Raw genomic sequence first — 72,089 nt, 5'->3', positions numbered from 1 at the left:
ACCCGGAGACATTGTCAACTACAATTGCCGCTGGCTCGAGATCATCGATACTGGACCATGAGTCAGTAAAAATGTGTCCCGTGGCCGCATAAGTCACGTTTAGTCCTGCAACACGTCGATGGTAAAGACCCAATACTCCATCATTCAAGTAAACAGCTGCTCGAAATATGCACTACCCCTAGGATACAGGCTGGCAGGGGCACTATTATGTTATGAGGGACGGTCACCTGGACTTCCATGCGGCCTTTCGTAGCAATCGAAGGCTCCACGGCAGCTGTGAACTACGTGAACATTATTGCGGACCACCTGCATCCTCTGAAGCTACATGTCTTCCCTGGAAACGAGGTCACCTTCCGGCAAGATAATTGTAGCTTGGCCATATTCAGTAGTTTGAAGAGCATGATGCTGAACTCACGTGATAACAGCGATAGGGAAGTCATCTGGGGCGTCGTAATGTGCCATCTCCACTCTCACAGTGAAACGGACCATAATTAACGGGAATTGCTTAAAGTGTGCCTAGACATCCGCTGCCACATACCTAACAAGCAAATTGCGGAGCCAAGTCACGCACAATTGCCGCTGTATTCCATTTTAAATGTGGACCAACTAGCTAGTAAGCAGGTGATCACAATGATTCGGCTCGTCAAGGTCCAGGACATATTTATTGAAATTATTGTTAACTTTACTGGACCTGTCCCCTCATTTTATTGAAATTCGGCTTCTGCGACTTACTGGGCTACAGAATCAGTAAATTCGAGAAAAAGGTAAAGCTTCAACTTCGAAAAAAACTACATCTCCATTTCCTAATCTACGCAGGTTGCTGAATTAAGCCTCCTTAACTGAGGGCAGGAGTGAAATTAAAATTCAAGGTGAAAGTATATGAGTGGCCAAATTCGCTGATGACATTGCTATTCTCAGTGAAAGTCAAGAAGCATCACATCATCTCTTGAATGGAATGAACAGTGTAATGAGAACAGAATATGGACTGAGAGTAGATCAAAGAAAAGAAAAGTAATGAGAAGTATCAGAAATGAGAACAGCGAGGAACTTAACATCAGGATTGATGGCTACGAAGTAGATGGAGTTACGGAACTCCACTAGCCACGCAGTAAAATAGTCAATGACGAGCGGAGAGAGGAGAACATTAAAAGCAGCCTAGCACTAGTAAAGTGTGCATTCCTGGCCAAGACAAGTCAACAAGTATCAAACATAGGCGTTAATTCGAGGAAGAGAATGCGCGTTTGGAGCATAGAATTTTAATGGTAGTGAAACATGGACTGTGGGAAAAATGGAACAGAAGAGAATCGAAACGTTTGAGATGTGGTTTTTCAGACGAATGTTGAAAGTTAGACGAACTAACAAGGTAAGAAATGAGGATCTTCAGAGCAGAATCGTAGAGGAAAGAAATGTGGAAAACATCGACAAGAAGTAGGGAGAGGCTGATAGGACATCTGTTCACTCAACAAGTAATAACTTCCATTGTACTAGAGAGGGGTGTAGAGGGTAAAAACTGAAGAGGTAGACAGAGAGTGGAATACATCCAGCAAATATTTGATGACGTGGGCTGCAAGTGATACTCTGAGATGAAGAATTTCGCTCAGGAGAGGAATTAGTGGCTGTCGAATCAAACCTGTCAGAGGACTGTTGACTCAAAAAAGAAAAAAAAGCTGAAGGCATTGTCGCGTCACAGTTTGCATCGCTTGCGTGACGTGATGGATCAGTGGCCACAAGTCGGGTAGACAAAGGACAGAACGTCTGAGGCGTTCTTCTCTTCTACGCAAACTAGACCATCACAGTTGGCTTCCGCTTGATAAGTAAGTAGTTTTAATACGAAGTATGATGTCTTTGGCATCAGTTTAGGGAGGTAAATTTACTTGCGACGTATTACTGGTTGCATACTGAGACTGTGTTACGAAGTTTCATTCACAATTTGTAAGAGTGTGAATGAACTGTTGGTCAAAGAGTCACACTAAATTGCAGCTTATATTTTCGACGTCCATATCCATCCTGCTTTATTGAATGAACTTGCCCATCGATATGTTCCATGACGAATATGGAATACCATACCTATCAGATTTTTTAACTATAAGATTTTTAATATTCATATCTTCGTTCTTTTCTAGTCTGTAGAAGTATGGTTCTGTGCGTACTCTGGAACCAAACTCCCGTATTTAGAATGCAGGAATATCGTGGCGAAACAGAAAGTTTTTGCAACAATTTTCGTCAGTCAAACTTTGGCTCTAAATTTAGCGTCGTCACCTTACATTGACGGAAAAAAATCATACATTTTACGGCGTAAGGTATGCTCGCAAGTGCTCTGAAAATTTTTATTTTCATTACACCACTACCACCGACAGCTCCCTTTCAAAAGGACACAGGGTTCTGTCCATTCATTTCGTATGCACCTTACCCATTAGTATTCGATGTCTGGAATGAACATTCCCTTTTCTGCTATAGGAAAAGAAGGGACCACCACCGTAGTAATTTTTTTTTTTTTTACATTTTGTACTGCACCTTATCATGTTTCCGAGTCTGTTTTAATAAAGTGTTCCTCTATGGAATGTAAAGTGGGTCCCCAGTACGCGAAAGTTAAAGTGCCCCCAAAAACTTGGATTTTCGATTTATGACATGCAACAAGCCAGCGATTGCGCTCTCTGGAATATTCTTATGAACGAAACTTTTATTTTGCAGTGCCAAATTCTAAATCTTTATTCTTCCTTAGGGAAAATGAAATATTTATAGGAAATAAGCATTCACCATTTCGTGCCCACCGTAAGATACGCAGAATAGTGTACTAAACTGAGTGATATGAAGGCAATGTCTCAACTGTATAAAAATAATACCAGCAGGTTAACATATCTCACAAGAATATCTAAATTAAGTACCAGTTATCTCTACATTAATCAGTATCTATACTACGCCCTTACTGGTATGATGGACCATTTGATACTTGCTTTTGAAAAGGAATTGCAGCAAGGACAGCGTTGCAGTGGGTTTGTGCGGTGCTGGGTTGAGTGGATAAAACATGCTCACACAATTTTTTTTTTCTTTTGACAACGTTGGCTTCCAGGAAGGCACGAGAGACAGATAGAATACGCTCCTTACTTTACTTTTACTTTACACGTGGCTAAGGGCTTATCGACCATACACCTGCTCTACGAGCCTCTTCCAATTATTTCCATCCAGGGAAATTGTAGTCCAATCAGAGTTGATGCCCATCCTAGCTGCATCTTCCCGGATATTCTCCATCCACCTAATTCGAGGTCTTCCTCTTCTTCTCTTTCCTTCTAATTTCTTAGTGGATGCTATTTTGGGTAGTCTGTTCTCCGGCATCCTTGCTACATGACCAGCCCAGTTCAGTCTTCTCTTCTTTAACATTTCCACAATGGTACTATGTTTGTACAGCTCCCGTAGTTCTTCATTTTTCCTTATCCTCCACTCCATGACATTTTCATCGAAGATTGGTCCAAATATTTTTCTTACTATTTTTCTTTCAAATATCAACAGTTTTTCTTCATCTTTTTTCCTGAATGTAATAGCTTCACATCCATATAATGCTACTGGTACAATAGTTGACTGATAAAAACGGATTTTGAATTCAGTACTAAGTGATCTCATCCTTAAAATTTTGATACAGCTGTAAAAAGTTCTATTAGCTGCTGCTAGACGGGCGTCTATTTCTATTTCTGCTCTATTGTCTCTGCTAAAAAGACTCCCTAAGTACTTGAAGTGGTCAACTGCCATGAAAGTGAGGCCATTTACTGTCAGTGGTGTATTCTTTTGGAGTTTTTTACTTATGACTAGATATTCTGTCTTTTCTTCATTCACATGAAGTCCAGCTTTCTCAGCTATTTTGTAATAATTTTGCATCATCCTGATTAATTCAGCTTTTGAAGTGCTTATTAAGGCTACACCATCTGCATAAGCAAGTCTAGTAATGTTCTGTCCCTGCAGTTGGATCCCTTGTGGATTAGTTTTGGTGAATTCTCTATCAATCTTCTCTAAGATAATATTAAATAGAATAGGTGAGATGGCATCCCCTTGTCTCAGTCCAGTGTACACCTTAAAATTTTCAGTCTCTCCTGCAGGTGTCTTAACTTTGCATATGGTTTCTTCCAAACACATTTTAACTAATTTGATTAATTTTAATGGTATTTCAAATTATTTCATGGTGTTTAAGAGTGTCTGTCGGCGTATGCTATCACAGGCCTTCTTGAAGTCTATAAATAGAATATGGATATCTACATTAAATTCCCATGCCTTCTCAGTTATTTGTCTCAATGTGAATAAGTGATCCAAAGTGAATCTGTTAGTGCGGGAACCACATTGGTAGTCCCCAATCAGTTCTTCCGTTATGGGAATCAGTCTGTGTAGAATACACATCGACAAAATTTTATACGTGACATCGAGTAGGGCAATTCCTCTGTAGTTATCACAGACAAGGGGATCATTCTTCTTAAAGATGGGGCATATAATTGCAGTTTTCCAATCGGCCGGTATGTTTTCTGTCTCCCAAATTGTTTCAATTAAGGAATGTAGTTCTATTTCCAATTGTGGTCCTCCATTTTTTAAAAGCTCAGCATATACCTGGTCTTCCCCACAGGCCTTGTTGTTCTTTAATTTCTTTATTGTTTGTCTTATTTCATTTACTGATGGTGTGGTGACTTGTATATCAACTGTATCTGTTTCTTCAAATGTAAAGTAATATTGTGGATCATTGCAGTTGAGCAGCTGTGTAAAGTATGTCTTCCATGTTTCTTGTATGTCATTCTTGTTTGTAAGTATTTTCCCATTATGGTCCTTTATAAACTGTTCCATTTTAGTGAATTTTCCCAAGGACTTTTTTATATTCTGGTACATCTGCCTTGCTCTGTGATGCTTGAAATCATCCTCCGCTTCTCTTACCATGATGTTGTAGTGTTTTCTCTTCTCTTGTCTTAGAGTTCGTTGTGTTTCCTTGCGGATTTTATAGTATCTCTCCTTTAGTGTAATATTGTCCATGTCTTGTAACCATGCCTTCCTCGCATTTTGCCTCTCCAGTACTCTTTCTTGGCACTTTATATTAAACCAGATTTTGTTAGTTCGTTTTCTTTTACCTATAGTTTTGGAAGCTACATCTTGAATACTGTTTCTGAGGTGTCTCCATCTACTTTCCACGTCTTGCTGGTCACTATGTGTCAGTCTAGATTCCGATAGGTTAATTTCCATTTCTATCCTAAAGTTTTCTTTTATTTTTTCTTCTGCCAGATTTTCTACATCGTACCTTTTAATTTCAACCCTATTTGTACTTTGTTTCTTTTTTAGCTTTATTTTCATTTGAGCTATGATTAACATATGATCTGTCTCACAATCTGCTCCCCTAAAACTTCTAACGTCTTTAATACTGTTTTGAAATCGTCTTTGGATGGCGACATGGTCAATCTGGTTCACTACTTTTCCATCTGGTGATATCCATGTCCCTAAATGAATGCGTTTGTGTTGGAATTTTGTGCTGCTTAATGTGAGACCATTTGCCATTGCAAAGTTTATGAGTCGCACACCATTCTCTGAACTTTCATCATGTAAGCTGTAATTCCCAATGGTTGGTTTGTATATTTCTTCTTTTCCTACTTTGGCATTAAAGTCTCCTAACACTATTGTTACATTATGTCTACTTATTGAATTATATGTCTTTTCCAGTTGACTATAAAATTCTTCTTTCACGTCATCTTCCTTATCTTCTGTGGGTGCATGAACATTTATAAATGTAATATCAAACCACTGAGCCTGAATTGCAATGTGTGATATTCGGTTATTAATTGATTTGAATTCCTTTATTGTGTCAATTGCTGTTTTATGAATGTAAAAGCCCGTTCCAAATTCATGGCGCTGACCGCAGTCTCCATACATTATTGTCCCATCTCCTATTTTCATTGATCCCGTTCCCTGCCATCTTATTTCTTGGAGCGCTACCAGTTGTACCTTGTATTTTCCTAGTTCGTTTATTAGTATTTGTGCGCTTCCTGGGCGGTATAGACTTCTGACATTCCACGAACCAAAAGAGAAATCCTTGTAACTTTGCCAATTTCTGTTCCAGTAAATTCTGTCCTGTTTCCGAAGCATACCTTGAGTGTCCTGACCGGCCATTGTTTTACATGAGTGGGTTGGTAGCCCTCTACACAACCCCCAACCTGGAGGACCAGGAGTCTTGATTTTGGGGTACTCTACCCCTAGGGATTTGCCTTCACCATGGCTTAACGAGTCTTCCCTACCCGTGCTAGTTTTAGTCCACCCCGGGTATTTTATTTCCCCGGTACCCCCCATATCTGGAGAGCATTCCCCAATCCGCCACCCGGGGAGGCGCCCGATGGGGGACTAGCAACCCCACACGGGTAGAATACGCTCCTACCAACATCAAATTTGAAACAGCTGGAATAATTTAAGAAAAACTAAACTCCTCCCGAACAGGCCATGAAGGCCTAACGGTACCGACCTGCCGCCGTGTTATCCTCGGACCATAGTAGTCACTGGATGCGGATACGGAGGGGCATGGGGTCAACACACAGCTCTCCCTGCCGTATGCTACTTCTACATCTACATCTACATCTACATTCATACTCCGCAAGCCACCTGACGGTGTGTGGCGGAGGGTACTTTGAGTACCTCTATCGGTTCTCCCTTCTATTCCAGTCTCGTATTGTTCGTGGAAAGAAGGATTGTCGGTATGCCTCTGTGTGGGCTCTAATCTCTCTGATTTTATCCTCATGGTCTTTACGCGAGATATACGAAGGATGGAGCAATATACTGCTTGACTCTTCGGTGAAGGTATGTTCTCGAAACTTCAACAAAAGCCCGTACCGAGCTACTGAGCGTCTCTCCTGCAGAGTCTTCCACTGGAGTTTATCTATCAACTCTGTAACGCTTTCGCGATTACTAAATGATCCTGTAACGAAGCGCACTTCTCTCCGTTGGATCTTCTCTATCTCTTCTATCAACCCTATCTGGTACGGATCCCACACTGCTGAGCAGTATTCAAGCAGCGGGCGAACAAGCGTATTGTAACCTACTTCCTTTGTTTCGGATTGCATTTCCTTAGGATTCTTCCAATGTATCTCAGTCTGTCATCTGCTTTACCGACGATCAACTTTATACGATCATTCAATTTTAAATCACTCCTAATGCGTACTCCCAGATAATTTATGGCATAAACTGCTTTGAGTTTCTGACCTGCTATATTGTAGCTAAATGACAAGGGATCTTTCTTTCTATGTATTCGTAGCACATTACACTTGTCTACATTGAGATTCAATCGCCATTCCCTGCACCATGCGTCAATTCGCTGCAGATTCTCCTGCATGTCTGTACAATTTTCCATTGTTACAACCTCTCGATATACCACAGCATCATCCGTAAAAAGCCTCAGTGAACTTCCGATGTCATCCATAAGGTCATTTATGTATATCGTGAATAGCAACTGTCCTACGACACTCCCCTGCGGCACACCTGAAATCACTCTTACTTCGGAAGACCTCTCTCCTTTGAGAATGACATGCTGCGTTCTGTTACCTAGGAACTCTTAAATCCAATCACACAGTTGGTTTGGTAGTCCATATGCTCTTACTTTGTTCATTAAACGACTGTGGGGAACTGTATCGAACGCCTTGCGGAAGTCAAGAAACACGGCATCTACTTGTGAACCCGTGTCTATGGCCCTCTGAGTCTCGTGGACGAATAGCGCGAGCTGGGTTTCACACGACCGTCTTTTTCGAAACCCATGCTGATTCCTACAGAGTAGATTTCTAGTCTCCAGGGAAGTCATTACACTCGAACATAATACGTGTTCCAAAATTCTACAACTGATCAACGTTAGAGATATAGGTCTATAGTTCTGCACATCTGTTCGACGTCCATTCTTGAAAACGGGGATGACCTGTGCCCCTTTCCAATCCTTTGGAACGCTACGCTCTTCTAGAGACTTTCGGTACACCGCTGCAAGAAGGGGGGCAAGTTCCTTCGCGTACTCTGCGTAAAATCGAACTGGTATCCCATCAAGTCCAGCGGCGTTTCCTAAGCTTATACGAATTTGAAATGATAGTTAAATGGAGACCCTAGCTGTTAACAGGCGTTGATATACTTCATTGGGGACATGATGAAAATGTGTGCCCCGACTTAGACTCGAACCTGGGATCTCTTGCTTAAATGGCAGACGCTCTATCCATCTGAGCCACCGAGGGCACAGGAACGGAGCCGCTACTTCTCAGTTAAGTAGCTCCTCAGTTTGCCTCAGAAGGGCTGAGTGCAGTCCACTTGCCAACAGCACTCGGCAGACAGGATGGTAATCCATCCAAATGCTAGCCCTGCCAGACAGCGCTTAACTTCGGTGATCTGACCTGAACCGGTGTTACCACGGCAAGGCCTTGGCCAGAAGTTAAAAAATAAGAAATAAAATACATAACGTTAGTGAATATCCAGAACGCCAATGATATATCAGTCAGTTGTTTTCATTCTTAGAATTTAACATCAGTAGTAAATTCCAAAAATATCACAATGCATGTCACAATATCATAGTTCAACGCCTGTGCCAAGCTATTTGGTATCCATCAGCTCTCCTTAAAAAATTGTCAGCGTATCGTGATAACTCAACTTTAGACATTTTTATGAAGCCTGTTACAAATGGCTACTAATGCCAAAAAAACTGGTCATTGCAAATAAACATTCGATTGTTCAGATTTTCAGTTCTTGCACAATTACCAAGACTAGCTGGAAAAAAGGTTACAAATGACATGTCGACAAGTGATTTGCTTTGAATTTCATTAGTCGCCAACTCAGCTACCTGAGCCAATGTTTCTAATCACACACTAACCGCTGATCGCACGAGCAACATACATAATAAATAGTAAGTCCTAACAGCACAAGTCAAACCATATGCAAGGAGCACGCAAAATCATAATTTCTCTCCCCACTGGGGAGTTCTACAATAGTAGTGGTCCGATCAAAGTATTTGACTTCAGCCAACCATCAAGAGCACAAAGGTATGTACAAGCATAACTTCTTATGAACCATACGTCAAGGGATAATAAACAAGTATAAGCAGTCAGTAACTGACACATGAAAAGAACACAACAGCTCGATAACTTATCTAGAAAGCTCAATTAGAATAACAGCCTAACCTGTAAACACATTTTTTGGACGATTTCCGTCCATCAACATACTGCTTCGGCACAAGTGACAAGTATCGCAAAGGCTTCACTTTTATTTTCAGTGCAATGGAAGGTTTCTTTTTCCATGCATGTTGAAACAGATGTACCGTGCAACATCTGCGGCAAGAAAGTCCTACAAGTTCAGAACACTTGAACTACCGCAACAGACAAGTTCGGCAACATACACATACTTGGGAAAGGCCTCAGCATCTAGTACCAAATATTCAGACACAGTTAGAAACTTACTACCCAAGGCGCAGTGCTAACAGCAGACATAACATTTCATTCCAAATGGGCAGAACACTGTCTGCAGCATGTGATACTTTTCGCTCCAACTAACTCCAACGTCATTTTGCCCTATCCTCTTTGCTATCACATGTCCTCAACCCGGACCCCCAAAGCCAATGTTCGCACATGTATTCCATTCACTTCACATAAGACTGCAGGGTCCATTATTTCCTTCCTCCTTGCCGAGCGCTGAATTCCCTAGCTCTTCTCAGCTGCCATCCGTGCCAGGAAGTTCAAACACCGGCGTTCGGAATGACTGCGTAACGTCACAGTAACTTTTTCTTCAATGATGCATTTGGAGTTGCATTCCTGACAGAAATAGTGCAGCACAACGGCTGTAGCTGATGAATTCGTGAGTGAAAGAAGGTTAAATTAAAATTATTAAAGTTTTGGTCTTTGCACAAAATTTAAACACTAACTGTATATCAACGTCACGAAAGTATACGGGTTTTATGGCGACAGTACGCACGCTACGCCACGCTTGCTCCATAGATGTTCATGTTCTATGAGTCTCACCACAATGATTTTGTACCACTGTTTATAACACCTGTGTTACAACATGTAGGGTGTGGCCGAATTTGTTGCATATATTGACTGAAGCCATCTTTAACAAGATCTTCCTACTCCATCCTCAAGAAGTCACACCTAGTGTTTACGTGGCTGGCGACCACGGGGCACCAAGCTGAGTCCTGGAATTGCTTCCACTTACTTATGCCAGGCTCCTCACTTTCATCTTTCCTATCTGGCCATCCTCGGCCAACTCCTGTTCTTTTCCGAGCCTGACGCTATTAGGTTTCGAGGGCTAGGGGTCTTTCATTTTCCAACCTGTACTTCCCATACAGCGTCTGGCCCGCGAAAGGCGGCTGTATCCCATGTTAGGGACGGCCTCCAGAACTGCGGAAGCCAACGGAATACCATTGCAGACTATCTTCCCTGCATAATGCAGTCTCCATTTTATGCACAAAAATGGCATCCTCTCATGTTAAATCATACCTGGAATGTTAGAACTCTGCTACAAGCAGGGAAACGAGAAAACCTTAAAAGAGAGATGGAAAAGAATCACGTGGGCCTCGTAAGAGTTGCTGAGGTAAGATGGAATGGACGTGGAGAGTTGCAATCATCAGATGAATATGTATTGTACTACTCAGGAGGAGAAGTAAAAGGAATGAATGGGGTAGGAATGATTATGAAAAAGAAACTGGCTAAATGTGTCGGATATGTAGACTATGCAAATGAACGGGTTATTGGTGTAAGGCTGAAAGGAGCACAAAAAGATTTACAGATTGTCCAGGTGTATATGCTAACTTCAGAAAATGATAACTTAATTGAAGAGGAAACGAACAATGTAATAGAGAAAATAACGGACGAAAATTAAAAATGCTACAAAATAGTAAAGGAAGACTGGAACGCCATTGTGGGAAAAGGGAAAAAGGGAAACATAGTAGGCAGTCATGGTCTTGGAAAGAGAAATGATAGAGGTGAATGGCTAATTGACTTCTGCAGGTAAAGGCAGCTGATAGCGGCAAACACATGGTTCAAGAACGACCAGACGAGGCTCCACGCTTGGAAATCACCAGGGGATAAATACAGAAACCAAATCGATTTTATACTGGTAGAAGAAAGATACATGAATGGAATCAAGAAGGTGCACACATTACCAGGTGCAGATATTAATAGCGACCAGAACTTACTTATGGCAGAAATAAAAATAAAAATGAAAAAACTGAAAAAGGCGACCATGGTGAAGAAGTGGGATCTAGAGAAGATGAGATCCAACAAAGAACAAATTACAGAAATGCTGTCTCGGGAGTTTCTAAACACATTACGAGACAAAGAACCACCTGATAACGCCAACGAGTACTGGAATATGCTGAAAGAAGTAATCATTAAAGAAGGACAGCAAAATATAGGATATGTGAAAGGGTAAGGTGAAAAAAACCATGCATCATACAAAAAATGATTTCCAAGATAGAGGAGAGAAAAAAGTTGAAAAACAAAAATACTGAAAGTGCAAGAAAGGTATATCGAAGGTTAAACAATGAGCTGTGAAGAGAAACAGAGCAGGCTAGGAAAATATGGCTAAAAGAGGAATGTGATGTAACTGAAGAACTGGACAGGAAGGGAAGATACGACTTACTATACAACAGAGTAAAGGCTATGACATGGGAACAAAACAGAGCAGAAAGTGCTACTGTGGAAATTTTGAGTAAAGACGATGATATAGTGTACAAAGATCGTGACGATGTCCCCCAGAGATGGGAAGAATATCTAAAAGAGCTATATGACACAAATACCAAACCAGAAACTCTGGAACTTGAATCACACAACAGTGTGATGACGAGAAAGCATCAACCATCATAATGGAAGAAGTAAAATCTGCCATAGCTGCAATGAAATATGGCAAAGCGGTAGGTACACATACGATAGCGGGAGAAATATTAAAATGCTTGAACCAAAGTGGAATAACAGAAATATTGAGGTTATGTAATAAAATATATGACAGTGGTGAATGGCCTGAGGACTTTCTGACAACAGTAATGACTCCATTACCGAAAAAACAAGGAACCAAGAAATGCAGCGAGCACAGGACCATCAGCCTCATTTCAGATGCAGCCTAAGTGATGTTAAGAATAATTAATGAAATACTTGAAAAAGTAATGGAGGAGAATCTTGGCGAGGAGTAGTTTGGCTTTAGACGGAATACGGGCACCAGAGATGCAATTGGGCTCCTACGAATCTTGGGAGAAAGGTTTATTGAAAAATGAAGAGACCTATATATGTGCTTCATCGATCTGCAAAAGGCATTTGTCAGTGTGGTCTGGAACAAGCTGGCGACTATAATGAGGGAAAAGAGAGTGGACTGGAAAAGAAAAAGACTTGTAAACTCATTATATCTTAATCAAAAAGTCTCAATTAAAATGAAAGGAGGAAGTACAAACTGGATCGGACTAGGAAAAGGAGTAAGACACCTACTCTTTTCAACCTCTACTTGGAAAATATGATTTACCAATGCTCATTAGATGACAAAGGAGTAGAAATTGGAGGATGAAGGGTACGGTGTTTGAGGTTCGCGAATGACATGGTCCTTCTAGCCACGGGGGAAAACGAATTACAGGATTTAGTGGACACCATTGAAACTAACGGAAAAAAATATGGAATAAAAATTAACACAAATAAAACAAAAGTATTAGCACTAGGAGCCAAAAGGAAATAAAAATTATTCTACATGGAGAAATACTAGAACAGGTGCAAAATTTTAAGTATCTTGGAAGCAGGGTAGGCACCGACTGGAAGTGCACCACAGAAATTAAAACAAGGACAGCAATGGCAAAAGAGGCGTTTTATAAGAAAAGGAGAACTTTCTGCAACGGTCTGGTCAGAGAACTTAGGAAGAGATTCATAAAATGTCTTGCTCGGAGTATTCTTCTATATGGTCTATGAGGAACAAAGACGAAGAAAGGCTGGAGGCTTTTGAGATCTGGACATGGCGGAGGATGGAAATAGTATGTGGGATGGACAGAGTAAAAAATGAAGAGGTACGGAGAATAGTGGGAGAGAAAAGGCAGTTACTAGATGTAATAAAGAGAAGAAAAAGAAATTGGATTGGGCATATATTAAGAAAGAATGACGGACGGATAAAAGTTTTAGAAGGTTATGTAGAAGGGAAAACGAAGCGAAGGAAGAGATTCCAGATACTGGATGACATAATGGACGGTACAAAATACAATGGCCTTAAGAGGAAAGCAACGGATCGCAGAAAATGGAGAGGCAAAGGACCTGCTAATATAGCGGAAAACTGATGATGATGACTCCATTAAATTTCGGGTGTGTAGCCGCATAAATTAAGCTCCATTTTCTAATATTTTGGTTTCAGTGTCAATCGAGAGACTGACGCTCCAGCGCTTGTTCCATCCTATTAAATTAGTGGACTGCGCCACTGATACAAAGGCGCTAGACACCATTTAAATATTTCCGAATAACATTCTTCAGTACGACTTGAAACAAGCTGTCCAGCGATGCGTTAAAATGACGGGTCGCAACAGATTGGCATCGCCTCAACGGCAGATTCTATTTTGCCTCGCACTCTCTGCATATATCGTAGTCCTCACTGTGTGAGTTACGCTCGTTCGATCTATGAAGGAGATCACTGGGCATAAAGATAAGACTAGCACTGGTTGGTATATTTCTATATATCCTTTTGTGTGCCGTACACGCAATTTTTATGGCAAGGCGTCTGCTATCGGTCGATCTAGTGCCGTTTCCTGATTTTACCTGGGTATTTGACTAGTTGAACAGGCCGTGAGCTGCCGCAAAAGTGGTAGCGTGAGCAGAAGGGAGTTTTGTTTACGTCTGGCGGCAGCGTGGAGGTCCATTGTCGTGTGTTGGACAGGCCTTGGCGTTGCTGAATTCGGACGAGCAAAGTTGTAAGGAGGCGGCAGATGTTGGAATATGGCGTTGTCGTGCCGTAGCAATCACGTTGGACAGCCGTTTGAAATTGCACAGACAACAAATGAGAGTTAATTTGCCGATCATGTTACAGACGGGACCTCATGGTGAGTATCCCAGCGTCTGTTCATTTAGCAGATTTTGATATTTCTGTCGCCGAGGTACTTGTGAGATGTGCTCGTTTGGCTGTGAGTAAGGCTGAGTGCTTTAGGCTGTTGGCCGTACCTCTTAAATTACCACAAGCCTACTGAACACAGTGGGAGCCGATTTAATATGTGAAACGTCCCCTTAGAACAATATTTTTAGCGCAACGCAATCTGACTATCAAAGATCCCAGCAAAATAATGGCTCTGAGTAACATTAAACTACACCTTTCGCAAATCACTTACCTCACAAAAATCTTCGTTACTGGAACTACTGCAGTACAGCGAGCGCCACTACTGCCAGCTAAATAAAAGATTCAAACTACGGAAGGCACTAACTACTGATAGGGATAGTTAGCAAATGAAAGATATTAACAGAGAACAAACAATGTATTTACCTTAACATTCATAATATATATAGCAGTTCATGACAAATTACAAAACTCCGCCATCTCTCTCCCCTCATACACCACTGCTGGCGGCTCACCTCCAACTGCCGCTGCCCAACACTACAATGGCAGACAACAATGCAAACTAGCCACAGACTGCACACAGCACAGCCAGTGATTTTCATATAGAGCGCTACGTAACGTTGCCAATAAGAAAACATAAACAGCCTACTTACATATGTTGGCAGGTCGCCCTTCTTATAATCCGACCGACATGAGATTTCAGATTTGTATTTTGTAATAATTGTGATTTGTAAATTTCCTTTTGGTAGGAGAGAGTAGTTAACATTTAAATTGTCTTGTTGTCTTGTGACGACGTTACTTCGAAAACGAATGGGCTGATACATGTCAGTGGCAGTTCACACATAACTGTTTTCAACTTGTGCTTTCGGATGTGTATACTGTAGTACTGAAATGTAGTATTCTGTCTATTTCTGTTGTAGGCAGAAAGTGCCAGTTATGGTTTCTATACTATACTGTGTGCTATCTGTATTACGTCAGTGAGTCAAAGGTATTGATGTGCATCATTATTAAAGGAGGTAGCATGTTAAAGAGTTGTTAAGTTTGTGTATTAGAGACAAAGCCTCAGGTGATAGACACTTTTGTGTTAAATTGTTCCTTTTGATTTTACAAATGTGTATTGTTTAATTTTGGATAGTTCGGTATCTTTTGTGGTGTGTGGCCGGATAGTTTTAAATTCAATTAGGTGAACGGCTGCCTAGGGGTTGATGATCCATTGCCTGAGGAGTTAATACGAGAGAGGGTAAAAATTAGATTCCAGAGTGTGCTAGCCTGTGTGACAAAAGTAAAATATGTTGGACCACAATTTTAATTTTTGTGTAGTATACTGTTTTATTGTATACTGAACACAAGATTAATTACTATTGAGGCTATCGTTTGGTGTGCCCATTTGATATGTTTCCGTGGAGACTTCCACGCGCTTAGCGCGTGTCAGTGTTAACTAAAAAATTGAGCCCATTAATTCACTAGTTAGAACTGAGTGGCTTGTCATGATTTGAGTACTGATCTGTAACTTGATAGTGCCTGTTTGAACGAGCACTGTAAAGTTCAAGTGATTTCAGATTCTTCGAATAATTGTCTTGGCTAACTTACCTGAAAAACGTAATGAACGTAAGCTTTTATTGTAAGCTCCCAAGGCCTGCAGTAGTTGGTGCTGCCAAAACATACTTGTAGAGAGTATCTCCATATTGTTCATTAAGCCTTTTTGATATTGTTGTTTATTTACTATTGGTTACTATGTTATCAGTTTCTTTGACTGCAAGCCAGATGTAAATTTCGAGCAGCCGTCAAGTGTGTATCTCTGAATACCTTTAAATTTTCTAAGCTTGGCTTTATTTCACTTAATAATTCTTTCATTTATTTGACAAATTATTTCATCATATTTGAATTTAATAGAATGTTTGTCTTGGTGTAACGTTAAAAGCAGCCGTGGCTGTTGATCTCTGAGGTTTGAGTGCTTGATGACCTTGGAATAGTAAGTGCAGTTAAATTTTGTTAACCTTTGACTGGTTGCTAGTCGTGTGCCATGCAAAATTGCTAAACTTCAGAATTCTGTAATTTTCGAAGATTTCGAGTTTCATTACTAAATTCGTATTTTGTAGTAGAATGTTTCATTTGAGTAGCAGCACCTTACCGCTCCAACCCAGCTCCCTACCGACTGATTTTCATATACCTCCTTATTCATCCTTATACTCGTTGTTCGCGCTTAGGTCATGAGCTTGGAAAGGGCCTTACTCGTGCGTCCTCTGATTCATAAGTGAAGAGCCTGACAATAGTCGGACAAGCCGGGATTGTACATTTTTGACCGGACACGACTGTAAAAAGACGAACATGTCCGGTTACAGCCAGACATCTTTCACCCCTATTCGTCTCTACTTGTATGCGACGAGGTGGCGATGAGCTTACCGACGAGTCAGCTGGCTGCCTTCATCCTTATTTGTAGACAGTAATGTTGGATATTTAAAATAGTAGACATTAATAACGAATCATGTTGTTCCATCCGATGCACTGCATTCGCTGGCATTGCCGTCATGTGCGAGGTACAGCATCTGAGGCTACAAGCACAGTTCGCACAGTTACTTTTCGTTTTCCTCCGGCCAAAATCCGCGCACCTGTAATACGGTTTACGGGAATCTCCCATCCTCGGTTGTAGACAATGTTTTCTGAACGTTTCCATTGCTGTAATGCAAATGCCAGAACTGAAACTCCTCTCCCAAATGTTCCCAATCACGGTTTCCTCAGCACTACTAACCCATCCGGTATTTGGCTGAAGATTCCCCTCCAAACTGACAGCTTGGTGCCTCAGGATCTGTCTTAGCAACAGATCCCTCCTTTTACTCAAGTTGTTTCTTAATTTTTATGCGATTTAAAACTACCTCCTGCATTATTCGATCTATACAACTAAACTTCGACATTCTTCAACAGCTTCACATTTCGGAAGCTTTTATCTTCTTTATATCTGACTTTCTAATCGTCCACGTTTCACTTCCACATAGGACTACACTAGAGTGACACAACTCCAGAAAGTAGTACCTGACGCTTACATTTATATTAGATATTAAAAATTTCGCCTTTTGCAGAAATACTTTCTTGCTATGGCTACTCTGCACTTTTATCTTTCTTGCTTCGACCAGCATCAGTTATTTTGTTGCTGAAACATTTTTAGTGTTTCATTTCCTAACGCAAGATGTTTATTTCTTCTATCTGAAATTTAATTTCTTGTATAAATTTCTCCTTGGCGTCCTTCACAGATGGCTCATTGTACGTATTGGATAACATGGAGAATAGTCTACTTTCTTGTCTCACTCCTTTCTCAAGTATGAGTTCCCTTTCATGTCTTTAGACTCTTATAACTACAGAAGGTTTCTACATAACTCAGAGTGTAGTCCAGTCACATGGTCAAAAGCTGTCTCTAAACCTACAGATGCTATAAGAGTAGATTCGTCTTTCTTCAACCTAAGATAAGTGGTAGGGTCAGTAGTGTCTAGAGTATTCCTTCATTCCTCCAGAACCAAAACTGATCTTTCCCAAGGTCGGCCACAGCGAATATTTGTATTCTTCTCCACTACTGTCTAAAAATACATACTATCTTGAGAGGTTCCATGCCATCTTTTGCATGTCTCCTCTCACTTACATCAATTTTATTAATGTTCTTTGTCATTGCATGGTAGTAACAGACCGATTAAGATTATTGTAATGAGAGCATTCGTACTGAGAACTCAAAAAAAAAACTTTTCACTTGATTCCTATACATGTTGGGTTACTTAAATGGGTGGCCTGTGTGAGGCAAGCATCGGAGGACGCGGCACATGACATTTCCGGTTGGGGGCTGCACTTCCGTGAATTCTGAGGGGTTAGTACAATAGGCTTAAGTCGTTCCGCCAGACGTCGGTCGAGTTTCGCCTATTGTATGCAGGGCGAAATGACCTGCGAGACGTCTAGGTGTCGCCGCACTTTATGTGCTTACCGTTCCGGCGCGTCCGGAACGCAGATTCCAGGAACCGACTGACTGAATTGTCTTCTTGATTCCGAAGAATACTTGTGGAGCACGCCCTGCTGGGTGCGACCGTCTGGCGCCCTCAGCTGAATAGCAGAGACATGATTGGTCAACATAAACTGAGGCTAGTTGACGTCATAAAGCCCTGCTCGAAATTGAAGGGGACGGTAACTATTGGCGTGAATGATGTTCTGAGATAGTGTAGCGGAATATTGGAATCAGAGGTGAATGCTGATTCGCGGTTTTCAAGGAGAGTAAGGAGTAGAGCAATGTTGGCTTCGCTCTTGCGTTGCATTGGTCGTAGAGATTCGGGATCTGATCTTCGTCGGAGTCGGATGGTCTTGCGACTTGGTCGCTCTTTTTCGGAAGAACTTAGAATTCTCGGACAGACTTCGAGGCCAGGGTTTGACACAGAGTTGCTGCACGGCAGAAATCGGCGCCTACATCATCAGGACGCTGCCTGCCGACAACGTGCTGCAGATTTCAGTACTGGTACAGTATCTTGCAGCTCCAGCATTGTAGGACCTTATCAGTTTTATACTGGATCCCTCAGCAGCACGCGAGCTCGCTTTGCTATAAGTCTACCTTGCTTGTTTCTCCTTGTGATCCCATATGAGCTCTCACTACTAATTGCGATACTGCTGTATAGTCGGAAGATTAATATTTGATTCATTAGGACCTCCAGTCATTATCGTCAATCTATTGCATCACAGTGAATAGGAGCCACTTGATCTGGAACCAACTCCTATTCACATAATATTTCTGTATACCCTATCCTTTAACCTAATGTTTGTGTCGATAGTCATGTGCATTTATGTTCTTATGTATAATAAATCCCATTGTAATATTTAATCCACATATCATTTCATAGATACATGCAAAATCCCATTTCTTGTTGTTTATTATGATAAAGTTATCTTTTTTTCTGAGTAGATTACGATTTTTATTAAATTATTGTGAGTGTGCACTCCTTATTTTACCAACTAGCAGGGTCCACCACCATTTTCTTCCGTTACCGTTGTGCATATAATTAATTATGTGGTAGATAAGGAGGGGGTCGAGTGCTTGTCTCGTTCTTATGCAAGATTCGTCTGAACTAAAGAGGTACAAACTCTTCTCCACCCCCAGCACCTCGCAATCTCTCTCTCCGTCTCTCTCTCTCTCTCTCTCTAGCCTGGTGTCTCTCAACCCGTTTCTCTGCCCCTCATACAGTGTGTGTGTGTTCGTGTGTGTGTGTGTGTGTGTGTGTTCTCAATAACATTTTGGCAACGTAGGTAAAACACATCGATGAAAATTTAAAGCTGTGATCTGAACAAGTTTTATAAGCCATTAGTAGATAGAATGTTACATTGGTGATGTTTCCTTGATAGTTTAGAAAAGATTGTGGACATAACTTTGATTGTTGTTACCGCACTCAGTAATGTAAATAGTTTTTCGGGATCATTACCAATCGAAATAATCTTCATGTAGGAAGCACGCCTACCCCTGTAGAAATCAACGTGTGTTTTGCTTCGATAGCTCCAGAAATTCTTCTACAAGACATTTAATTTTTCTTTCGGGAAAACCAATAACGGCGCCATATTTCTTCTCTCCCCCAAAAGATGCGACCCTGACGTACGGAAGCAATAGCTGGCTACCCAATCGCATCTTTTTCTTCTTTTCCTGGTGTTTGTCAGTAGCATTGTATTACAGTTCAGAAGATTATGGTCCTTGAATCGTTAAGGTAGTCTTTCTTAAAAAATTAACAGCGCCCCTCTCGTCTGTAATTGCGCCACGCCATTAATTACACTCATTTAAGACAGAGATACGAGGTCTGCTGATGTACAAACGTCACATACATTTACAAATTTGGGCACTGTTTCCTAATAGAGCTTTTCATTCTGAATTTCGCTAATGTTCTGCAAATTACCTAGAGAATAAAATGCTACTGAATTCATCGTTATGAGTAAAATAAATACCCAATGATGGTGAACTAGCCGGCCGCGGTGGTCTAGCGGTTCTAGGCGCTCAGTCCGGAACCGTGGGACTGCTACGGTCGCAGGTTCGAATCCTGCCTCGAGCATGGATGTGTGAGATGTCCTTAGGTTAGTTACGTTTAAGTAGTTCTAAGTTCTAGGCGACTGATGACCACAGATGTTAAGTCCCATAGTGCTCAGAGACATTTGAACCATTTTTTTTATGGTGAACTTCATGACGTTATGGTGCCTAAGGCGGGTATTTTTCCTGCAGAGGATGGACATTTACGAACTTTTAAAGAACAACTCAGATAAGACGAGAAAATATATTTCAGTATCTTTCTCATTTCGAGTGACATGTAATAATTTTCTGCTTCAGTAGAAAATTAAAAATTAGCAAAGAAATTGTCCTTCAACATAAAGTTCGGTTATTGTACTATAAGTATACCGAGAAACTGATGGGGGCATTTCAGATCGATCATCAAAATGAATAACGGTAAGGCAGAAGCAGAAAGAGTTCTTTGACTAAGATGGGTGCATAAATGAAATACCTGTGGAAAAGTTGGTATGGATACAGAAATAGTATACAAGATGATTTCGTGATAACGTTACAGTGTTTCAGGGATGATGGACAAGGACAATCGTATCATTTTGAGGGTAGGGATCCAGGTTTCCGAAACCACCGGATCGAAACTTATTAGCGAAAATCGTTCTGATACCTGTGACAGTGGCATAAATGAACTGGTGTCCCCTCTGCAATCTCTAGAAACATGTAACATGAACTGTGCAACACCCCGTACACTCCATTGCTAGAGGTATCAGAACGACATTCCCTTATAATATTCGACTCGTTAAATTCCCGACCAGGGTTCCTTACATAAACGTTTTTCCATTATACCTGAAGATCTTTACTATCACCAAGCAATCATCCAATATACTCGGATGTAACCATTATAGGACAAGGCAGATGTGTCAAAATGTAAAGGTATCTTTTGGTAAATTCGCTAAAAGGGAACTGTGTATAACGGACCATCACGCGAAGATACACACTAAAAAGAAAATGGAACACATGTTTCACAGATACTCACCTGCAGTGATCCACAGACGTACCTTAAAATTTGAAGAACCTTATACAGTTGACGTACAAGTCACCACCCCATCAATAAACGAAATACACATAGCAGCAAAGAAATTAATGAATAACATGGCTTGTGGTAAAGACTAAATATACGCAGGGTTCCTAAAGAATGGAGGACCACAACTTGAATTAGAACTGCAGTCTGGGAAATTAGGATTACAGAATATCTGATCGTAAGTAAGAAAATCTGAAACGATACACATTCGGCGTTATGTGGATTCAAGGCAGATAACGCTTCTAGTACTTAGGGAGACTTTTTAGGGGAAAACAGTACAATGGATGTGGTAGTAGATCGTCACCTAACATCGGTGAACAAAATAATTTTCAGCTTTACCAAAATCTTAAAGAAAATATCACATAGCACTACGTCCAAATTCGCTTGTATCAATCGCCTCTCACACCAGTAACATTATATCGATGTGAAACACCAATAATTAGAAAAAATGATGAAGCGAAACTGTTAATATGCGGAAGAAAAATACTAAGGAATGTTTTTGTACCTCTGTATGATGAAAACAAAATAGAATGGACGATAACAAAATATGAAGAATTAAGAGAGCAGTACATACACCATAACTTCGACGAAGTTCTAAAGAACAGGAAGGTTAACTATCCAGGCTGTAGACACTATGTGATCGAAAGTATCCGGACACCCTCAAAAACATACGTTTTTCATATTAGGTACATTGTGCTACCATCTACTACCAGGAACTCAATATCAGCGACCTCAGTAATCATTAGACATCATAAAAGAGCAGAATGGGGCGCTCCGCGGAACTCACGGACTTCGAACATGGTGAAGTGATTGTGTATCAATTGTGTCATAAGTTTGTACGCGAGATTTCCACACTCCTAAACATCCCTAAGCTCACTGTTTCAGATGTTATACATACTGAAGTAGAAACGTGAAGGGACACGTACAGCACAAAAGCGTACAGGCCGGCCTCGTTTTGGACTGCTAAAGACCGCCGACAGTTGAAGAGGATCGTAATGGGCATCAGGATCACTGCAAGTACTGTACAGTTAGAAGGGAGGTAACAAAACTTGGATTTTATTATCGAGCGGCTATTCATAAGCCACACATCACGCGGGTAAATGCCAAAAAACGCCTCACTTGGTGTAGGGAGCGTAAACATTGGACGATTGAACAGTGGGAAAACGTTGTGTGGGATGAAGAATCACAGTACACAATGTGGCGATCCGGTAACATGGTGAACGTCATCTGCCAGTGTGCGTAGTGCCAACAATATAATTCGGAGGCGGTGGTGTTATGGTGTGGTCGTGTTTATTGTGGAGGGGGCTTGCACCCCCTGTTTCTTTTTGCGTGGCACTACCACAGCGTAGGCCTACACTGATGTTTTAAGCACCTTCTTGCTTCCCACTGTTGAAGAGCAATTCAGGGATGGCGATTGCGTCTTTCAACACGATGGAGCAGTCGTTCATAGTGCATAGCCTGTGGCGGAGTGGTTCCACGATAATAACATCACTGCAATGGACTGACCTGCACAGGGTCCTGACCTGAATCCTATAGAACACCTTCAGAACGCCGAGTTCGTGCCAGGCCTCACCGACAGACATCGATACCCCTCCTCTGTGCAGCACTCTGTGATGAATGGGCTGCCACTCTCCAAGAAACCTTCCAGCACCTGATTGAACGTATGTTTGCGAGAGCGGAAGCTGTCATCAAGTCTAAGGGTGGGCCACCACCATACTGAACTCTAGCTTTACCGATGGAGCGCGCGACGAACTTGTAAGTCATTTTTCAGGCAGATGTCTGGTTACTTTGAATCACACAGCACAGCAATAATGATGAAGAGTAGACTAGTTACAACAATTGCAGAGCAACAGACGGAAAGAGAGGAAGACGAGAATCACGTGTCACACAGTGTACTCGACAGAAAGAAGTGGAGGTTAAACCATTTCTCATAACTTAATGCAATAGTTAAACTAATGTCAACTGTGAACAAACTGTCAAAATCCTGATTTAGAATCCACTTTCATTACTGATTGAATTTCTTTGGTTTATAAACTGACTTGTGACGTCTATAATACTATTACTCAATCAGTTATCTAAATTCATGATTTTTCTTGCATTTAAAGTTTGTTGTAATTTAACTTTGAGTGTCCAAAGACTGTGAAAATTGTGATGTGTGTGATGTTAGAGTGCTTCTCTAATGTATGTTTGTAACATATGTAACGAAATATGTGAAATGTATAATTTACTAAACACTGTTTTGTCGCAGATTAATAAAATGAAAATATTCGTTTTATATATTTGTGCAAGTTCTCATACGTATTACATGATACATGCTTAGTGACAATGTGCAGGATATGCGTTATGTAAAAGCTGGTGTGCTTTTGCACTCTACAGAAGTTACTGTGGGAAGTGTAGAATGTGCCTTGGGTTTAGACGCGCTACCTGTGGGGTGAGATGGAACGAGAGAGACAGTCTGTAAACATCAGTGAAAGAGCCAAACTAGGACGGAGCAGGCGATGCCTTGCCTCGAAACTGTTGTACAACAGCCTCAGATGATTACTGCTGAATTATTATGGCTTTGGTAGAAGTTGTTGTGCTGTGTTGTGGACACCAAGAAGAATTACTCAGTCCATATTGCAAGAAACTTGTACGCCATGCCATGGGTAGTGTAGTCGCCGTTACTGTTCAGCCACACTTATGCCTGCAGTGGTTTCAGGATATGAACTGTAGAATTCGAATTGTAGGAGCTTGAAGCACTAATTCAAAATAATGTTGAATAATTATTGTGTTAAACATAAAATTTATTCAGTATCTACAAGCACTAATTTTCGTCTTTGAATAAATGTCTGAATATAACTGTTGCGAGCTAACTTTTAAAAGGAAGGTAGATGTAGCATACAATTTCCATAGTAGAAGTGCTGAAATGAAATTTTCTTAAATATTGAAGTGGATGATTTCAGACAAATTTAAAGATTTAATATTGTTACTCTCTTTGTGGCAATAAGTAGAGTGAAAGTGAGTAAATTAGTTTAGAGTAAAGGTATAATTGTTTCAGTTATAAATTAAATGCAGTAAAGTATAAATAGTTGTAATAGAAGTAGCACTGAAGTAGAGTTTGCATAAATATCCTGAATGAAAATATAAAGTGATCACACCTTCCTTTTTGCTTTTGATAGATATTTTCTTAAGAGAAAGGTATAAACTAAATTTAACAGATTTAAATGTGTGTGTTATGCTAGTAGAATAATTAAGTATTTAATTTGTTGGTTATACAAAATGGAAACACATAAGTAACCTCTGGCCAATTTTTTTTTTTTTTTGCACATACTGATGATTAAAATACTGGGGCCTTTGCCGATCAGAATTAATTATGTATGTGGATGTAGTAGCTAAAAGATTCTTACATAATTCTTGGGATCATATTTGTCAAATTGTGATAGGGAGCAGGAGGAAACTAGGACAAAGTTAAATCTTCTGCTTTTTTGAAATTTAACCATTTCTTTTCCTAGATGGGTGACAACCATTAATCCATTAGAGAAACAACTTAATGAACTTGGAACAGAAATATCCTAGATTCAGTATTATTCGATTTCACTATGTTTCTTTATAACAACTAGAAAACTTGTTTGAAAAGAACTAATATTAATAGTCTGCTTTCCAAATCCATTAGTCAATATAACGGTCAAATCCTGTAAATGGGGTAACATTATATGACAGGTGTGTACTACATGCACAATTCCCTATATACTAGTGTTACAGGTGACTTTTTTCTGCAGCAGGACTGTTTTTTGCATTGATATAAGGTGTTATAAGTTTTGCTGTCACATCATTTCGACAAGTACCCTTCTCGTTGCCTTGCGGAGAACTGTCTTGTTAAGGTCTAGTTTGTTCCTTTATAGCTGCTGTACTGCAGACACCTGTATTAAGTATTGACAGTCTGCGTGTAGGCTAATCGCAGCCTCTGTGACACAAGTTGCAGACAATAATTAGTGGGCTAGAGGGGGTTGGGGAAAAGGGGAAAAGGAGTGAGGGTGCGAGTGGGGTGAGACTGGAGTCTGAGCATTAGACTCTTGGTGTTGTCCATCAATTGTGTCGACTGCGTTCACATTATAGTGTACAGTAGCCCTAGGTTGGTCTTTGACTGACCCAAGCGTATTCTTAATTTCAACTGGTGAGAGGGATATGGATTTTATGTTACACTTCTCCATTATCCTGACAATATTGGTGCCGGCGGCCATGTGTACGAAAGGAACGTCAGGCACTTGGTTCCTTCTGGATTCTCTTCTTCTTCTTGCCTGGCTGGAGTTTGTGTCATATTTGTGCCTCTAAGAAGACGTTTTTGTGAACGGTTTCGCGCAGATGGGTGGGTGTATCTTTGTTCACGCTTATACAGGATGTCCAACCCCCACTCTGCCCCCACCCAAAAAATGAAAATACTTTGTATGTTGTGTAGGAAGGCAAACTGATCGATTTACAAGAAGGTATCACTCTCTGGAAAGGCATAGCTTGGGCGCTGGACAGCGTCTAACTCATAGATGGATGTGGATTCCACATTACAGCAATAACCCCAACATGAGTAGCAAATCACGATGCGCCGGCCGGGGCGACCGAGCGGTTCTTGGCGCTGCAGTCTGGAACTGCATGACCACTACAGTCGCAGGTTCGAATCCTGCCTTGGGCATGGTGAAACGTCCCCTTTTGAAAAATTACTGACACACAATATTTTTTTGGCGCAACGCAATCTGACTTTCAAAAATCCCTACAAAAGAATGGCCCTGACTAACATTAACCTACACATTTCACAAATCAATAACCTCACAAAAATCTACGTTACTCGAACTACTGCAATACAGCGAGCGCTACTACTGCCAGCTAAATAAAAGATTCAAACTACTGAAGGCACTAACTACTGATAGGCATAGTTAGCACATGAAAGATTTGGATAGAGAACAAACAATGTATTTACCTTAATAGTTATAATGTATATAGCAGTTCATGACATCCAGTCTTACAAATTTCAAAACTCCGCCATCTCTCTCCCCACATGCACCACTGCTGGCGGCTCACCTCCAACTGCCAACGCTACACGCTGTTCAGAGCCAACTGCCCAACACTACAATGGCAGACAAAAATGCAAACTAGCCACAGACTGCACACAGCACAGCCAGTGATTTTCATACAGAGCGCTACGTGGCGTTACCAGTACAAAAACCTAAACAGCCTACTTACATAGCCCCCATGCTCCCCACAAAAAATTTTACAAATTGTTTTGGGCAGTGGCCAATACAGATGTGAAAAAATTTTTCATAGTTACAATAACAAAGATATCAAATGCACGCAGTTATTGGTACAATATTGGTCAAAAGCTAAAATTTTCTCACAGTCCTGATCATTCATTACAGTAAAATTGCAGTGTTTTTCTCAAAGTCTGAGCAGTAGAAAAAAATGCACATGGAAGTAGTGGATTTCCATGTAGTCTTGAAGAAGTAGTGTTGTCCTTCCAACGGAAAGACAGTGCTGACTCTCGACATGCAGACAGGTAATGGGCCACAACAGAGGAAACCCACAGCAGAGTCATTCGACTTTTAGAAGAATATTGGTAGGTAGATCATCACAGAGTAGACCCACTGTAGTCCTGGTAGAGATTACGGTATTGGTGGGCCATCAGAGGTGCAGACCCACTGCAGTCCTTGTGTAAATAATGGTATTGGTGGGCCATCAAAGATGCAGTTCCACTGTAGTCCATGTAGAGATAATGGTATTGGTGGATCATCAAAGATGCAGACCCACTGTTGTCCTTGTAGAGATGGCCAGCAGCCATCTGTTTGACAGTGCAGGTGCACAATCACCATTGAAGAGTCTTGCGGATAATATAGCGAGTCCATAAGCCACCACTTGTGCACTCACAAAGTTTTTTGTCTCTAATTGTCCTTAGAACCAGCAATGCTCTTAACCAGTCCCTTGCAGAATTATTAACACACTTGCAAACACTATCAGTCCCTACTTCTCACATGTTGTCCATATACTATGACCAACAGAAACGTGTGCAGTGAAATGTAACTTACAAGTTACTTAATTTGATGAACTGGTGTCAATTACAATTTTATAACATAAGAATACAATAATAATGGTACAAAATACATCATTAAAAAAAACAGTACAGATAACATTTGTAGTAACACAGACATTACAAAAGAATAGAAATAAACATATACATCAGTGTTACAAGAATTGTGACATAAGTAAATAAATAACATAATGAGAATAGTTTCGAAACATTAATTTCACACATGAGAATTGAAACAGAACAGAATTAATAATGTGTAAACATCTTTACAAAGAAAATGACATATTATAAATGCAAATTATATTTGAGGATAACAGTATTTCTCGTCATTAGTGAATGTAGCTTAGTACCAGGAAAATTCTACAACATAAATCATATTAGCTAAACATATAAAGACAGGAAGAACATAAATACACAAGGGTACACAAACATATAGCGGAATAATACAAGGAAAGGACAGGGTTTGTTTTACTGCAGTATATTGCAAACCAAACTTTCTTTACTTCTCGGAGATCTCCCTTCGTTCTTCATTATTTCCAAAAGCCCTATCTATACCTGCTTTCTGTACTTTTCTCGTATAGTCACTCAGTGCATTTCTGCAAATTCATCGCAACTCATTCTCTTATAGGCTACCCCCTCTTATGCTAACTTAAATCTACTGAGCTCAGATGCTAAACTAAGGGATGAGGCAATGCAGCAGCGCAAAACAATTAACACAAACAGCAATGACCAAAAAAAGTGGAAAATAGCAAAGAAAGCTACAGTAAATCTAAATTACCAAGCAATGCAACATTACAACTAATATGAGCCAATGTGCAGCAACAAGAAAAATAAATCAGTAGTAAAACTAGCTTAACAGAGTAATACAAAGTGAAATTTAGTAGCACTATGCCTGGCAAACAGCAGCAGCAAATGCAATAACTTATATCTGAGCATGACATAGCTTACGCAGATAAAATATTACATTAAAGACAACAATGCAGACAACAGAAATGTATATTCACATTTTAATGTCTATGTAATTAAAGTGGTGCACCACAAGAAGTTATTCTACCAAAAAAATTACCAAGTAGTTGAAAAGAAAATTCCATATGCAATTCCTGTGAAGGGAAATGTCTTTTTATGCTCCTTCGTTTTTTTGAATAGTTCATAAAATTATTTACTGGATCTGTAGGCATAAAATATTTATATTAGTACATCTATTAAATTTTATCTTAAACAATGCTACTGCACCTAGAAACTCCATATTAAACAAAATGAGTAAATAAAAACATAAAGCAAGCCATATGGCATTTCTCTCAACTAGCAAGACAATAGCCGTGAAATGTTTCTCATCGTTTCATTAGGCATTTTAGTAAATATCATAAATTAAGAGCTCCACAGTATAATCATATGTTTTCAAGTTTGAGCGTGTCGTATATTTGATGCTTTCTACAAAGGAATGTCAATGGCGAGGATAATTGCCTCCCTTTCTTTATTCTACCTGTGCCTCCAAAAAGGCGCACACTAATGGCTTTTTCACCAAGCGTCTGACACAGCTGGGTGCCCACGACGCATTACGTGCAGGTGGTCACTTAACTTTCTTACGGAAATACTTAAGACAGCAGTTTCCACTACAATGACAATTTCATATAAAAATATTTCACAGGTCAAGAATTTGCGTTACAAATCTGTAGAAACAAAATTCTATTGATATAACAGTGTCCAAAAAATTTTCGTCGGCATTGTGATACATTCACGCATTTACATACATTTCATAACCCTTAAAGCATGATTCTTGGTTTCCAACAACCTTTTTCGCAAATCAGCGTCCATAACCACTACTCATTATTCCTTACCTTATTACACATATACATATTCGATGACATTCTTCAATATTTCATCAGAATAAATACATAGCATAATCAAATTCCTCATATAGCATCATCTCATTGATCCTAAACATACCTCAACAGCATAATACACATCGTCATCATAATAATAACATCATAACAGATCAAGTTTGTGGCACAACTTGACCAGAAGAAGGGATCGGTTGGTAGGACACGTTCTGAGGCATCAAGGGATCACCAATTTAGTATTGGAGGGCAGCGTGGAGGGTAAAAATCGTAGGGGGAGACCCAGAGATGAATACACTAAGCAGATTCAGAAGGATGTAGGTTGCAGTAGGTACTGGGAGATGAAGAAGCTTGCACAGGATAGAGTAGCATGGAGAGCTGCATCAAACCAGTCTCATGACTGAAGACCACCACAACAACAACAGATCATTCACATCTAAAAGTCGTCGTAGCTTTCTGAATATTTTAAAACCTACAAAAAATTCTCTACTCGTTTCAAAAGTGTCATCTACCTCAAATGTACTTTAAAAATCATGATCCCATACCTAATACATCATTCAAAGCTCTCATAGTATCACAATGGTTCCGAAAAAATATGAACCGTTCACAAAGTTCAGACGAAATACAGTTTCATAAGTGTGAAGTTGTCCAACTGTGTAATTGTGTAAACTCGTGTCACTGACGTAGTAAAAAATATGTTTGTTTCTCTGTTAAATAATCCGATAGCTTTGTAATTCTGTATGAGAGAAATATGGTACCGATGTGTAAAGTTGTATAAGCAAATACCATATAAGCTAGGGCTCCTTGTGCTTGTGAAACACATGATACACAAAGTAAGCGTGTACCCCCTGAGAATTAATGTAATTATACCCTCAGGTGTTACAGATTACAGCAATGGAATGAAATGTATCATGGAAAACTTTCTTTGTAGTTCAAAAATATTGAAAAATAAAAGGTTTAAGTACAAAATTAAGCACTCAAATGCGTGTCCTGTAGTGCTAAATGTGCGTCTTGCTGTAAGATAATTCTGTGGAAGTGTCGTAGTTATCGTCCTCTGTAAGCAAAGTTCTGCTGAAGTCAATGTACTTACCTCATCATAAACGAAAGTGAAATGCTTTACGTATAGATATCCTAGTTATTACATACCTTACCGTGATCAAGAAAGTACTATAATGTAACATATTATTGTGCTACGAAAGTGGCTGTCTCATTGTGGATATACCACAAAAGTTACTACTAAAACCTGTTTCCTTTCCAGAATAATTCAGAAAAACTGTGCAGATATAAAACACAAACACCTCAAAAGCAACATTGTCAAATGTCAATCATTAGTAGCGTCGTGATAAAATCGTGTAGCTGTCACATAAACTAACCACTGTGTCATCTGGTAACTCACAGAAAGTACTTTAAATCCAGAATGTATTTCCAAGTAAACCAAAATGTTGCATTAAAGTCTCATTAGCAGTACTGGTAAATATTCTAAGTATGTGAGCTTTATAGTCGTTACGTAATCGTGCAACTAACAAGCTAGAATGTACACACAGATTAACACTGTGTCGTCTGTTCACAATAACAATGCATTCGTAATTTCTTTTTAAATAAGTTCTCTTGGTTCTTGACTGGATATTTAACTTCAAACATTGTTGTATGTTAACAGATTGTAAGTCTGACAAAGCATACTAGCGATGTAAAGTGAAAAGTTATATGGCAAGGACAAAGTTAAAAAGCAGATTATCTTTCAATAAACGGTTTTACATGTGAAATGTGGTGTAAATCTTTACTCTTCCTAGTACGCAGAGTTTGAACTTCAACACAATTATCATGTGGTATACATCGGATTCTGTAAGGTCCATTGTAAACTAGAAAGAATTTGTGACTCAAGTGTTTCTTCTTATGTGATAATGAATGAGCTTTAATGAGAACTTTCTGACCAATGTATAATTTCTTTGCTTTACCATGTAGTTTTCTCCTTTTGTTCGCTGCAGATTTTATATTTTTAATAGTTAAATCAATTATGTCCTTGTGTCGAAGTTTACGTGTATTCGGGAAAGGTACAAGCTCTCTGATTCTGTTCGGTGGTTCTTCATTCTTCAGTACAGGACTAGGTGGTAAAGCAGTGGAGTCATGAGGCATTTCATTCAGCACATTTTGAAATAAGTGTAAATATCTGTCCCAATGCTGATGCTTTCTGTGACAATAAAGTCTGCAAAGCTTATTGATTTCTTTCATAATCCTTTCAGACGGGTTACAATGTGGTGAGTACAATGAAATATAAACAGGTTTGATTTTATGATTCCCAAGCACACGTGACCAGACAGCAGACCGGATTTGCGGTCTGTTACCTGAAATGACTTTACTAACGTGTCCAACTTCACGTAAGAAACTTTTAATAAAGGCATAGGATACAGACCGTCCAGTAGCTTTACGTAAAGGAGTGAAAGAAACAAATTTTGTAGTAAGTTCAACAGCGACTAGAACGTACGAAAATCCATTCGATGTTCTGACACGGGGTCCCAAGAGATCAACAGCAGCAAATTCTTTTAATTTAGAAGGAATAATAGGAAACAATGGAGCACTATGTGAGATAGTAGATGGTTTCGCCTTTTGACAAAGTTTACAAATACACAAGACTCTTCGAATTTTCTTTTCCATATTGTTAAAATAACAAGTCATCCAAAGAATATGATAACATTATCAAGTTTGCAATTTTAATTACCAAAATCCTAAATTTATGCCAGTTTATATTCATAACTGAACAAATTACGATGTTCATCTGTTTATTATGGAATTAGTAATTGATAATGAAGATATTGATGCAATTCCAAAAAATGAACAAGAATTTGTTTCCTTCAGTAAACATGTTGGAGCTGAATTAACTTTATGATTTTTAGATTGATATAAATGTATGGCTTTGAGCATTGTTACATTATTGTCTAATCTTACAAAAGAACAATTTAAAAAAAATTTAGAAAGTGGACAATTAGATTTAATATTTAAAAAAGGAATTTACCCATACAAATGTTTCAATTATGAAGAAAAATTAGAAAAAACTAAGCACACCATAAAAGAATGTTTTTCTTCAAGGCTTAATAGAAATATTATTTTCGATGAACATTTAGAAACAACAAAAAGGTTAGGAAGAAATTCAATATTAAAACTTTAGATGAATATATAAAATCATGTAATAAATCTGGTATTTTAATTTTTGTAGATATTTTCAAAAATTATAAAACTTTAGGGATACATGCATGAAATCTAATAAACTTGATCTGTCTTGGTATTTTTCAATTGCATGATTTTCTTGGGAATATATGTTAATAATGACGAAAATTAAATTCGGTTTATTTCATAATTAGTAAGAGACTTTATTGGGAATTTGATCCAGAATTTTTCTAGGTTTTGAACGATATTCAAAGCAAACACTAATATGAAAAATTTTAAGCCAACAGAACAATCTAACGGTGTTGCATATTTAGATGCAAAAATTTATACAGCAGTGCAATGACTCAGTTTTTACCATTTCAGAAATTCGAGTGGATGGATCAGAAATATATTAATGCTGAAAATTATAGTTGAAATATCAGATGAATATAAATATGGCTATATTTTAGAAGTTTGTTTAGAATATCCAAGAAAATTATGTGATTTACTTAAAGATTTAGCTTTAAGACCCGAAGGAGAAAATAAATTATAAAATACTTTTGATAATAAATGAGAAATGTTTTACAATATAGAAATATTAAACATTAAAATTTAAGAAAATTCATATAGTCTCATCACAAGAACAATCAGATTGGTTGAAAAAATATTGATTTTAAGACAGAAATGAGAAAGAAGGCAGCTAACGAATTTGAAATTAGACTTTACAAGTTAATTCATAATTCAGTGTATTGGAAAACAGCGGAATAGATAAAATATTAAAATCATAACCAAGTAAGGAAAAATACACATATTATATTTCAAAACCAAATTATAAACATACTACAATATTTTCAGAAAGTCTGGCAGTTGATCTTGTAATATTAGTAATTTTCGCCTCACAAACATTAATATAAGCTCAATAGTAAACGCCTGATGGCCTAAAGTTATCGAACAATTGTAAAGTAAAAGAAATGAACCATCGCATAGTAGCGACAGAATCTATTATTCTTTATCTTTGCCGTTCTTGCGCGGTGCCAGTAAACCTCTTTGTACATGTATCGATTAATGGTGTAAAAAAGAATTCTGTTGTTTCAAGACAAATGAGGCTTTTGGCGCCTCACCTTTTACTGTTTGTATTCCATGAGAGGCGGACGCGGACTTCCTGCATTCCGCAACTGTATTTTATATTCTATGTGAAAGTATTGAGTGAATATGCTAATTGTATTTTTTTCCAAACAGAAAACATGTAGTTTCTTGTAACTGATATCGAACAGACAGCGTCAAGAGGACATTTTTACTGTTATGTATAAAGTATCTAACCACAATGGTCATCTATTGTAATGTAATATGAAAAGGTACGTAGCATTAAAAAAAACGTGTATTAAAGATAAGTGTGCTTATTTTAGTAAATTAACCTTGATGATTCCATCTCCTTATTTACCTGTATGATAATTATTTTTGTGTTACTTCATCACCAGAAATACGATCACGCTGATGGGCCGAATGCAGCATGAGGCAGAAGGAACATTATCGTTTTCCTATTATTTCTGAACCAATTTTTTTGTGTAGTGTTGCATTTTTTTAAAAGTCTATAAATCTTCTGGTCCCTTAGTGTTGATCCGGGTATGACTACATCGCGACTATGAAAATGCACAGAAATGATAATGTTTCTTCCGAACGATCTCAAATATATATATATATATATATATATATATATAATTTATTATGTATCAAAACAACGTGTCTGGAAAATGAAATACAGAATAAGTTGTAGACAAGTGTTTACACGAATAATCTTTATGTAATCAGGAGGACATGTCCCAGAGGCGATTTTCAATTTTAGTTATAAGTTAGTATGTAAGAAAAATGATGTACTCAAGAGGTATTAATTAGCCCCGAGGTACTAAAATGAGGAAAGAGGAAGGCGCGAATAATGCACTTCTCTAACTAAATAGTAATATGAAAATGATGATTATATGTGCTTAGTATTTGTAAGTGAAATTTAATCGAGGACAAGTTAATGACCTGTTTTAAAAAGAAATACTTAAACATCCAGACAAAAGAGGAAACTTATGTGAAAAGATTCGATTCCATGAGGTTATTCCCTATTTTCAAATGTGACGTAAATAAGGCACCACCTGTTAGCGCAAAACAGTCGGTAGATTTAACTTGTAACTTCCAGCACAGTGCTGTGCCAGCGATGAAATAACATCTCTTTGAAGTAAACAGATACCTAGGATTAAGCATGAACAGATTGATAATGCAGTGCAATTGTTCTAAAAAAGGCCTGACGTTAACCTTAAGTAAAAGCGTGATAGAATAAAAAGGAAGTTTATTATATAACGCAAAGTAAGATGAGTCCAGACTATAAACAAGCTGAGTAAAAGAACATATGAGTAGCATGGTTTATTATGCCAACTTCACGGTACTATTGAGCATTAGCGATACTGCAAATTCACAAGCTAGCAGCAAATAGAATAAGGATCTCGCCCAAGCTTCACAGGTCGTGACAGCAGCAAACAACAACACTCTAGTGAGAGGCTTATATATACAAATGATAATTAATACCCAAGTGCGCAATGCATAAACTTGACTTAGTCTAAGAAATGAGCAAAGAGTAGTAAGCAAGCTGCAGCAAGATACATATTAGATATACATGCTTGAAGTGACAGATTTTATTTTAAGTGCGCACTGCAATATTTATTGTGATTATTGAATCCCTTTCTTAAGTGCAAATCCTGTAAGATCCTTGATCCTATCCACTCCTCAGGATCAACTTGTAAAGATGCACGTGTGCTTAGGAAGTGAGGCACTACATATCAAAATGAGTAGGTTCGCGACGCGCATATTGCTTTTGTAATGCGTAATGTAAATTAAATTTTCGACCTGGTTGAGGAGTAATTTAAATTCTGTCGACGATCTGTGAGTAGGCCCGCTTTGCCCACTTTTCTTTTACGACTGTTTGTATTTCTACACGAAATCCCGAGGCGGAATTGCTATTTTCAAATCTGTCCTCGAACTTTCTTTAAAGACAAGCACATACGAGAAAAACTTTGACATAAATGAAGCTCCCCCCACAAGTCACTAAATAAGACGAGCAATTAAAAAAAAATGTATTGGGCCTACAAAATGAATAAGCAAACGTGATAAAGATTACTATGAATGAAATTAATTTGTAAAGGAGATTGGAATGGATTTGGTTAAAGAAAAAGGACTTATAATAGCCTACCTGTGACCGTAGGCATAATTAAAAAAAAGACTAATTAAGAAACAATTGTTCTGATTCAAAGTGGTCAATTAGATTAATTCTCGATTTAAATGAACTCTTGTAAATATTAGTATGTAAATCAACTTGTAAACACCGTGTGATGTTATGAAGTGAGAATTTCTTTTAATACACCGTTCACGCAGACGCTCACCACAGTGCAAGTGAAGTTTTAAAGTTCGACGATTTTCAGTGGCAGTATTCTACTGCACCATATGTGTAAAAAAATTCATTGATGTGTGCAGTGTGTAATAATCAGTGTCATTCCACACGTGCAGTTGCAGCGGTAGCTACCACTTACCTGTGAATCCGTAACTGGATAGTGGACAGGAAGTGATATGAGGCAGTTTCGGTGGCAGAAGCTCCCTCCAGCAATCTAAAAAGCACAAAGCCACGATCCGCCGAACAAAAGCGACGCACGGCACCTCAAGCGCGAAATCAACGCTCTGCAAGAAAGCTCCGGTCACGTGCGCGCGCACAGGCTGAATTTCAAGATTGCTCGCAACAGTGGAGGCGGACAGCCACCATGTGACGAAATAATGTGAACGTTCAACCGCCAACACAGTTGCTGTGCGCTACATTCTGTAGCAAAAACATTCACACCCAGTACTGAAAACATTTTTGTATGTATCATAAATCTTCCGAGAGACTCTAAGATAGAGAAGTTAACGTAATTAGTATAATGACTGATTGTACACAGAGGCAAGTCACAAGGTCACCTCTGAACACTGTTGAATTGTAAACTTTAACGAAAGGTCACGATACGAATGAAAATAAGCACACGAAAATACGTCAAAGGATCCGATCCTTCCTAAATCCCATCCCATATGTATATAAAATTAGTTTTGTAAGCTATTCTAATATAAGATATTTTATCTGTTTCATATGTAAAATAATTCGGAGAGCCACACTCGAGCCCTGAAAGTGAAAGATATGGACTTCCTTGTCGAAGCCATCACCAGTGGCCGCTCTACAATCCAAGTCTATCATAAATAGTGTATGTGCGACGAAAATAAATCTATAATTAAGTGCGACAACGGACAAGGCAGTCAATCGACAAGACGATGACAATATAGTGAATACAGTCAAAACAGAAAGTTGTGTACCAGTTGTGATAGTCAAATTACTTTTGCAACGTTGAAAAATGAAGTGTGACTCTATTTCCTTATAAAGTTTGTAAATATGTGTACTTATAGCCTTAATTTTAAGAATCATCAAGGAAGACTGAATCCATGCAAACACTTATAGACACACAGAACAAATTCACAATGATCCATCGTCAGTAATTACAAATTGAAGCGTTAATTCTTTTATTATGAAATGAATGTGAAATGAAATTTTGAATAACCTGTATGTTACACCCGAAAATTACAAATATTCCAATGGGCATGAGGATGAAAGTAATACCTTCGGTATTCCTTCCCTCCTCATGGGAGGCAGTGTAATATTAGTAATTTTCGCCTCACAAACATTAATATAAGCTCAATAGTAAACGCCTGATGGCCTAAAGTTATCGAACAATTGTAAAGTAAAAGAAATGAACCATCGCATAGTAGCGACAGAATCTATTATTCTTTATCTTTGCCGTTCTTGCGCGGTGCCAGTAAATCTCTATGTACATGTATCGATTAATGGTGTAAAAAAGAATTCTGTTGTTTCAAGACAAATGAGGCTTTTGGCGCCTCACCTTTTACTGTTTGTATTCCATGAGAGGCGGACGCGGACTTCCTGCGTTCCGCAACTGTATTTTATATTCTATGTGAAAGTATTGAGTGAATATGCTAATTGTATTTTTTTCCAAACAGAAAACATGTAGTTTCTTGTAACTGATATCGAACAGACAGCGTCAAGAGGACATTTTTACTGTTATGTATAAAGTATCTAACCACAATGGTCATCTATTGTAATGTAATATGAAAAGGTACGTAGCATTAAAAAAAACGTGTATTAAAGATAAGTGTGCTTATTTTAGTAAATTAACCTTGATGATTCCATCTCCTTATTTACCTGTATGATAATTATTTTTGTGTTACTTCATCACCAGAAATACGATCACGCTGATGGGCCGAATGCAGCATGAGGCAGAAGGAACATTATCGTTTTCCTATTATTTCTGAACCAATTTTTTTGTGTAGTGTTGCATTTTTTTAAAAGTCTATAAATCTTCTGGTCCCTTAGTGTTGATCCGGGTATGACTACATCGCGACTATAAAAATGCACAGAAATGATAATGTTTCTTCCGAACGATCTCAAATATATATATATATATATATATCAATATGCTGCTCTTATTCAGGTATATATTTGTCAACGTATGTTATTATAATAGCGTAATAAATCCCTGATTCTGTTGCCAAGTGGCCCACCCAAATATTTACTTTTTCGACATTAAAAAAAAAAAGTAACAGTTCTTTTTATTTTCGTCCCCCAAGAGCAACGCTACAATCTTACAAACAAAATTTAAATCTTGTTCAATATATCAATTTACATTGGAATCAGTATGCCAGATAATTCAAAGATAAAACAGTCTGATTTTCATTTCGTCAATATGAAACCAAGGTAGGGTCAAAATATTCTTATTTCATGGTAGAAGAACTGACGATTTCTACAAAAAATAGGAAATCTATGATAACCGCATTTGATACAAGTGAGTATTCAAAAGGTAATATTTATGGACTTCCAGAAGTAAATAATAACGTATTTTGTAAAATTTAAGATGAAAACTGTGGAAAACTTGTGTTAGAGATCATTAGTTTAAAATCAAAGACAAATGTTTTTAAACACGAAAATAAAAAAAAATATGTAAGTTGAAACAGAGTTAAGAAACCTCTAGTGAAAATGAAATTATATGCAATGATTATAAAAATTGTTTAGTGAGAGAATAACATAATATAGAGATATGAATTTGATTAGATCATTGAGATATATATTACATAAAGTCGAATGTAATAATTTTTTCTAACTTCTGAGGATGATAGATGTGTTGTATAACAAGATGTTATTACTACATTATGTTATGGACATTTAAAATTAAATCCAAAAGAAATAGAAGAGGAGAAAATTATTTTGTACAAGAATTAAAAATTCTACAGAAGGTATAAGTGATTTGCTTTATCTAATTAAACAGTTGCATAGAAGATTAGAATAAAATAAAAATTATGAAAGAAATAAATATTAATTAGTTTTATTATTTTTTTCATATTTTAAAATTTTTTGTACCTTCGTAAATAATATTTAGAAACAAACTTACAGAAAAATCAGTTTTTGGCAGATGATCAGTTTCTTTATCTTTTTGAGATTTTACAGCTAATTACTCAATCGATAGCTTAAAGTTCTGAACATATTTACAAGAATTTTTAATTTCCTTTCCACATTGTTTACAATTAAAAAATTTAATATACCAATTATGGAATTGTTCTGTTTGTCACTTTGTTTGGAAATACTTGAAACCTGATTTTGAAGGTAAACTTTGTTTTGTTCTTTTAATTTCATTACAGATTTATTTTTCTTCATTGCACAAGTGACAAATCACTTTATTTTTGCTTTTCATTTATAAGGAAAGAAATTATTGATATTTTTAAGAAAATACTCAATTTTAATATATAAATGGATTCGCTTGTGCACATAAAAGACTCGTTTTTAAGAATAAAAACGTTTTAATAATTATGGATGAAAATAATAATCAAAGATTCAAAGTGAAAGATGTATCTATACTTTTAGGATATAATCAAATTCACAAAACTTTTAAACATTTTGATGAAGGAGATAATAAAATATTAGAAATTAAGAAAAATGGATGTACTGATTAATAAAGAAAAATCTTCAATGTTTATTAATATATCTCGATTGTATTGTGTAGTTTTATAATCTACAAAAGAAGAAGCAAAATAACTTATAAAATGGGTTGATCATCTTGTTTTATCAATAACACAAAATTACATTGAATTTAATATTAGAAAAAAATCGTAGATTCCTATCAAAAACTAAGAAAACATTTATGAGAAACGAATAGAAAATTTGGAAGATACAATTAATAGACCTTTATATGTAATAAACAGAAGAAATGACGAAATTAATACATTATTACCACATGATGTTTGTGACTAAAATGATGAAAATTTAAGATCTACTTTCTTACTTCAAGATTACATAATATTAATTATTAGCAATACATTAGTTGGACATAGTTTAAAAATGCATGTAATAAAGCAGATAATAGATATCTAAATTGCAAATACCTTTTAATAATAAATTATGTACCAAATTCAATAAATTAATATCCATGAATGAAAGTAAAATTACAATGTCCCGCTACCGAAATTATTTCAATTTCTTCACTGATTATTCACAAGAATAATAGCATAAAGATATAATTAACCTAGGAAACATTTCTTTGAATATAAAACTAAATTTTCAAGTAGTTTTCTCATAATCAAATTAAAAATAACATTCATAAGTATTTTTACTTAAATAAAACTAACATAATTTCAAAAATCCATTACTTGATTCCAGCAATTCAAACTTAAAATTCTCAAATAGTTTTATTATTAAGTTGTTTCTAAACACTTCATTTCAATATAAAAATAAGCGCTATGTTGTTATTAAAACATCAAACATTAAAAAATTGTACTTAGTAGTAGACATATCTAGTTTTCAATAACATACTTCATGATAGTTAAAACTTTTTTTAACCTTATATAAAATTACTTTTGTTTCATTTACACAACTACTGTGTGAATTATCGAAATATTACCATTTAACATAAACGTTGTTACCTTTCTTATTTAAACCTTTCTCCACATGATAAACTTCTGGATAATTAATTTCAATATTTATTGTTCTTTAAAATTAAAATTTATTTGTTTGCAAATTTAAATCTTTCACTTTGTATGTAACTGGACAATAGAGACTGGAATTTTCCATTTTGGAAATTTCTGTCCATTAATTTGCAGTACAACATTTTTCAAAGAGTCCTTTAAGTTTATTCATTCTTACTTCTGCCAATTTTATGTTTTGGTTAGTATGTAGTAAATTTGATACGTAAACATTTTTCAAAAAGATTTTTCAGTTGCCTTACTTACATCTTTTGGAGCTATTAACATTATTGAATGTTTTGTGTTATTATATTCACCAATTAATTTAAAACTATATTGATACATCTATAATTTCCTTGAAGAGCAAATTATTTTTGCATATCTTTCTTTTAATGTTTATTGGATCGTTCAGCAACAATTGTTTTCAATGAATTAAAAGTTGACTAATGATTTATGTTAAATTCTTCATTAATTATTGAAATTGCTTATTATAAATTTCTTTCCCACTATGTATCCTAGATTTATTGGTTTTCTCAAACAAGTATTATTTCAAAAGAATAAATCATATTCTTACCTGTCTTAATCTTAACTGAAATTTCGCAAGCAAATTTGAGAAACAAACATCTGAAACAGTTAACAAACACTTATATCTTTTATTATTTTGAAATTCGTTAAATATTTTCCAGACTCCAATTCTACCAAACCACTTGGACATAGATAATCTATTCCAAGAGATATGTCCTTTTTCGCTTTACAATTCTGTCTAATTGGATTTTGTAATTCATTAATACCTTGTTCACGAATATTTAAGCCACAACTAACCTTTCTTAACAAATTTTCCATTTTTAGTTTTTAATCGACGTGTATGAAGTGTTCCGGTAAATTTTTTCTACTTCAAACAATAAATGTGATTAATGCTTTTCGTTTGTATACAATAAAAATAATTAAATTATTTCACCAAACGCAAGTATCTTTTCAACAACTGGAACTGTTTTAACAGAAACTTTTAGTCTTACATTTAGAAAATCGTTTTGCAAACTGACGCCATTGATTTAATTTCAAGAGTTATTTTATAAGGTCTGTCTTCAACACTCATTGAAATATTAAAATCATAAGATGTTAAATCTCTGTTTATGTTTTCACCTGCAACAGGAATTTTTAAAAAAATAAAATCGAAATCGATGAAACTAAGTAATTTTTGTTCCTTTCCAGTGATGCAAGTAAATTCAATAACTTGCTATCATATGCCTTAGGTTTGAGCTTGCTTAAGTCGTTTAATTACGGAGTTAAATCTCTTTTTGAGAAATAATCTGAAAAAATTTTCTATTCATATTTTTGTAAAGTAATTAGTTAGATTCGTCTTACTGACTGAAATATTGAGCTGTTTTAAAATACTAAATATTCAGATTCTGTAGCAAGACTTGATAGCTCTTACTGTAAATAATGACTGTTAACTATACCTTGTATATCTATTGGATCATTTACATTTGCAGCTGTTGTATCCATAAAGCCAATATAAACTTACTTTAAAATTAGCATTAAGTTCTTTTTTGAAATTATTTATTTTCGAATCATTGTGATTAAAAATCTTCTATTCTTTATTGAATATTTTCAAAGTTTAACATTAATTCATTGCTAACCTTGGGATCTAATAACTAAAAAGTTTTTTATTTTATTTATATCATTATTAAGTTTATTTCCTAAATTGAACATAGAATCATACTTATAATTAATGCATATTAATTTTAAAACAAACAAAACAGTGTCCACATATTATATGATAGAAATTTTGTAATCTTTAAGTAATGTAGTAAAGAACATTTTTCTAAATAGTTAAAATTGTTTTAATACTTACCCCATATGAATTAAAAACAAATTTTATATTTTTATTTTATAATAACAAATCCTGTGAGAACTGACATGATAAGAAGTATCTAAATTTACTGTTGCACATTCAAAATTTTGTGGCTTATTAGGTAATTCATCTATCATAAAAGCACCGTGAAAATGATTAATTTTTAATTGTTTACTATTTTTTCGATGTCAAAACTATGTAAATGATTATAAATTTTTTTACTTATTTCTTTGAAATTATTTATCGTTTTCCTTCCTTTTTAATTTCATATTGTGTGGGCTCCAAATTCTTTAACATCTCTGTCTTATTTATAACTCGATTTGAAATTGCTGTAATTCCACCAGCAAGTCAGCCAATTGTTGCTGAATAAGATAGTAATGGTATAAATCGGCCTTTATGTTTTGTTTCTTTTTTGTCTGTTAAATTGTCAAAATATTTTTCACAACAGGAATATTTAATTAAACAGTTAAATTTCCATTTTTTTCCTTATTTCTTCTTTAAGCATCAGTTAAAAATGGTCCAATAATATTTAATTGTTCATTATTGAGTTTATGTTTATTTTTGGTTTGTTTCACCACTTGGTAGCGAAGTTATCCATTTATACAGGTTAAAGACAATAAAAGGAATTATGAACTGAATCCATTTTTATCAATTTATATACCCATTCCTAATATCCTTTTTGCATACATTAATTCTTGTAATGGCAGTTGCAGCAATTCTTTCTGCTACACAAGCATTTCTTAGATACATTCTTTCTGTTGCAAATAACTGAAGTTCGTTTTCAGCTTCATGCCATTTCTCTAAATCTTTGTTACCTCTATAAGGAATATCACATTCTTAACATTTTTTGTGGAATGGAAAATACCTTTACCATTTCTAGGTAATCTTTTGTTCCTGGAGCACAAAAAAGATAACCAGGCAAATGCATTACAAATGGTAATTTGTTAATTATACTATTAATTAACACATTTCAATATTTTTTGCTTTTCATAAATGTGTGTGCTAAATTTTTCAAAAATTTGATTAGCTCAAGAGTTCCTTTACTATTATGAATAATAAAGTCACTAAATTTGTTTGTTAACATTTGTGTTATTCTCTCTTTTTCCTTATGCTAATTTTTATTTCCTTCTAATTCTTCACATGAATTAATGTTAAACTATCAATTAAGCTCCTGACATTATTCATCGAAATATTTTCAAGTGGTTTTTCTGAATATTTTATTACCAATCGATAATTATGTTTTAAAATTGCTACATGTTATTTCTATTGAAAAGGAAATCATATTCTATCTAGAAATGAACATCCTTTTATTTCTTCCTCAACTGTTATTTCTGTAACTTTTTAATTTTTGAATGCATTAAATAGGATGAATTATTCACAATGATAAATTAAAACTAAATAATATGCAGCCTTTATCATTTAGAATTATGTGGTACCTTTTTAAAAATTTAAAGAAATTTTATTTGAAGGTGCTTTAATCGTTATTTTTAATTGGAGTTCAAGAAAACCTCAAGAAGCTTCTATTCTTTGTTGGATTACTGATAATGATAATTCTACACTTCCAAAAGGATTTAAAGTTAATGTTAAAAGTGTTGAAAGTCGTGTTCCTGTTGTTAGATTCACTTGAATTAGAAGAAGAACGACTTAAAAAACCTAAATTTCCAATTTCTTTCTTCAAACTTAAAAATACATATTTCAGGGAAAAAGAAATTTTCTACTAGATATTGTTAATGATTATAGTTCTTCTTCTTATTTTCTTTGTTTCCTAAACTAATTGAGACAACAATGAGTCACCCAATTCTAGATAAATTACAAAATATCTATGTTAAATGTGGGAGAAATGAAGTTTTTCCTGAAGAAATATGGAATGTTAATCCACAAAGTAACTTCTTATAAACTTATGATTGTTTTAGATAATTTAAAGGAACAACCCAATTAAATAATGATGCAAATGTAACTGCTTTCAGTTTTATTCAGCATTATCCAATTAATGTCATTAATATGACTAGAAGAAGGAATGTTTTAACTATTCAAAAACAATGATGAAACTCTGTGCATTCTTTAACAAGAATATTCCAAAAGATAGTATTGCATCCATTAATATTTATGATAAGAAGAATTTATCTTTTCAACATAGAATGCATACTGAAATTTTACAATTAGTTAAATGAATGTATAATTAAAAATTTTAAAGAACTTTTAATTTCTTGTTTTCATGTCCTTCACAAATAGTTTCGTGAAACTAGATAAGATATTAACTGATACCTAAGTTCTTCAAAAATTATAATGTTTTGAAAGAGGAACAAAATGTTATTCAAATATTTTTATTTCATTCTTTAAATTTTTTCTTTATAAGTGACAATGCCCATGAATGGTAGCATTGGATATCTATTAAGTGAACTTAAAATTATAATAAAGCTTTTTTAGAAGTGTTCACTTAATTATCAGAACTAAAGTAATATAAATCTAATGTTAGTTCAAAAGCTGAACTTATATCTCCTAAATTTTGGGATAAAATTTTATTACTCTAAATGAGAAATATAATATCACTGTTCCAGATCGATATAATAATATCTATAACAATGGTGATGATAAATTAGATAAACTTGTAAATTTACATTTTGTTCAACAAGGAAAAACTAAATCAATATTGTCCAACTCATGTTATTCAGCTAGATATAAATTTTAATTTTCTTAAGTTTTTTAAATAGCTCAGTTTCCTTCCTCATTTCTTTTTATGTTGTATTTAGGTGAAATTTAATTTTTCGATATGGGGGAAATGAGATTTTTTTGGAAATTATAACTTTGGTCGATATTCTGGAAATTTGAATTGGAAATGTTCACTGTGCCACAACTCTCATAGACATACTACTAACTGCCATTTCAGTGATAAGACAGGTGTTAGCCCAGACAGGTCAATACAATGTTGTGAATCAGTTATTAGTAGTGGGACTATGGGCAAGCAACTTCTAGCAAGGATTCCAGTCATCCCACAGCATCGACCTGCACTTGTCGACTGATGCTGTCAGAGGATCATTTGGAAGATAGAATGGTGTGCCATGGTTGGCAGTGATGAAAGCAGATCCTCCCTGCAAGCAAGTGATGGTTGTTTCCCAGTACGAAGTAGACCTGGTGAGTGGTTTCTCATAGGGTATATTCGGTCCAGATACACTGTCCCCACCATTGGTCATTAGGTGTGGGGTGCCATAAGCTACAACTCACATTCCACCTTGTTGTTTCTGGAGGCGATGCTAACCAGCACTCAGTATCTTCAAAATGTTGGTAGACCCATTCTTTTGCCTTTCTGTGACAGAAGCTGATGTGTTATTCCAACAAGATAATGCTCACCTACAAACTGCCCCTGAAATTCACATGCCTCTGTAAGACATGCAGCTATTTCATTATCCTGTATCATCTCTCGACTTGTCTCCAGTTTGGCACATATAGTATATGATGGGCAAAGAAGTGACTCATGAAACACATCAACTTGTCAATACATCAACAGTTTGAGCAGGCATGGGAGAATGTATCCCAGGACTGTATTCGCCATCTGTATGATCGACTGGATGCCAGAGTCAGTGCCTGCATTGCCACCTGTAGAGGCTATACCACATACTAATATGGGTGTTTCAGTGTGGGTCAATAACTGGTATCTCTAAACCATTTGTGCTATTGATATCTAAAGGAATGGGAGGCAATGGTCTGATTCATCGACATATGATTCAATGATTTTTATTTGTTTCATATATTTTCAAAAGCCAAAATAACAATTATACATTGTTAGTCTTTATTTTTTGCCCACAAACACATTAATTAAAACAACATTCAAATGTCTCTTCACTCATTCCAAATACGACATAACAAATAGGCATTTCTATGAAAGAAAACATGAGCTCTGAATAACTTTTGATAATTAACTTTATGATCATGGTTAATGGTAATGGTATGTGAGCTCTTATGATCCTTGCTAATACTTTCTAACATTGTATTTTGCTCTGTCCCTCCTCTATTCAGAGATTATCCCTACTAGAACTAAGTTATATACTTGCTTATTGGATATCCATTGAACAGTGTCATAACCTCGAATAATTTATCATATTTCAGGTGAAATTTGCCGCTTGTTTCATATCTTAAATCAAATATTAGCACTCTCACAGACACATTCTGTCCCAGGATTTTACCTTAGAAAGAGATCATGTTTCTATATAAATATGTGTGTGAGCGAAATACTTATGATTTTGTGTGTGCTACTTCTGCTACACTGTTGCGTATTACAGAAGTTTTGAAAAAAGAGTTTAACAGTGGTATAAAATAACTCAGGGTCTTGGTTGTAAGGCACAAAATTAGCTCACTTCTGAGACCTTAACTTTAATTCGTGGTTACGACTGTTTGTGTAAATCAGTCCATTTCCTTAGACTAGTTTCTACTGTAGGCCACCACTAACCAAAGGAACATCTGCAACAGCTACATACAGCCAACACTGCATTTGTGAAATAGGATAAATAGAATTTTAAAGGTGAGCAGCAGTCTGACGATGAACCTGTAGGTTTGTGATCGGTAATGGGCCTATTTGTCTATAATAAATGCTGTTACTTGCAGTAGCCGATTACTTCTTTTCAACTGTTGTAAAAATCATCTAGCGCCATTTCACTAGCTGTATATTTGTGATGAAAAATGTGATCATATGAAATGTGTTTAGAATAATAGACAGGAGTACAAAAAGATATTTACATATTTTGGACAAAGCATTATTCCCACGAACTACAAAAAAAATCAAAAAATGGGCAGTTGATTGATCATACGAATTATCCAGAAATTTCGTAAATAAACTGGCTAGCTAAGATTCTCTCAGATGTTAGCCAAGGCCATAGCAGATGAATAATTACAAATAGTGTTTGAGGCCAGCTCATGTAATCTGTCCATCCCTTATCCATGGACTTTGAAAACAAATGGAAGGGAAATTTCCCATACTTTTATGAGTTGTGAATATAATCTACAATCCACCACAATCTTTTAAAAATCCCCTTGAGTCAAGGGATAAATATCATGTTTATTCCTTTTCGATGCATTTGAGAATTATTCATTCCAGAATTACAAAGTAACAATCGTTCTCGCTTCCATTGCTATGAATCCACATGTGAACACATGACAACTTGAACACGAGATTGGCATTCCTACATCCATGTACATTGTATTTGTACACGTCACCGGTTCCATCCTTGTCATATACACCTACATTCAGAATTGCATTGGGATGATTTCCTGAATCGTGTTCAGTTCTGTCAGTGGGCACAGCAGCAAATCCTCGCCAACCCGAACTTCTGCTATAATGTTCTATTTACCAGTGAATGTTCCTCCTTAAACAAAGGACAGGTAAATACAAGGAACATGCATTATTGGTCGAGTGCAACCCACGATGGCTTAGACAGGAGGAGCATCAGCATCAATGGAATGTTAACGTCTGGTGTGGGATGCTAGGTACTACAATAATTAGCCCTTATTTCATCAATGGTAGTCTAAATGGCACAGTATAAGGCCAACTTCCTCAGACGAATTCTTCCTCCTCTTCTGGATGAAGTGCCGATAAGAACCAGAACGGTTACATGTTATCAACACAATGGATGTCCAGCACATAATGCCTTGCATGCACGTCGTATTCTGAACTGAAGGTATCCTGCCTGAGGATTGGTCGAGGAGAAACAGTTACTTGGCCTGCTAGGTCTCCTGACTTTTGCTTTGGGGATCCATTAAAGATGTTGTCTATCACGATATTTCAACAACAAGCTTGCTCGTAATTCTCTTGAGCAGGTAACACTGGAAGCAATTAATAATACTTTCATTCAGCGAATACACCATTTTATCTGTGTCCAGGGTCACCACTTTGAGCACCTTTGAATGTTCTGCTCCTGGGTAATTGTACAGGAGAGTCAAAGTCAATTTTATGTTACGCTTTTACTTGGTTTTCATTTGTATTCTGGAAACTCCAGCAAGTGGACGAGTTTGCTATCTCAGGCTCAAAGTCCATGCTGTATTATGTGAATGACAATGTTGCATTTCAGTGAATGGTACCCTGTGTTACATTTTTGAATTGGACTTCAGGAGAGGAAATAAAGTATCGAATAAAAGATACAGGGTAGCATTCAAAAAAGGTATACTGCAGTTCATATCGTTGTAAAAAACAAAGTTAGAACAAGGGCAATCATGCTGATTGATGTCCCACTGATGGCTAAAGAATGTTCGCTTGGAACATTTTGCTATTTGCATCAGGACAAACAGTTATTCAGGGTGGTCAAGATAAATGGGACACCCTGTACACACACACACACACACACACTCACACACACACACACACACACACACACACACACACACTTATATATATATATATATATATATATATATATATATATATATATATATATAGGATGTTCCATTTATATTGACCAATATATATATATATATATATATATATATATATATATATATATCAGGATAAACAGTTATTTAGGATGGTCAAGATAAATTGGATTATACAGGGTGTCCCAGCTATCTTGTCCACCCAAAATATCTCTGGAACAATAACAACTATTGGAAAACGACTTTCACCGGTATCAATGTAGGGCTGGGGCCCATGAATGTACATATTTGGAAACATTCTAAAACGAAAGCATATGTGTTTTGTAACACAAATTTATGTTTTTTTAAAAGGACCTCCTATATTATTTCTTCAGCAATCCATAGCATGACAAAGCACATACACATTGGCGTTGATTGCATCGCAATATTTCCATTACATCCCTAGATACTGAGACGCGAAGTTGACGCTTGAAGCACCCGACATGCGCTGCTAGCGCACGTCCTGAGGCTCAGGCGTGAACCCCATGCTGCCCGTAATCGCGATGGTCCGAAACGAATAATATGGTCTGCTTCCATCCTCTTGATAAGTATGGAGGTGTGATTACACATGTCAATCTCATCGCGGTCCATTTAAAGAAACATAAGCTTGTGTTAAAATACACATATGCTTTCGTTTTAGAATGTTTCCAAATATGTACATTCATGGGCCCCAGCCCTGCATTGATACCGGTGAAAGTCGTTTTCCAATATCTGTTGTTGTTCCGGAGATATTTTGGGTGGACAAGATAGCTGGGACACCCTGTATATATATATATATATATATATATATATATATAATGTACTAGTAATGAAACCGAATTTGTATGATATATAATGTGAAGATCACCCAAAATACGACCTGCTAAATAATAACAGGCCGCAGGTCTTTACTTGAGATATAAATAATAAGTAAAAAAATAAATCTCCATGGCACTTTTAATCGCTCTACACTGTACAAGACGAATATGACGTAATAAATGACATGTATTTCATCTCGTATTATAGTTAGACGCCGGCCGGTATGGCCATGCGGTACTAGGCGCTTCAGTCTGGAACCGCGTGACAGCTACGGTCGCAGGTTCGAATCCTGCCTCGGGCATGGATGTGTGTGATGTCCTTAGGTTAGTTAGTTTTAAGTAGTTCTAAGTTCTAGGGGACTGATGACCACAGATGTTAAGTCCCATAGTGCTCAGAGCCATTTTATAATTACACACAACCTTATTAAACTGCAGTGGATTATTTACAACAGAGTTAGTGAGGGAGCAAATAAGCTACGAAGCAGTGGTCAAAATGGCTAATTTCTTAATCAGACTTCTAGACCACGATCGTGGGTGAACACCTCACATTCTTCTTACACTCCCATCGCCAGCTAGATATCTTTGAGACACGTGAAGGACCAAGTCGAACTTTGATGCCGTGCTTGTATCCAGGATATCAAGAACCAGATACAAGAGCTGTGGGCCCGATTACGTCAGGAGTGTACACAACGGCTTTATGTCACCTTTCCCAACAGCAGAATGTGACTTGTTTTTGTAATCACTGAAATAACATCGAATACGCTCTCTCAACGCCTGAAGTTTCATTTCACTTTTCTCCTCCCATTCTGGGTGCTTCAATTTTTTTGTCAGGCAGCGTGTTTTCGATTTCTGCCGCTCTGTCATTCGACAGATACGGTACTGGGTCGCTTAGCCGGTGAACGACCTCTCGCCGTTGACACCTGTCGCGGTAGGCAGTGCCTGCACAGTAGTGGAGGTCCGGCGGATGGCGCCATGGCGGTGCGTGGCAGCGCCGCTGGGCCAGCGGCACACTTTTAATTACGCCGTAACTCGCGGGCCGCGGCGACCGCGCGCTCACGCACCTGCCCTGATGTACGCCGGCCCGCACGCCGCGCCCTACGCCCTACGCCCTACGTGCGGCCCTCGGCCCTGCGTCCGCAGCATAACGCGCGAATAATCGCCGGGACGCGCCGTCTCCTCGCCAGCGGCAGGCGGTCCCATGTAATTAAGCTGAAATACTGGCCGCCGGGGGATGGTGGCGGGCGCCGCTTCTTTTTATTCCCGAAACCTCCGCAGCCTTTCAGCGAAATAAAAAAAAGGGGGGGCCGTGTCCAAAACGAATATATAGCGGACAGTACCTTTCTTTTTTGTTCGTCCTCCGGGAAGGACATTAGCCATTAGCATCTTCGCTCGGGCTCTTGTAAGCGAAGAACAACGCGCTAATTAATCTTGTAGTAGCCAAGATATATGTCGCCATCTTTTTCAGCGCGGTTGCGAGGCAGTGTTCCAAGAGTTCAGTCTTACACTTACTGTCACCGTTTTTTCTGAGTCTCGCAGTTGGTGAAGCGTAATCGGAATAAAAACTTACTTCCAAAGCAATTTATGGATTCAATTGTCGACTACATCTAGTGAAAACCGTGGCAAATTCCAGACAATATGGATTGTACCGCGAGAATGACACTAAAATACAGCTATGCTCGCCCAATTCGTGTACATCTACATCGGTATTCTGCAATTGGCACTAACGTGCTCGGCAAAGATTTCGACTGTTCCACTCTTGAATAGCCCGTAGGAAAAATGATCCCTTAAATATTTTCGTGCGAGCTCTAATTTCTCTTGTTCTATCACGATGGTCCTTTCTCTCTATGTAGGTGCAAGACAGCAAAATATTTTTTTGTTCGGAAGAGAAATTTTATAGTTGATTGGAAAAATTAGTACGCAACGAAAACCACCAATGCTTAAATAATTGCCACCCCAAATTCAAATGCCTCTGAGCAATATGGGACAATGACTTCTGAGGTCATCAGTCCCCTATAACTTAGAACTACTTAAATCTAACTAACCTAAGGACATCACACACATCCATGCCCAAGGCAGGATTCGAACCAGCGACCGTAGCGGTCGCGCGGTTTCAGACTGTAGCGCCTAGAACCGCTCGGCCGCCACGGCCGGTGATTGCCATCCTAATTCACTTGTCATGTCCGTTACATTCTCTCATTGTTTCGCAATAATACGAAACAAGCTACCGTACCTTGAAGTTTTTCTATGTTCTCTGTCAGTCCTGTCTGGTAAGGATCCCATATAGCGCAGCACTATTCCAGGACAGATACTGTTTTTAGCGTGGGCATTCAAAAGTGTACGAGCCACTTTTCTCCCCTCCTCTGCCTCAAAGATGTGGATGTTACAGTTTCAATTGATGTAGTCAAAGGATAAGCATTCATCTGAGATATAATAAGTTTTTTGTGTCACCTATAAAATGTAGTTCTTATGGCATGCTATGTCCTTTAACTAACTCTTTAGTAGATTTGTTGCAAATTGTAAGTGTGCAGCCAACAAAACATTGTCTTGGTTCCCTATAAGATTCCAGAATGAAATTTTCACTCTGCAGCGGAGTGCCCTTTCATATGGAACTTACTGGCAGATTAAAAGTGTGTGTAGAACCGAGACTCGAACTCGCAACGTTTGCCTTTTGCAGGCAGGGCTCTACCAATATCTGTCACAATTGAAACAGTAGTAACGGGTCGTCAGTCGTGCATGGGTAGCTCAGTTGGTAGAGCAGTTGCACGCGAAAGGTAAAGGTCCCGAGTTCCAGTCTCATTCAGGCACACAGTTTTAATCTGCCAGGAATTCTCAGTGTGCTGCTTCCAATTTCAGTTTTCGCAGTTTTAATACCTAGATATCTTGGAACAATGGCTAATCACTATATTTTTTCACTTTCCGTGTAACTAAATTTTTAGGGATTTTTTTGTACTCATGTGGACCACCTCACACATTTCGCACCATGCAGACAACCTTTGTAGATCTTTTTGTAATTTACACTCCTGGAAATTGAAATAAGAACACCGTGAATTCATTGTCCCAGGAAGGGGAAACTTTATTGACACATTCCTGGGGTCAGATACATGATCACACTGACAGAACCACAGGCACATAGACACAGGCAACAGAGCCTGCACAATGTCGGCACTAGTACAGTGTATATCCACCTTTCGCAGCAATGCAGGCTGCTATTCTCCCATGGAGACGATCGTAGAGATGCTGGATGTAGTCCTGTGGAACGGCTTGCCATGCCATTTCCACCTGGCGCCTCAGTTGGACCAGCGTTCGTGCTGGACGTGCAGACCGCGTGAGACGACGCTTCATCCAGTCCCAAACATGTCAATGGGGGACAGATCCGGAGATCTTGCTGGCCAGGGTAGTTGACTTATACCTTCTAGAGCACGTTGGGTGGCACGGGATACATGCGGACGTGCATTGTCCTGTTGGAACAGCAAGTTCCCTTGCCGGTCTAGGAATGGTAGAACGATGGGTTCGATGACGGTTTGGATGTACCGTGCACTATTCAGTGTCCCCTCGACGATCGGCCAGTGTAGGAGATCGCTCCCCACACCATGATGCCGGGTGTTGGCCCTGTGTGCCTCGGTCGTATGCAGTCCTGATTGTGGCGCTCACCTGCACGGCGCCAAACACGCATACGACCATCATTGGCACCAAGGCAGAAGCGACTCTCATCGCTGAAGACGACACGTCTCCATTCGTCCCTCCATTCACGCCTGTCGCGACACCACTGGAGGCGGGGTGCACGATGTTGGGGCGTGAGCGGAAGACGGCCTAACGGTGTGCGGGACCGTAGCCCAGCTTCATGGAGACGGTTGCGAATGGTCCTCGCCGATACCCCAGGAGCAACAGTGTCCCTAATTTGCTGGGAAGTGGCGGTGCGGTCCCCTACGGCACTGCGTAGGATCCTACGGTCTTGGCGTGCATCCGTGCGTCGCTACGGTCCGGTCCCAGGTCGACGGGCACGTGTACCTTCCGCCGACCACTGGCGACAACATCGATGTACTGTGGAGACCTCACGCCCCACGTGTTGAGCAATTCGGCAATACGTCCACCCGGCCTCCCGCATGCCCACTATACGCCCTCGCTCAAAGTCCGTCAACTGCACATACGGTTCACGTCCGCGCTGTCGCGGCATGCTACCAGTGTTAAAGACTGCGATGGAGCTCCGTATGCCACGGCAAACTGGCTGACACTGGCGGCGGCGGTGCACAAATACTGCGCAGCTAGCGCCATTCGACGGCCAACACCGCGGTTCCTGGTGTGTCCGCTGTGCCGTGCGTGTGATCATTGCTTGTACAGCCCTTTCGCAGTGTCCGGAGGAAGTATGGTGGGTCTGACACACCGGTGTCAATGTGTTCTTTTTTCCATTTCCAGGAGTGTATATTGATCTTCTTACGTGATTAGTAGTTGGTGAACGTCAGCATAACCTACAAACAATCCAAGAGCACCGCTCAGATAGTCTCCTGAATCGTTTCTATACAGATTAGCATGAGCGTTATAATGCTTCCTTCAGGAAAACCAGATATCACTTCATGAAATGTATTCGCAGTTGGGACTGTGGACAACCATCTGCTCCGTCATGAAATGACAATGAAAATTTGTGCCGGACCGGGACTCAAACCCGGATATCCCACTTACTGCGAGCAACCCCCTTACTACCTTACTATTTGGGTACCCAAATCCGTCTTACGGCCAGACCCAAACTTCCTCAATAATGTGTCTACAACCTGTACTCGTACACCCATTATGTATATTCCCGTGCAGGGAATACATTTGCTTGAAATTCGCTTGACCGGCGTCCGAGGATAAATATGATATTGCGGTACCTATGTTATTCCGAATTACTATGCAAAGTTCCTTCAGAGATGTCGGAAGGAACATTACAGTGTAATTCGGAAAAACACAGGCACTGAAATATGGTAGATATCATTTCTGTTTCACTCAATCATTTCCTGTCAATTGCTACGAGCTCTGACGATTCTGACGGGCAATCACGAATCCAGTCTTACTACACTCCTGGAAATGGAAAAAAGAACACATTGACACCGGTGTGTCAGACCCACCATACTTGCTCCGGACACTGCGAGAGGGCTGTACAAGCAATGATCACACGCACGGCACAGCGGACACACCAGGAACCGCGGTGTTGGCCGTCGAATGGCGCTAGCTGCGCAGCATTTGTGCGTCGCCGCCGTCAGTGTCAGCCAGTTTGCCGTGGCATACGGAGCTCCATCGCAGTCTTTAACACTGGTAGCATGCCGCGACAGCGTGGACGTGAACCGTATGTGCAGTTGACGGACTTTGAGCGAGGGCGTATAGTGGAGATGCGGGAGGCCGGGTGGACGTACCGCCGAATTGCTCAACACGTGGGGCGTGAGGTCTCCACAGTACATCGATGTTGTCGCCAGTGGTCGGCGGAAGGTGCACGTGCCCGTCGACCTGGGACCGGACCGCAGCGACGCACGGATGCACACCAAGACCGTAGGATCCTACGCAGTGCCGTAGGGGACCGCACCGCCACTTCCCAGCAAATTAGGGACACTGTTGCTCCTGGGGTATCGGCGAGGACCATTCGCAACCGTCTCCATGAAGCTGGGCTACGGTCCCGCACACCGTTAGGCCGTCTTCCGCTCACGCCCCAACATCGTGCAGCCCGCCTCCAGTGGTGTCGCGACAGGCGTGAATGGAGGGACGAATGGAGACGTGTCGTCTTCAGCGATGAGAGTCGCTTCTGCCTTGGTGCCAATGATGGTCGTATGCGTGTTTGGCGCCGTGCAGGTGAGCGCCACAGTCAGGACTGCATACGACCGAGGCACACAGGGCCAACACCCGGCATCATGGTGTGGGGAGCGATCTCCTACACTGGCCGTACACCACTGATGATCGTCGAGGGGACACTGAATAGTGCACGGTACATCCAAACCGTCATCGAACCCATCGTTCTACCATTCCTAGACCGGCAAGGGAACTTGCTGTTCCAACAGGACAATGCACGTCCGCATGTATCCCGTGCCACCCAACGTGCTCTAGAAGGTGTAAGTCAACTACCCTGACCAGCAAGATCTCCGGATCTGTCCCCCATTGAGCATGTTTGGGACTGGATGAAGCGTCGTCTCACGCGGTCTGCACGTCCAGCACGAACGCTGGTCCAACTGAGGCGCCAGGTGGAAATGGCATGGCAAGCCGTTCCACAGGACTACATCCAGCATCTCTACGATCGTCTCCATGGGAGAATAGCAGCCTGCATTGCTGCGAAAGGTGGATATACACTGTACTAGTGCCGACATTGTGCATGCTCTGTTGCCTGTGTCTATGTGCCTGTGGTTCTGTCAGTGTGATCATGTGATGTATCTGACCCCAGGAATGTGTCAATAAAGTTTCCCCTTCCTGGGACAATGAATTCACGGTGTTCTTATTTCAATTTCCAGGAGTGTATAAACCACAGACACCCAATTTAACTAGAAGACGATTGTGAAGAACTTATCGAAAGCCTTCTGCAAATGTAGAAATACGGAATCAGCTTGAGATCCCACGTGACTAGCACTCATTACTTTTTGTGAATTAAGGGACTGTTGTTTTTCACAAAGACAATATTTTCTGAATGCGCCCTGGTTATATGTCACTGGATCTTTTTTTCCGACTAATTTCATAACTTTCGAACACAGTATACGAGTATATTCCAGAAACCTGCCACAAATCGATGTCAGTGATATGGACCTATAATTCAAAGGATCGCTTTTATTTCCTTTCTTTTATATTGGTGTGATCTGTTTGCGGCCGAAGTTAGGTGCAGAACTAAACTTAGTCAACACTATGACTCAGAAAGTACGTAGGGACATCAGAAACTAAATTACGCATGTTGCCCCATGCCTACGTTGCAGCCAGATTCAATATCAGATTCTGACGGTATGAGGACTCTCTGTAGTGTCGTGTCCTGTCATGATAAGCTGGTGCCAACAATTTGTCCTACGCCGCCCAGACGTGGGTAATGCTTACAGGGAAATCGAAATCTTCCACCAAGCGATTTCTATCCTTATGCCAAGCTGAAGAAACATCGCCGGCCGCTGGTGGCCGAGCGGCTCTAGGCGCTTCAGTCCGGAACCGCACGACCGCTACGGTCGCAGGTTTGAATCCTGCCTTGGGCATGGATGTGTGTGATGTCCTTAGGTTAGTTAGGTTTAAGTAGTTCTAAGTTCTAGGGGACTGATGACCACAGATGTTAAGTCCCATGGTGCTCAGAGCCATTTGAACCAATTTTTTGAAGAAACATCTCGAAGGGCTCCGTGATCAAGGAGGGGATTTCTATCGCCGAGGGATTGAGCAACTGGTAGATCGTTACGACCGCGTGACTTGATGAATACGCAGAAACTGTCATACATCTGTGTCATTTCGATGTGTAGTGCAGCACTCAATAAACATAACGTGACCCATCATAATAATGCGCACATTACCTAGTAACAAGGACGTTATACGCCTATCTGACGTCCTGTCATATATTGACGACATAATGACTTGTACGTTATTAGTCTTAAGGCTATTAGGAGCCGTCAAGGGCACTCCAAGGTAGATTTACACAGCTTAGAGTGCTACTACAGCAGTCCCCACCCACAGATGGACGGAGGCCGGGGCCAAGTGACGAAAAACATTGTTGCTGCTGGCCATAATAGGAGTGGCAGTGATGTCTAGCTTTCAGCTGAACGGTGTTGATATTAAACTTTAGGCTTGTTAATGTAAAATCCAAAACCCTCCCTACCTACTGAGTAGGGGTAGGGAAGAATCTGAATGTGGTTGGCCAGGGATGACCTGTATGGGCCCAGCCAGAATGGCTGAAGCTTGTTAAGTGCCAGTGGATTGGTGGTTCGACCACAGGTGGAGAGAAATGGTGCGCCACCACGATTCTTTAAAAAAAAACTGTTTTTGTATTGAGACCTAGTTCTCAATAGGATCGCTGGGAAGCAGACTGCGTGCCGCTCGTGGCCAGCATCGATAAGTTCCGACGTGTCTGTTTTCCTCACTTGGAGTGCTGCTCTCTAGTTTGTACTTAACGTGCCGCTAGTGTTCGCTACTTTGTCAGCGCCCGCCGGCGTGGCTTCCGACACTGACTTCCTGTTGTGCAACCAGCTGCCACCTTGGCTTTTTCTAATGTTTACAATTAGCATTCAGTGTAGTAGATAGTCTGATCGCAAACAAATTCCACTAGTGTCCAGCTGCCTGTATCCTATCGAATCCCAGAATTTGCATCCCTCGTAGGTGCCCTGTGCACAGTGTTTGGCGCTGATCTAAGTCATCAACCAGCCTTTACTGGAAATTTTTTCTGCATTTGCTCCTCACCGCTCGAAAATTGCCGACTGAGCACAAACTACGTAACTTCCCTCTATCCTGTGTCAGGACACGATTGTCTGCCTTCCTAGAAACCTGCCGTCTTGTCTTCATACAAGAAGTTCTTTCAAGTCGGAGGCTACAGCCACAATTTCCTTAAAAGGCAGTTACGTTTTCCATCTTGGCTGTGTTACGGTCACAGTCATTTATTTCACATACTCATAGCCACGCTCCATGTATTTCACATTCTATTTTATAAAAACATTAGTTTTTTCATATTTGGGGAGCACTACCATGTACTGAATTGTAGAATAACAACTGCAGTTGCTAAAATGATTTTTATATTAATCCACGAATGGCAAAGCGACAATCAAAACGATTTACTCGTCGTTCCAACACAGCACAGTTTTCAGATCTTCCAGGAAATGGCTTCAACATCAAGGCCAAAAACACTAGTGCACTAAAATAAGGAACCTTTTAGTAACCGAGGTGGGTATTCATTACATAATACAAAGTGGCTGGGGAAGATTTTTCTAACGTACAAGCTAGTATAAAACCCAGTATGACACACAGAAAATTTATTATTATGACGCAATGGTCTCCAAAAACCTTTCTTAACGTAAATGAACAGTTCCTATGTAGTCCGTGCTTCGTTCCATAAAGCTGACCGATATCATGAAGAACCATAAATATTTTCAACATTTCGCGGCCCTGTCAGCAACTATATACTATTAATTTAATTTTTAAAACCAACAGCCTCAGTTGCAACGTTTACCTAGATTTACCAAGGTTTCAGTTGGGATAGCCGAACCTTCTTCAGAATATAAGGAACTACCGTTTGGCCATAGTGGACATCGTCAAACTAAAACTACAGATCCATAATTTATCGTGAGATTGTAAAAAGTTTCAGATACGTTTTTACAGTCTGTCGATAATTTATGGATTTGTAGTTTTAGCTTGACGATGTCCACCATGGACAAACGGTAGTTACTTTTATTCTGAAAAGGGTTGGGTTATCCCTACTGAAACCTAGGTAAATCTAGGTAAACGCTGCAACTGAGGCTGCTGGATGTTAAAATTAAAATTAAGAACCATAAACTTAGAACTTGCCTGCTATATGAGTTATGTGCAACGTTACGAAACCCATAGAACGTACATTGATCATCCAGAACATTATGACCACCTACCTATTAGCCAGTATGTCAACATTTGGTACGGCCAACAACGGCGACGCGTCGTAGCATGGAAGCACTGAGATCTTGATAGGCTGCTGGAGGGAACTGGCACCACATCTCCACACATAAGTCCCGTAAAATCCTGGGAGGGGGGATTAGTCCTGACGCCACGTTCAATCACATCCCAGACGTGTTCGAGAGGGCACAGTTCTGGCGAGTTGGGCATTCAACACATCAATTAGAAATCGCCACTATGTTCCTCGAACCGCTCCGTCACACTCCTAGCCTTGTGACATGGCGCTTTATCTTCTTCAAGAGGCCACTGCCGTCGGGGAACATGATCGTCATGAAGAGGTGTACACACGGTTGCACATGTGAATGTCCCCCAGTGCTTAATGGAGCCGCCGCCAAATTGTCCGCATCCCACATGATGGAGCTGTTACCCTGGAAGACCCAGGATTCACGCCCTACCGTCAGCTTGATGAAGAAGGTTTCGGATTCATCAAATCATGCAACACTCTGCCACTGGGTCAACGGCAAGTGCCGACTGTCACATGCTCATCTCAGTCGTAGTTGCAGATGTTGTGGTGTTAATATTGGCACATGCAAGGGTCGTTGGCTGCGGAGGACCATCGTTAGGCGTCTTCGGTGCACTGTTTGTTCAGCCACACTTGTACTCATCCCAGCATTAAAGTCTGATGTTAGTTCTGCCTCCGTTCACTGTCCATCCTGTTTTACTAGTCTGCCCAACCAACGACATCTGACATCTGCAGGCCGCCCAACCCCACGACATCTGGACGTGGTTTCGCCACGTGTTGGCGACACTCACCCCAGCACACTTCGAACCTTCGACAAGTCGTGCAGTTTCCGAAATGCTTGTGCCAAGCCTGCAGGCTATCACTATCTGCCCTCGGCCAATCTCAGATAGGTCGCACGCCTTCATCAACCTACAGATGGACAACACGCCCACTGATACTACATGCACCGTGCCTGTGCCTGGCTAGCAGTCATACCTCGCCAGGTGACGCTGCCACCGCCTGGACTGTTTTAGACCTAAGTAGGTCGTTGATCGCAATGTTTTGGCTGATTAGTATATGCGATACTATTGATCTTGTTGCTGTGCAGACCAATAAGGAGATTTACCTCAAAGTGACGTGTATAATTTATCGACCGCTTTCATTCTCTTTTGAGAGGGTGATTAAAATTTTTTCAGGTGAGCTGAATATAAGTACATTGGTGATGTGTCTTAGATACGTGTTATACCAAAGCTAGTATTATAAGCAGTAGTTGCAACGGTATTTTGCAATGTGCTTGCCATCGATTCGACAGTCCAAGCAGTCCGCTCCCAACCCCCTCCCTCCCAACGTGGTTGCACCACTGTTATGTCAATAAACATGAGCGCTGGCATTGACATGCAGTAAAAACTTAGCACCCCCAACTAGTAATATTGTTGATTCTGCTTATAAACACATTCTGACACCCGCTATAACCCGTTTTATACCTCACTTTATGTGCTCACTTTGATTTCATCGGTTATGCTGTGATTTATACAAACCCAGTGTACGATTTTGACGATGTTAAATTTAATTTGTCGTAGGTAACTTTCCATAAACAGTCAGTGAGATCGGTTTATTGCAACAGCCTTCTCATATCGACTATTAAAGTATGTTATTAAATAAACTGAAAACAATAGCAACGTTTATTAGGATCTTGGGAGATAGATATTTGCTTCAGATTGTTGTTAAATGTTGTACTGGGCACGACATAAAACGAAAAAGTAAGTTTCCTGTGACTATAATATCAGTGTGTCAAGTTGGAATCGATCGACTCATATGTGATGTAATAATTTGTAGGGATATGAAGTGGAGTAGACACAACTCTCATCATAGGTAAAGCAGGAACTAGATTTCACTTCATTGTTACAAAACCGCACATTCTCCCGTTCAATTTAGTAGAATCACTCTATATAGAAGGTAAATCAGTTATAATAGTAATACTGACTCATTAATATTAAAGTGCAAAACCTATCATGAAATTTCTACTTAATGTATGTACATTGCGTTTTTCTAGTCATTTTTATCAGTGAATGTTACGGAAACATGTTTATTATTTATAACTTTCAAATTACTTTTATCAGGCCTTTTAACATTCGTGTCTGGTAACCTATTTTTGCATCATAATCTAAAATACAATTGCCTTTTCGTGTCGTAAGTTATTCAAGCAATTAGAAATTTCTTATTGATCTCAAGCCTTAACTTTTTAATGAGCTCAAAAGTGTATTCAACTTTGTGAACCGTTAATTCATTTGCATATGGAAATATATGTAATGGTTTTAGTGTATAAATGAGAACAAAAATCCTTACTTTATTATTTAATATACAGGGTGAGCACAAAGTCTTGCGCTGATTATAAAAAATTATAACAGAATAATCGTTTGACATAATAAGTTACATTTGATTTCGTTACATAGGTTAGTGTTACTAGTTCTCATGGCCAATAGATGGCACTAGTGCTCCACAACACCGACGCGGTCAGTTAGGTCGCATTAGTTGCTGGCGAAATGGCGTCGAAGCAGGAGAAAGCGCAATATGTGCTTTGATTTCACGAAACGAAATCACCCATCAGTGTTCAGTTTAAATTTCAGGCTTCTTACGGACGCAGCCCTCCGTTAAATCAATAAAGTGATGGTATGCAAAGTTAAACGAAACAGGCAGCGTTGAAGATCGTCCTCGAAGTGGCAGGCATCGTGTGAGTGATGCAACTGTTGATCGTGTTCGGCAATCGTTTCACCGGAGTCCGTCTAAATCAACTCGTCAAGTATCACGTGAACTTCAAATACTGCAAGCAAGTGTGGTGAAGATTCTTCATGAAAGGCTTAGGTTGTATGCTTGCAAAAGTGCAAATCGTGCATGCCTAGCAACCGAATGATTTGCTGACACGTGTTGAATTTGCAACTGAGATTCTCAACAGGATTGATGGCACGATTACTTAAATCGCATATGCTTTACGATGAATCCACCTTTCATGTCAGTGGAATGGTAAATAGGCATAATGTCCGTATGTAGGGTTCAGAGTCTCCGCATGCTACAGTACAGTTACAGCGAGACAGCGAAAAAGTGATTGTTTGGTGCGGCCTCATGCATTATGAGGTTTTTGAACCATTTTTCTTCGCAGAAAAATGCATTACCGCTAACATTTACTTAGACGTTTTGCAACAGTTCATTCCATCACACTTAGAAGAATATCAACCTTGGATAAATGTCCAGCAAGATGGAGCAACCCCCCCCTTTCCCGAAACTGGCCTTTGATAGTACGTGATTCCTGGATGAAACTTTTGTGGATCGGTGGATTGGAGGGAACAGTCCAACACCCTAACCACCCCGCTCTCCAGACATTACCCCCCTAGACTTGTTTTCTGGGGCTATATCAATGACAGACTGTTCGTCAAATCAGTTGCTGACGTCGACGAATTGAAGGCTATGATACAAGCTGCTGTAGGTACTGTAACAGAACACATGTTACGGAACACCTGACGGAAACTGAAATACCGCCTCGACATTCTCCGAGCTACCAAGGGAGCACACGTTGAGATTTACTAACGTAAGTGATCTTAAAAAAAACTAGTAACACTAATCTATGTAACAGCATCAAATGTAAATTATAATGTCAAATGGTTATTCGGTAATAAATTGTTTTAATCAGGGCAAGTCTTTGTGCTCAACCTGTAGTGTTTGGAGATACAACGCGATGCAGTATTTGTAAGATTTTGGATTCCTTGAAGCAGACACTAGGAATATTGCTGACATTCCAAGTATAAAGAATGGTTTAATTTTATTCCAAAAGTGAATTAATTTCGAACCTACTGGTGAAACGTATCAAGAAACTACAGCGTTGATAAATAAACCTGGACATGGTGTAGAAGATAATGTAGTAAGTTTTACTCCATGTATTGATAAGTAAAATAAAAGAAAAACTGAATGGTATTATATTAGTTAGTCAAAACGAATAAAAACCGCTTTGAATAACTGACAGCAACATGGAATTTTAATTTCTGAAGCATATAGATCAACCCAAATTTAATAATGGAATTGCATAAATTCAGGGATAAGGATGAAGATTGATATTTCCATATTGATACAAACAGTCCAAAGGAGAAAATATACTTTTATCCAGTTATAGTTTCAGAAATCTGTAATGCATTAGGAATTGCACACTAAGGTAATAATACTTCAGTTATGTATCATTTCTGCAATAGTTCAAATACTAAAGTAAGTAGAGGTGATATTCCTACAACAAAATGCTTATATTGAAAACTGGATCACAAATAGGAAGAATAGGAAACTAAAGAAGATTTAAATGCTCTAGCTTTATGTAAACTGAATAATAAAATTAAAGCTTTCTAATTATTGATCAGATTTTTTATATTTGCTATGTAAACTTACTTGATTTGTATTACAGATTCGGATAATTTTGATATAGACACTATACAACAATACCAAACTTACTGATTAACTTTTCATCCAAAAGGATTTAAAAATATAGCTGTAGCATATGAAAGGCCATCTGAAGATGCTGATTTGCTCATCAATAACAAAATGGAAGTAATACTTATTAGATTAACATTTGATTATTGACAGTATTTAACAATTTATTGATTGAGTGAAATTGCAGTTCTTCATTGCATTATAAATCCATATTCTGGTGAAAGCTGCCCGTTTTTTAATAAAGTGTATCGACGAGATATTGCTGAACACAGACGAATAAGTAAACACTATGAGAAAATAATAAGGGTTTTCATGAATATCTCAAGTTGTAGAACCTGATTTTAGATATACATGTATTATTTTACTTTATTAAAGACAATAACACTCCTATAAATCCCATACTCCACAACACCAAGCCATTGAAAGACCCAACCATTTACACAGCGGGAAGTGATCATGGATTACATTTTAAAATAATAGACAGGTTCTATTTACCATGAGAAACTTTAAAATATCTGACAGAAGATTACCACTATGTCAAAACTCACGGTTCACATGAAGTCCTGCAGGCAAAGAGTTAGTGGGTAACTCGGTTCGTGATTGATCACCATGAAGAACGACTTACTAACTGAATTATAGCCAGAAACGTATGTAAATTTCCTTCAAGTATATTCCATGAAAACCATCGAAATACAGAATAAAAGTATGGGCACTTTGCGACAGTGAAAGGCTGCAGGCACTTTAAATGCAATTATTTGCAGGCTGAGTAAAAGAGGAAGCACCAGGAAAAAATCGTAGTTGTAAGTTTTATTTGATATCACCAGCGAACTAATATATCAGAGTAGATCCTCTGAAATAAGTTTTACAATTTGAGCCAGTAGGAAAGTGTCATGATCAGGAATTGTAATGATAAACAAGCCGGAAGTTCCACAGAAAGTGGCCAATGGAGAAGTTCGCAGATCATTCCACTTCACGAATGACAGAGCTGACACGAATTAAATTCCAAAGAAAGACAAGAATGTTGTGCTGATAAGTTCGATGCATCATAATGACCAAATCAGCAAGCGAAGTAACAGGAGGTCAGAAACCGGATTACAATTGGACTTAATGGCCTGTTCACACGTTACATGAATTAGCAAATACATATGCTGGCAAATGAAAGACAAACGGCTGTCCGATGATTTAGTGCGGCATTCTGGACTTTTCTGTACGCGCAGCTTATGTTTCGTGGACATGTATATACCTCATTTCAAACGTAAAATCTTTCAAGATTAGATGAATCCGTGCGAACAGAAATCAAAAACTTGAAAACAGTGTTGTAGAGTTGTAGTGCACAACAATGGAGTGCAAATACAATAGTAATTAATATATAGTACTTAATGCATGTTTAAATAGACCATATTTTTAAATACCACTTGCACACCTTGGGGCAAAATCGGCACCCCGACACAACAGAACAAATCGTTCTTGAGCCTGGGCAAACATTTATTGAATCCGTTACGGATGATTGTCTGTCTCAAACTGCAAAGAAACACTTCAGACATGCATTTCTTCTCGAAGACAGGAAGAAACCAGTGAAGCAAGACAGAAGAAGGTTTTCTGCGGAGGAAAGGAAAACAGAAAGCTTTCTTTCAGTTATAGGTATGGACAGAATAGGAGAGGATAAAGTTGCTAAAGACACAGAAGGAAACAAAGAACAACGGAGGAATAGTTGGTGGATTTGAATAAGGGATGAAGACGTTCTAACTAAGCAGTTCAGTTATTCGTTAAACCGTGATCTTGAGTTTATACAACCAGACTTTACTAGGTGCAATACTAATCTCCCATCAATACTTCTTCAGTAGCCTTTGCATCAAGACGATTTGAGAAATGGAAAAATCTGCGGGAGATGAACTACATCCATCTACTTTAGCTTGAGCTCTAAATCAACAGATCGCATTCGCAAGCATGAGTCACAATGAGTGTTGAAGAGTTAGTTGAGAAACAAGAGGACATGGTCAAGGAAGGAGACGTGGAAGACTGAAAAATGCAAAACACACTGGTGCAGAATCATGAGTATTGAGCAGGAAGGACATTCTTGAGGAGATCACAAAAGGAAATGATTGTGACTCCACGGACACTGACTGTGAGAGGATTATAGAAAGTGAATATTAATAATCAGTCACACATGTTGCAACCGTACCAATATATTTTTGTTTCGGTTTTTAATTTTACTTGCTTTTTACCTTTTTTTAGTACGTTATATTAATTTCGATTAAACTACTCACGAATCTTTTTTATACAGATTATATGTATTGTGATATATATACAGGGTGTTTCGAAAAGAACTTTACAGCTTTGAAAATTCATATAAATAATTCCTAGTACCTTCAGAGGTGATTGTAGCGTCAATTTGTAGGGAAATAATCAGGTTTTGTCTCGCATTTCAGTAGAGCTGAATCGCACCATTACGAGCGCTAGCGGCAGTCGCGTTAAAGATGGCTGCCTTCACTGGACCTGAGCGTGCTAGCTGTCTGTTTTGGTTAGAAGAATCGAAGTCGGCGACAACAGTTCAGCGTAATTTCCGTGCCAAATACGCTAAAGATGCTCGTAGTAGGTCTACATTTTATGAGTGGCACAAATGTTTTGCGGAAACAGGGTGCCCGGAAACTCAGGAAAAATCATTAGGTCGTCTAAGCACATCCGACGACGCCGTTGAGCGAGTGAGACAACGTTCTGTCAACAGCCTTACGAAACTGACCCGGCATGCATGTGGTGAAGTGCAAATCCCGCATACAACTGTCTGGTGTGTATTGTCAAACTATTTGCACTTGAAACCATAAAGATTGGCGATCATACAAACAATAAAAGACAGTGATAAAATTTCTCAAAGGAACTTGTGTGCTGGTACGTTAAACCGATTACACGAGGATGAACATTTCTTGGACAAAATCATTTTTTTCTGGCTAGTCGACTTTTCACTTAAGTGGCAAGGTTAACACACATAACTGTAGGATTTGGGGCAGTGAAAATCCACATCAAACATTGCAACATATTCGTGATAGCCCTAAAGTGAACTTTTTTGTGCATTGAGCAAGAATAAAGTGTAAACCATCAATTGGGCAATGTACCTGGCTATGTTACAAGAATTTTTAGTACCACAAATCGATGAGGATGATCAACAATAAAATGTTTACATCATTCTAGATGGTGCACCACACCACTACCTGGCTGACACCCGGGATTTTCTCAGTGACTGCTTTGTAGGTCAATGAATTGGCCCCCACGTTCTCCAGACCTTACACCACTCTATTCATGAAGGATATCGTGTTTGTACCTCCTGTGCCGGCTTCTCTACTTGAACTTATTGCAATAATTTAGGCCACCAATGAGCAAGTTACACTTGCAATGCTACAACGAGCTTGGCAAGAAATTACTTTCCGATGAGATGTGTCCAGAAGAAGTATTGGAAGCCTCAAATAACATCTTTAGTTTAAGGTAAAAAGACCTGATGTGTTTCCCTACAAAATAACACTAAACCGAGCTCTACACCTACTTTCAATAAATTTACTGAAATTTTAAAGTTGTTAAGTCCTTTTCGAAACAACCAGTACAACATGAGTGCTATACCAAAAAAAAATCATAATATCGCACAGTAAATACAACTCTTTCTTACTTGTACGTGTTTCACTCCAAAAAGCTTCAACGTGCAAGGAGTATCATAAAAAACACTGCAGGGTGACTACAATCTCTAAGCATTACTACAACTGTACGCAGACTAACTGAACATTAGGATAAAATAGCTAATCTTTCGATTGTAAATCGCATAATTTATAAATGGCCATTTAACTTTGGCAGTAATTTACTTAGTTTGCCTCATCAGCCACTTCTCGCACCTGTACTCTGACCCCTAAATTGCTAGTTTTTGTACCAGGGAGATATTAATTCAAAATAATTTTGCAACTAATTTTGGTTTTTTGAATCCTTTACTATACGCCCAACGACAGGATATCTGCAAATCATGTAATAGGGTTACTCAGATTGTCTCCTAAATCGATAGTCTCATTGGTTGCCGAGAGAATGTCATTTCACCACTCACTAACTTCTATGACTGATGGACTCTGTCGGAGACATAAACCTGCCTTGAATGATGAACCGATATTTGACATCCAACTCATCTGGACTCGATACGCAGCGTGGTAAGAGACATTATTTCTCTATGCAGTAAATTTCGCATCCAGTAGACCTATAAACCATCTAAAAATTTAATAGACTATTATTTCTGTTATTCTGTAAAAGCGCAATGAGTATAAATTTCAATATACGCTATTCTTCACGTTGATGTAATGTACAAAGAAAAACTGCTTCTGCATGCGTAGGCAAAAAACAACAAAAAATAGCCCTGCGATTCTTAACGCATGTGCAAGTTTCCGCTGCGGTCAGAAAATGCTCGCAGTAATTGCCCTCCGCGGCTGTACAGCGCTCGGCCACCCGTGGTCCTATTACGTACGAAGACGCCTGGCTGCCCCTGAATTGCCACTTTCTGCCCAGTTGCACTCGCCGGAGATTGCCTATCCGATACGTGCATTCACTTAAACACACGCACACACGCACTGCCCAACCGCCTGCTTGTTCGCCAGCGCATTTACGTAGACACACACACACACACACACACACACACACATACACACACACACTCGTACAGCCCTTCCTGATGCGCTCAATTTCCGCAACGACGGGTAACAGACACGAGTTAAAAACCGACGAAATTTCAACTGCAGTTTTACTTCGGCCTGTTTCAGAACGAGCAGTACAACGCATCTCTGTGGTATAGTATGTGAACGTATTGTTAAAAGCGAACACTCAGGGTTAATCTCGACCGTGGTCATTATGAATAACAACTGAAAATACTAATTAGGATGAACACTCACATTTCGTAGGATTATACCTCAATCGTAACTTAAGTTTATTTAAATTAATAAGGTATTGGCGATTAGTACGTACGACTTTTTGTCGGCAACATGTGAAACTGTCTGACAGAAAATATCTGTTTAAGTAGAAGGCTGAAATTCGGATGCTTTGCTAAGCATTAGCTTCAATGTAAATATGTTCAGCAGTTTCAGGCTTCTTCCATTAGTATTTACATGCTATACGCTTTCTCTAAACAGTACTAAGCAGATTGCTTGCTAGTTAACGCTATAATTGTTTTATGTGATGTACACACACATGGAGAAAAAAGCCTATTTCTGTTGATCCCTGCAATCAAATCGTCCGCTTACATGTTTCATATTTCTTTGCGAGACAGTGACACAATTTCACCTGCGCGGGAATCATAGTCTTGATAATCCTAAATTTGAAGAGAGACAATAGTCTCAGTTCCTTATAGTTTCATTCTTCCTGGTGCAGGGATACAAGTAAAGTTGCGGGCACTAAGGGATAAACAGATTAGGCTATGACGTAGGAACGTACACTTCGTGTCGTATGGGAATTTGGGTCGGTGTGTGGAGTGTGCTCGGATAACCTAAGTGGTTAGGTGATCTTTCATGATAAGCAGAAATTCCGGGTTTGATTCCAGGTCTGGTCCAAATTTTCACTTGGAACTGATGGGTAATATAGCTATACCCAGTACAGCTGATAATAAAATAATTCACAATTCAATGAATATATTTCGAAAATACTGCCACAGCTGTACGACGACCAGATAAAATCCGTATTACACGGGTTACACAGAGCATAAGGCGACAATAAAGACAATAGTCTCAACTCCTCATAGTTTTATTCCTTCTTCTGCTGGAATACAAATAAAGTAGCGAACACTAAGCGGTGAACAGATTAGACTATTGCTGCGACCAGGCGAGACTACCTTCATCGTGCTAAAAATTTGGGTTCCTTGCGTGCTCTGGGAAAGGGTTCATTTTTAACTACTGCGGGCGAAGTAATAGTTCACTTTACTACATAAATGAATAAAGATTTACTGAAATTTCTCATGTTCCGTTGCCACAGGAGTACTTGATAACTTACAGCTCTCATGGGCTAGCAAAGTGTCACTTGGTGCCCTAATTAACACATAATTCTCTTGAGGTACAAAATTCAACATTAACAACACTGCAAGTTCATCTGAAACTTTAACTGGTCTACTGTTTGATCCAAAATAATGGTGTTGTCTGCTGTAGCTGAGGTCTCGAACTGGGCAGAGCACTTACATGCTTGGCACCATATTGACCACAGTGTGAGGGTACTGCGGTTGCTGAGGAGGAGGTGTGGTCACCTGAAGCGCCTCCATGTTGTCGTTGTGGATTGCAGGGAGTCCTCGTTTATGTCCTTTGATGTAACACAGTGATATCTAGACAACACCACAATTAAGGATGTAGATTGCATGACGTAACGAATATTCGATCTGTTTAACTGGTATGACAACTAGAGTCCCAGTTGAGCACCAGTTTTTCATTTCACCGATGGGTAATATAGATGATAGTACAACTGACGCTAAGAGAATTCGCAGTTCAGAGAATATATTCTAATTCGGGAAAAAGCATAGGCTGTGTTTTAAAATTCTGCTTTATTAAACGATATTAGTTTCGAGCTTATGTCATTGTGAAGTGCTTAATAACCCACAAAATTAAATGGAAGTTGCAATAGATGGAGACCCATACAGCTGTATTGGCTCTAGTGTTTCGTAAATCGCCGTAATTAGTTTTGAAAGATGTGGATACATCGTCCATGTAAATTAAAGAGCATGTGTCATGTGTGATGTTGCATAGCACGGTTGTCAAAGGCACGATCTAAAATACAAAATGCATGGAGTGAAAGCCATTATCTGTGTCACACATAACCAGTAATTGGGTATCAGTGACATATAACTGGTTATATGAGACATGATAATTGTGTGTTAACACCAGAGTTGGGGAAGTGTATTGGCAGCTGGAATATGGACAACGATCAGCTGTATAATGGCTATGCAACAGTGTAAATTCGTGCTATATCGGGACTCGAACCCTGATCTCCCAGTTATCGCGAGCGGTCGCCTTAGTATTAGGCTAACCAAGCACACTTCGCGGCCATATCTAAACTTCTTACGTCGTCAACCATATGTCTAGAACCTGCACTCGTACATCTGTTATTTATATTCCCATACGGGGAAGACATTTTAATTGAAAATCGGTTGTCTATTTTTGGCGGATAAATACGATATTGCATCGCACTTCTGAACAGCACAGTTGCTACAATATCGTAAATACCATAACTCTCGCAACTCCTATCACTCCATGCATTTTATGTTTTGGGCCATCCATTTTCATGAACATGGGGTTTTTAATTCATGACGATAGTGTAAGCACACCTTTTAGGAGTAACAACTATGATTGAGAAAACACCACATCCTGCACAGTTATATGGTTTTTTATATTGTAACTGCCATTTAATGTGGCTTGTTGTTATGTTTTTAGATGTACTTGTAACTGAGCTAAGCTCGAATGTAGTAGTGTTCGATAAAGTACAATTTTGAAATACAGCCCAGTGGAACGGTCTTCCTCCGTCATTGTCGGACATTGGGCACAGAAGACGTACACGCGAAAGATTTACGACTTATTAATTGAAAGAAGTTGACCTCATGATGGAACTATTATCCCAGTACAACCGTAGTGGGAAGAATAATAAATGGGACTGCTTATAATAATTTGAATTTTCAGTTGAAAGTCGAGTGATAAATTTCAACTCAAAACAACTTGAAGTGAGGGATTTTTTTATATTTCTACAACAAATGTTTGATCATATATATTTATCTCAGTCGCTTTAATTCAGCGATATTCCACCTTTCGTTTGCTCTTTCCAACACGATAGCGTTTTATTAATTTTATGTCAGACTAGATGCTTACGTGTACGGGAGCGCAGTCCTTGTGAACATCTCACAACTCTGTTCTTGTGCTCAAAATTTTTTTAAATAAAAATATTTCATTATCCTGAGAAACTTCTCATCTATTTTTGAAAAGTTTGAGACACTAATGACTATCTTTTATGTTAAATAAACTAATTATTTCGTTACGTTTCTGATCTGGAGAACAGGCCCCCTTACCAAAACATTTCTCCCCTGATGTTGTTCGCGTACAGTCCGATAAGTAGTTGGACACAGCACTCTGTGCTGGACTGCACTGTCCTTCATAATCGTCTTTGCATTATTATTGCAACGTTCATTCTTTTGCACCTGCTTACTTTAATAAAGTTTTGTTTTCCATCTTCAATTTATATTCGTCTCCCTCACCCCTAGCGCCATCATCCATTATCAAACAAACTATTTCGTGATGCCTTAAAATGTGTCCTATGAACTTATTCCTTGTTTTACTCAAATTGTAGCATAAAGCTGTATTATCTCCACTTTACGTTCACACCTCTTCATAAACTATTCGATCCATCTAAAGTTTAGCGTTCATCTGTAGTATCATGTTTAAAAGTCTTACCTTCCATGTTTCAAGTATACAGGGTGAGTCACCTAATGTTACCGCTGGACATATTTCGTAAACCACATCAAATAGTGACGAACCGATTCCACAGACCGAACGTGAGGAGAGGGGCTAGTGTAATTGTATAATACAAACCATACAAAAATGCACGGAAGTATGTTTTTTAACACAAACCTAGGTTTTTTTAAATGGAACCCCGTTAGTTTTGTTAGCACATCTGAACATATAAACAAATACGTTATCAGTGCCGTTTGTTGCACTGTAAAATGTTAATTACATCCGGAGACATTGTAACCTAAAGTTGACGCTTGAAACATTTTCCTCACTTCCTTGCAATGGCCCAAACAGCTGCAACATACAGCGCGTTTCTAC

This window comes from Schistocerca cancellata, chromosome 2 (assembly GCF_023864275.1).
Source record: "Schistocerca cancellata isolate TAMUIC-IGC-003103 chromosome 2, iqSchCanc2.1, whole genome shotgun sequence".
NCBI classification, from domain to species: Eukaryota; Metazoa; Arthropoda; class Insecta; order Orthoptera; family Acrididae; genus Schistocerca; species Schistocerca cancellata.
Note: the sequence above shows the minus strand (reverse complement) of the source record.